This window comes from Protopterus annectens, chromosome 10.part0, assembly GCF_019279795.1.
Source record: "Protopterus annectens isolate FY-2018-M chromosome 10.part0, PAN1.0, whole genome shotgun sequence".
NCBI lineage: Eukaryota > Metazoa > Chordata > Ceratodontiformes > Protopteridae > Protopterus > Protopterus annectens.
In genome coordinates, this window is record NC_056744.1 from 1,500,707,101 (window position 1) to 1,500,779,189 (window position 72,089).

Here is a 72,089-nt window from a genome sequence, read left to right on the forward strand (position 1 = left end):
GAGCTAAGAGAAGAGTTGTTTGATTTAATAGAAATAGGCAGGCTTATTAAGATAGACTACAGAAGGTCAATAAAACCCAAAAAGTCAGTAATTTGATAAAACAAATGAACAGAGTATTTAGGACTGTGCATAGAGATTTCATGCAACATAACGGAAGTAAACCGGATATATTACTGTGCAGTTAAATAATACATAACATTCTACCACAAGAACACAGTGTAGTATTGAACAGCGAAAACTGTAAAGCAATTAAGACAAGAAGCCTCATTGTTAGAGGAGTATAGACTCAACAAAGATACTTAGAAAGACGTGATAAAAGCAATGCGCAATTTTATAACCAATCAGAATGTATCTTGTACTATTGTAAATAATAAACTAAAACGCTCAGCACAGGCAGAAAAACTTAGATATACAGATAACTTATTTTGTACTTTTCCTCAATGACCCCAAAAAGTTCTATAGAGAATTGGGAAATGAGGCAAAAAGAATTGAAAGACCACCAAGGAAAGAAGAAATAGATAGTTTTGGAGAAATATCTATGAAGATCCTGTGGAACATAAAGATGCTAAATGGATAGAAGTAGTAAAAGAAAGAATAAGAAGTTCAGTGTTACAGGATAGGATGAGATAATGGCCAGAGAGATTGAGATAAAGTTAAGAAAACCCTCCAATTGGAAAACCCCAGGCCCAGATTTTATTTTATTTTCAGTTTGATTACCGGGGAAATCCACTGGGCCCAGAGATCCCGTTTTTCAGTGGAGGCCTGGAGAGAAAAGCTCCATGAAACAGATTACAGTAAAAATAACAGTCCAATAAAAATAAAAGTACAAATACATATCAAATAATACAAAGCGTGAGTAATCTTGCCCATATTGGAAAAATCATGCAGATGCATTTTAACTAATTCACACAGTTAAAGTCAAAAGCTATTTACAGAGTGTGAGAGATGTATGGGAATTAGCTATAGAAGGTTATAGTCGGCTATAAGGTGCTTAGGAACTCTGGAGAATACCCCCCCAGGGGCTTCTAGGTTGGGAGAATGCGGTTACATTTCCATTTGGAGGAGAGGTAGGTGTAAAAATAAAATAAAAAATAAAATAGATACATTTTGGAGAAATATCTATGAAGATCCTGTGGAACATAACAAAGATGCTAAATGGATAGAAGAAGTAAATGTAGCTGCAGTACCTAACTTCTGGCTAAATGTATTAACATCTTTGCATGACAATTTAGCCATAAGTAAGAACTATTTATATGCTCACAACAAACTGACACCTACCTGGTTAACAGGAAAAACAATGATCCTACTTGAGTGAACCTGCAAGCTATCCTAAAAATTATAAACCAATAAACTTTTGTACCGTGTGTTATGCATATTATTGTAATGCTATATAAACTTCATTCTCATGCCTTTTGTAAAATTCTCATGTTATGCACATTATCGCAGTGTTTGCATAAAAGTTTCTTTTTTGTAACTTTGTAATAACTGTCTGGAGCTTTTCTCCTTGTTTCTCCACTGGAAATGGGCCGCTGGCTCAGTTGGAATAACCTAGTTAACAAATGACAAAATCAATAAATAAGTAAAATAACTTGCCTTCCAAAGACATATAAACTACCGGAATTGATGCAGACAGAGTTTATAGTCATTTAGAAGAAAATTTAATCATGGCAATAAAACAAAAGGGTAATACAGGAAAGTCCTATGGAACAAATGATCTGGTGCTAAATAAAGTCATAATGGAAAACTGTAAAAAGGAGAAGAATCTAAGTATGGCATGGATTGACTACAAAAAAAGGCATTTGATAGTATCCCACATTCATGGATGAAGAGTGCTTAAAAATGTGTATGATATACACTATGTTGATCAGCTGCATTACAGTAACAAACCACTTTGCAGTTAAGCCATGATATAGGACAAATTATTATTCCAGGGATAAAAATTCAAAGGGAGATATTCCAGGGTGACTCTATGCCACCACTTGTATTCTGCCTTGCCCCTAACCCTTTAAGCTGTCTACTTAACAGATTAGGCTCAAAGAAAACAACAAAGTGTAAAGACCTCAAGTCTTCTCTTTGTTGATTATTTAACGTTGTATAGCTCATCAGACGAGGAACTGAAAGCACAACTGCAAGTCGTCAAAACTTTTTCAGGTGAATGTCATTTGATGTTGATAATGTTTACTAGCCTAACAACCACAAGGGCCTTTTTAAGCCTAGCCATGCATCCCAAATCTCTGACAAGTTCTGTTACCCTTGATAAGTGTAAGCAGGGGCTTGTGTCCATTAGAGACATAGGTGCCAAATCAGAGATGAATTTCCTGTTCCCCATCCATTGTCCAAGTTACATTTGAATTGGGTTAGGGAGGAATGCTGCTTCACATGGATGAGGAGCCTGTTCCAGAGACTGGGTAGTCTCTTGGATCACAAGCAGGGTTTAAATCTTCATAAAGGGTAATTCTGGTGCTGTTTGTTTTGTGGATATGCATGAGGTCCATCAAAATGGGGTCTGACAATGCCCTGTATATGCCACACACAGATCTCACCTCAAAAGCCTGTAGGAGACAGAATACAGGAGTCTTGCGCCACAACCCCTGAGTAGAAAACAAAAGCATGCACTTATAAAAAGGAAACATTACTCACTCTTATTTTCAAGAAAACAACATAAAAATAATGCACATCAATAATACATCAATACCACCAAATTAAAATATTTTCTACCAACCTAAATTTGAGAAAATATCACAATTTAGTTGCTGCCTCTGCAAACAGAGCTGTAACCTGCTTACACAGGTTGAGTGTCGAGTATAGTTTGCAGCTTTGACCACCTTTTCCTGGCTTAGAAGAGTTGGCAACTGCAGCAGGTGGATGTAGTAACAATGGAGAAGGTTGTGGAAGAGGTGTTTTTTGCTTGGTGACTGGCTGACATGCTACAGTTTGTGTGACATGGCATGATCCCTGTGTTGGCTGGCTGGTGTTCTGAGGTTGAGATGGCTTAGAATCTGACTTGTGGTAATCCAGCAGCTTTGGAAGGGCTAGTCAAACAAGGGGGTTGGGTGTTCAGCTGCTGCAATGGTGGCAGTTGTGATGCCTGAGGCAAAAGCAGTGGTGGTTGTGGTGTTTGCTGTGGTTGCTGAGAAGGTGCAGAGGGTTGTCGGTGCTCAATATTTAGTTTTATAACCTCTGCCTCTTTCAGACACTGCTGGTTCTGGACGAGTTTTCTCTGCAAAAGCAACCTTAAAAGCAGAAAACCTGCAGCACCATGAAAACATCCGTTTGGGACATGAATGTGATATAAATGGACTTGCAAAAGGGACTGTATAAATATTTGGGAATTGATGAAGGATCCACAATAAAACATGAATAAATTGTGAATAAAACTTAGTAAGGAATATTAGAAGACTTAAATTAATCCTGAAAACAGCATTGACATCTAGGAACAAAATTCAAGCTAGAAACCAATTTGCTGTTCCTGTCCTGTCTTATTTTGGAGTCATTGACTGGCCCCGAAACATGTTGGAACATGGGCTAAATTCTTGGCTAGGATTGTAAGGGCATCAGGGCCAATAGCCTAGTAACTTCCTATGATCCGAAGACTGTTGCACTGGGGATTGTGCAAACATTATGTTAAAGTGGCTGAAAAACACTAGAAACATGAGCCACAACACATCATAGAAAATGATGCAAGTCTACATCACATGAGATCATCTATTACCAACAGTTCAAAAGACAGATGCGAGAAAACCAGATATAAGTGATTCATGAAAAGAAGACAAAAGTAGCATTGATCATTGAAATTGCCTTTCCCAGTGACTACATTGTCCTGCATACAGAGAGACACAGTCATAAAATATCAAGATTTGCAGGCAGAAACGAGAGCAATGTGGAAGAAAGATGCCCAGACTGCTCCAGTAGTAGGAGCAATGGGTCTTAACATATTTAAATATGATTGTAGATTCTTTTTATCAATATATGTAACCCCATATGAATTGCAGAAGGAGTCATTACAGGGCACATTGTGGGTGCTGCAAAGAAGACGTTTGGCTGACATCAAAGATTGAAACAATACTAATTTAATGAACTTTAATTGTACTTTAACTCGGGAGTAGGGTCCATTCCCATCATGGTATTCAAACCCCAAAAGATTTGGAGAAAATAAAAAAAATGGAATATTTACTATGTGATTAATAGAAGTATCAGTAAATTAAGAAATATATACATAGTATATCTAAAAGAAATCTAATTCTAAAATGATTTTAGAAATACAAGGTATATAGAATGAGAATGTTTGTGGGCAAGTAAGACACAACAGTACATTTAAATAACAAACTGCTTATAAGAAAGATATGTATTGCATATACCTGCATGTGGTAGAAATCTGATTTGTACAAGATTTCATATAATTTACATAGAAAATCATATAAAGATATTTGAAAATATTCTGAAAGCTGAAATTTGAAGCTTGGTCATGTGAAGTTTGAAGCTTAACATTATTTAATAAAACATCAAGGCTACCCCCGCAGTTATATCTACCTGCAGCAATCATCTTTGCCAGACCTTTTAAGTATTCCTATAGACTGTTATTTCTGAGTTGTATACTACCATAAATATCTCCAAATGAAAGAGTTTAATAACTACAGATCCACTGCAATTCTTTCCCCAATCAAAAACACTTGAAAATATATTCATGTCCTATCCTTTCAACAGCTGACAAAAATTCAGTTTATCTACTGACCAACATTTTGTTTCTCAAATGATATGGCTGTTGGTCATAGTAAGGGCAGGAGTGTTGCCAGTGAGAGGCATTTTGTCAAGAGTGAACCAATACCTGCCCAGATGGTTATCAGTCATGGACAACTGGGGTGGTGGAGATTCTGGATTTTAGATTGCTGGAATTCTGTAAAGTAATACCAGTGGATTCATCTAGCTCAAGTTTTTATCAACCAGCTTATTCATTTAGGAGGGGTTTTGTTTGAGAAATTGCACGTAACAGCCATGGATGACATAAAATGTTTCTTGGGTCGTTGCCCAACTGTTGAAAGTATTGCAGGCAAGTGGCATTGATTTATTGATTTGGGGGTTCCAATGACCTGGATAATTACTGGACATGGATTAAGGTTTGTTCAGTGAGTTGTAGGTGAAGTCTGAATAGCTCAAGTCTGGATAGCTCAGTCAGTAAAGTATTTGAATTACATTCTGAGGGTTCAGGGTTCAAGTTATGATTGGACATTGTTTATTTAAAGTTTGCTCAGTTATGAAACGGAAGGATGTAGAAAAGAAATGCAACTTTATCCTGAACAGAGTACTTAAGTTGTTTTGGAAGTATTGATATGTTTCAAAAATTATTCCTTATTCTGAACAGAACAGAGACAAATAAAAAAGCAGTATTTGATGGAAAATTAATAGCAACTGGTTTTTGGTAATTCAGTTGACAGAGAATGATCTGCTGACAGCTAATCTAGATGAAAAAAGAACTCCAGTTGAATGAGGTAATTTAATCAAAAACACGAACACACAATAATGAAGAAAGAAAAATAGGCCATTCTACACATATAGGTTTACATACCTGAAAAAGTATCTAAACAAAAATATTACTTTGACACCTGCCTTCCCTTTTGAAAAAGAACCTGACAAGTTGAATAGAAGAGTATATTTCAAGCATGTTAAAAACTGAAATACTGAAAATGTGATTAGAGAAATAACCTAGGTGCAGAATGTCTGTCATAAAAATAAATGCATTGAATCAATATTTATGAGAAACACTTTAAAAAATATAGGCCAGCAGCATCGTAAAAAACAGACGACAGATGTAAAATGTGTATGTACAAAGTCAGTATGGAAAAGTTAACAAAAATGCCATACTCTAATGTGCAGTGTGTAATAGCATAAGAATTGAACTGAGGATTTTTGATGCCAGACATATGGACTGTATAAATGGCAAAAGGGAGGAATGGTGTGCCATGATTTCTAATGTAAATGGTCCTTACACGAGCAAAGAGTTAAGCAAACTCATTCCACTGGAGCCTGTTTTTTTTCTCTCATTATTGTGTGTTTGTGTTTTTGATTAAATTACCTCATTCCACTGGAGTTCTTTTTTCATCTAGATAAGCAGTAAAAGCTTATTTTCTCAATCCCAGAACCTGCCCTTGCCATGGCCCCACCTAGTCTTCCTTCCCTTTATGTACTCTCAAAAGGACCATACTTAGCACCTCAGTACACCTCTCTCTCCAATGTGTTTACTATGCATTTGCATAATTTTATACAATATCGTTGACCTATTGAACTATATCAGTGTAAAATTGTTACTTACCTTCTTTTTAATGCAACTTTAACTTTATGCATGTAACCCAACATATGTGAATCATTTTCCTATAACTGCTATTATATCAATATTGTTTAAAATTGTACTTGTTTAAAAATGTACTACTAGAGCTTTTCTCCTCGGGTCTCCACTGAAAATGGGCCACAAGCCCAGTTGGACAAACCCGGTTAACAAATGTCAGTAAATAAATTCATTATGGGAAAAAAAGACTAAATAAAATAAAGCACCTCAGAGTTAAGGAGCTTAAGGAGCTTGACAGTAGTAGGGGTGAAATCAAGTAATATGAAAATTAAATAACTGGTACTTTATAACAGGGTTTAAAATAGTAAAAGCTATTTGTATTATTTAGTATTAATTTGCATTGGCTGTAATCATTTTAAAGATGTATATGATAATGTGCTTTTTTGATTGTAACAACCTTTTTGGTTGACACACTAAAGAATTTATTGACTGATTTTTAACTGTGGCTGGGCAGAACTTGGCTTGCTTCTGTTTGGTATACAAGACAAACAGGGAAGGGGTATACATACAAGAGTTGAGACTTGAGTGCTTTTCTCCTAGCCATGAATGAGGACATCACTAGCAAATAATATTTTTGATTCCATTGCACGTATAAAATAGATACTTGTTATGAAACAAATGGATAATAGAAAGTGGTTGGTGAATACTTTATAGGTATAGTTAGTTTAAAGCTCAAAAGAAGACTCAGTCTGGTTGGACAACTCTGTGAATAAAATGAATAATCTGTGCTTGAAGAGAAAAGGTTATATAGAAATCTGAGGTGGTTTCCTACACAGTTTTTCTTTTCCATGACTCAAAATCCTCTGGAATTTGTTTCCAAGATAGATTGTTTGGAACAGATGGGAAATCCTGCCTATCCTTTTAAATGTAGTGGAGAGAGTTAACATAAGGGTATTGTTAGTGTAATGAGGGTTTAGCCAGGCATCATGGGGGGTAGAAGATTGCTGTTAAATGTTTCCTTTAGGGAGCTTCCAGTTTACAAGACATGTTTCACAGTTTTCTTCTATCCTTCTTATATTGCTTGTGCTGCTCATTTTAATCCACATACAAAGGGAATCCAGCTGTTTTAGTAAAAAGTGAGTGGTAAACAGAAATTATATATATATATATATATATATATATATATATATATATATATATATATATATATATATATATATATATATATTTTTTTTTTTTATTCCATATGTTAAATGTGATATGAGCAAATAATGGGATGTTTTGCAAAGTGAGTGTTGGCAAATTAGAAATATTTATAATGTTTTTAAATGCAGATATAAATTCACATGTGTGTAAGGAAACATTTAAGAGTCTATGTCCTGCAAACAGTGTTTCAAACCTGCTGCAGTATCTTGTATAGGTTATGTAATATAATTTAAAATTTCTCAGAGTGGCTACTCTAATATGGAACAATTTACTTTTTAATCTAGAATGTACTACATCAGTCTGTAGATCATAAAATACTTGTCATTTGCATTATCAGCAGTGACATGTAAATTAAGGCAGCATGTTACTGTATCACTATGCCTTGCTCTAAATATTTGTACAAGGTCCTTTCTTGCAAGCTTGCAATTCTGAGAGAGGTCAACATCTTGAGCCTCCTGGGATATGATTGTGAGTGTGCTAAAGCTAATTTCCTAATAAATCTATGTTGGGTCCATTCAAGTTTTTTTTTTTCTTGAGTGGAATACAAATAAGGGATATATGTATATTCAATAGCAGGATATACAATATCAAGATACAGAAGTAATAACACCTCAGGAGCTCATCTGGAAACTTTATTGATGTGATAGTTTTAAAATAGGTCGTCAGGGGTATAAAAGATGCAGCCGACACCATTTTATTCAGTCTTTCTTGCCGCACAGTGCCCGAAGCAGAAGCAATTCACAAATGCCGGTCGGCCGACTCCTGAGATTTTCGTGTTCGAGTTTCAGATCCGAAGTCTTCATTAAAGATCCGAAGTCTTCATTAAAAGCTAAGTACCCCGTTGGGGAAACTTTTTTTCTTGCCCGTTGGGGAAACTTTTTTTCTTGCTCCAGACCGATGTCAGAAAAAGTTAATTGTATTTCTTGTGGGAAGCAAATACCTCATAAGGACTTTCATTCTTACTGTATTCTTTGCCTAGGCCCTGACCACGACATTGCTAGTTGTCGGTTTTGTGCTAGATTTAACCAACGCACTAAGCGTCGGTATGATTTTGCATTAAGATATTTTGGGAGAAGATTTAATTTATACAATGTCTGATAGCGATCCGACTACTGGAGTTCACAAAAAATGCAAAGAAAAAGACAGACAACCGAGGTCCAAAACCGACGAAGTTTCTCCTAAGCAAGTCGCCGGTTCTCAGTGAGGTGCTTTTGCAGCCCCTGATGCCCGCTACTTTAGAGTCGCAGGCTGCAACCGACTCCCACGTGGAGTCGGCCAGGCTGCTGGAAACTCAAGGTATTGGAACCTCGGAGATTTTTCCCTCAGATGGGTCCTGAGCCACTGAGCAGGCATCGGCTTCTAAGGGTGTATTCAAACAATTATATATTAAACCAACTTCAAAGACTAAAACACCTTTTAAAGGCAGACACAAGTTCACCAGCCACAAGGACAGGCCTCCATGCCCAAAAAACCGGTGCTCAAAATGGCTGAAGACTTGATTAAGGTAATCAGGGGTTCCCATCTCCCTCCTGATAAGAGGCCTAGGCAAGAGACAGACTGTGTATCTTCAGATCAGGTTTCCATTTCTTCTGATTCCTCTTCTGATCAGTAATATTCTCTTCCCCACCTATGAGGATTCTGATGCTGAGAATCCATTCCTTCAGCTTCTCCTCCTGAGGACTACTCTTTTGGGGAAACCTTGCATACCATGAGGGAGCACTTCCACTGGGAGAGCCAAGATTTTTCAGAATCTAAGAAAAGGCTCAGAGGCTTCCTTTTACTACCTCAACACAGGCCTCTAGCTATTCCACCTGTGTTAGACATTGTAGATGTGTTCTCAGAGTCTAGTCTGACCCCTGACTCTTTACCTCCAGCTTCTGTTAAGCCGAACAGATACCACAGGGTGCCTGACTCTCATAAATTCCTTTTCAAAAACCCTACTGCAGACCCAGAAACCATTTCTCAGGGTCCAAAAGGAGTCAAGGCTTCTACTGCAAAAAGCCCTACCCCTTCCGACAGGGATTCTAGGGCACTGGATAGATTGGGGGAAAAAGATTTACACATCTGCTACTTTGGCTTTTAGGGCCTTAAATTGCCAGTTTCATATGCTTAAATATCAGCATTATGTCATGACACTGCTTAAACAGAAAATGATGGCAAATTCTGAATGTGCAGAAAACAAAGAAATGCAGGATTTATTGCATGCAGCTGAACAAGTTGGAAAGCATACTTTGCAATGTGGGTTTGATTCTCTGGAGGCCTCCTGCAGGGCCGCTGTTACGGGTTCTGTCATTAGGAGGCATGCTTGGTTAAAGAAACAAAATCTGCCTGACCATGTTAAAGCAAAATTATTAGATGCTCCTTTACAACATGATACCTTGTTTGGTGTTAAGGCAGAAGAGGTGTTAAAGAAAATGGAGGACAAAGCTAAATCTTTGCAAACGGTCAAGGATTTCTTACAGGTACAGCCACCTAGATTTAGCAGACACTGGCCTACAAAGAATTGGTCCTTTCCAGTCTCAGACAGACCTCAAAGGGGCAGATCACAGCCACAAGGTTCCTACAGGTCTAAGCAGTGGAGTGCTTCTACCTCCAAAGGTGGAGAAGACCACTCACAATCCTACAAGAAACAGTCCCAATGACTTCCCCTGCCTGCACCAAGCACTTATCTTCTGGCAGCACCCTTAGGGGGAACACTAGCACCTTTTTTCTCAAAATTGGCACATTATAACCCAGGTCAAATGGGTTCTAGACAGTGTCACAAGGCTACAAGTTTCATTTCTATACCCTGCCAAGGGCAAACGGTTGGCCAAACCTACCAAAAAATCAATGGGCAGAGGCTCAAACAAGTCGCAGCTCTCATGGACATGAGGGCTATTCAAGTGCCACAGTAAGAGCAGGGACAAGGATTTTACTCAAGACTGTTCTTGGTACCCAGAAAGAAGGACAATGCCTGGAGACCAATACTGGACCTATCTATTCTAAACACTTCCTGGATATACCAAAATTCAAGATGTTGACCTTACAGCAGCTTCTGCCCATGCTGGGCAGCAAGGCTTGGCTCATGATTTTAGACCTAAGAGGCATCCTTGCATGTCCCAATCAGACAAACATGCAGAAGATACCTCAGATTCAAAGCTGGCTCAAAGCATTACCAATTCTCTGCACTGCCCTTTGGCTTATCTACTGTGCCCAGGGTCTTCACAAAATGCCTGGCACCAGTAATTGTTTACTGCAGACAAAGAGGAATACAAATATATCCTTACTTGGATGACTGCCTCATACAAGCAGAGAACAAGGACATTCTACTACAGCATTTGACGTTTGTGAAGACTTTTAACATGCCTAAGGTACACAGTCAACAAAAAGAAATCAAAACTAGTAGCCTCTCGAGATAATATTCCTGGGTGCAAGCTTAAATGCAACTGCCCAGATGGCTTATCTCACTCCAGATAAGGCAACTGACAACCTATTTCAAGGAAATGGCAACAAAGGCCCAGTTATCTGCAAGAAAAATTTTGCAGGCTTTGGGCTTCATGGCATCCTGCATCTTACTAATTCCATATGCAAGACTGCATATGAGGAAAATTCAATGGTACCTAAAAAGTGTCTGGACACAACATTGCCACAGTCTGGAAACAATGATTACTCTAATTCCCTGCCTGCAACAGGAATTTTGATGGTGGGCAAAGGCTTGTCACCAAAACAAGGGACAGCCATTCTCACTACCCCCAGCCAGGCAGAGCCTAACGACGGATGCAGAGCCTAACGACGGATGCATCAGATTATGCCTGGGGGCACACATGGCAGGAAGAGGCATTCAGGGCACCTGATCCACAAACCAAAAGCATCTACATATCCATCAAAAAGAGAAGCTAGCTGTTCAAAATGCCCTGACAGCCTTTAAGGACCTACTTCATCTGAGACAACTAATGATGAAGACCGACAACACCATGGTCATGTGGTACATAAACAAGCAAGGGGGCACTCATTCTTATCCCCTGTGCAGACTAGCCATGGCTTTATGGGACACAGCACTGACTTACCAAGTTCATCTGCAAGAACAATTCCTGCCAGGAAAGGAAAATACTCTTGGCAGACTAACTAAGCAGAAACATCAATGATCCCCATAAATGGCACCTGGATCCACAAGTCTTCATGATAACAAAGAAATGGGGACGCCCGGACATAGATCTGTTTGCCTCCCCTCAAAACAATCAACTAAAAAGATTCTGCACAAAGACTGATCACAGACAAGCTTGGAAAGTGGACGCCTTATCTTTCAAGTGGACAAACCTATCCGTATATGCCTTTCCTCCACTGCCTCTCCTCCCCAAGGTACTCCTAAAGGTCAGGCAGGAGAAACCAAAAATGATTCTGATTGCCCAAGACTGGCCACGCCAGTACTGGTGTCTGATCTTAAGGAACTTGTCCCAATGCCCAGCCTGGACCTTGCCTCAAATACCTCATCTACTGTCCCAGCACAACAGTCATATTTTGCACAGCCAACTCAGGACCCTAAACCGGGCAGCATGGCAGATGATGTAGCCATACAAACCACACCTCTCAGTAAAGCTGTGATGGATGTCATTTTAGAAGTCAGAAGGCCTAGTACTAGAAAATCCTATGCTGGGAAATGGAAGAGATTTTGCGCTTGGAGCCAAGCTCAAGGAACTTATACAGCTGTCCCAAATATTCCTCAGATTTTGCAATACTTAACTGAGATGCTGGGCAAAGGCGTATCTTTTTCATCAATTAAAATCCATGCCTCTGCCATTTCGGCTCCTTACAAAACCACCACTCTTTTCTCTTCCTTTATTAAGGCAGTACCTCAGAGGAGCCAAAAACTTAAGGCCTCCAAGGAGAATGCCAATACCTGCATGGGACCTCAATTATGTCTTGGAAAAACTCACCTTACCTCCTTTTGAGCCAGCTGCTACTGCGAATATAAAGTTCTTATCTTGGAAAACAGCTCTGCTCCTAGCAATAACTTCTGCAAGATGAGTTTGAGCTACAGGCTCTCATGGCTGTGGAACCCTTTATCATTTTTTATCCAGACAGGGTCTCTCTCAGAACAAACCCTACATTTATGCCTAAGGTGGTATCCAGTGTAGCCCTTAACCAAACAATTCATTTGCCAATGTTTTATCCAAATCCACAGAACAAGGGAGAGAGAATTCTGCATTCTTTGGATGTACACAGACAACTTAGATTCTACTTGGACAAAACTAAAGTTTTCAGAAAGACAGAACAATTACTAGTGGCGTATGCCACAGCATCACAAGGAAAGGCCATCTCCAAGCAGACTATTTCAAAGTGGATAGGTCACTGCATTCATTTCTGCTACTCACACCATGGCAAACCAGTGCTTAAGGGCATTAGGCCACATTCGACTAGAGCTGCAGCCACTTCTGCAACCTTTCTCAAGGGAGTACCAACCAAAGACATTTTAGAGGCGGCTACTTGGAGTTCAGTGCATACATTTACAAAACATTACAATCTGCCTCTTTACTCTAAATCCAGAGCAGGCTTTGCCACTGCCCTTCTGCAGGGCCTCATAGCCGCTCCTAATGCTGTTTAGCTCCAGCCCCCCAACCATAGCTTTGGGACTTGACCCAAATGTAATGACTGCAACATTGAAACACAAATAACATAGTACAGTTGTGTACACTTACCATAAATGTGGATGTTAGTGTGTTCACTGTTGCAATCCAGGTTACCCACCCGCCACCCCCCTTATTTTTGCTGGAACTTATCTTTACTTCTCTAATCTATACAACCTAGGTGGTGTATTTGCTTATAGATGAAGGTAAAGCTTATTTTGGTGCATGTATGTTTTATTTACATAATTTTAGCCTACCCTTTTGGGGGCACCTGACATCTGGGGCAAGAAAAACTGAATAAAATGGTGTCAGCTGCATCTTTTATACCCCTGATGACCTGACATCAGGGAAGAGGCTACAGCAACCGATGCAGGACCCAAGACTTTGGAATTCGGGCCAACTGAGGGCAGCCTGCCAGCAGGATAACCCAAATGTAATGACTGCAACCATGAATACACTCTAACATCTACATTTATGGTAAGTGTACACAACTATACTTTATTTGTCTTTGTTTACCAGGAAAGTTTAACTGGTCAGACCCCATTTTCATTGGAGGCCTGGGGAGAAAATTTCCACCAGATTAACTAAACACATAGTTATTGAGATTTAGACTTTCAGAACTGCAAAACATAGTTACACAAATATTGGCAGAAATACAATGCATAGTAGCATGGATGTTGGCAGATATATAATACATAAGTACAGTTTATAATTTGACATTGCTCACATATTACTATTTACTTCCTTGTCACCACTACTCCCTATTACTTTCACAGAAAAATACTATACCTTTCCCAGTAAACAAATGTTAATAATAATAAATAATTAAATATAATTCTATCACAGCTGCAACACTATGAACCCAGTCCAGTCAGCCACCCTTTTTTCTCATAACTTTCTGTTAACAAGATAAAACTATTCACCTTTATTACTACTTTGCCTTACTTATACTTATCCAACTCACCTCTCCTACATCCCTCCCAAGTTTATTACAATTGTTGACTGAAGGTATGTTACAATAATCAATATTAGATTTGCTAAGTGACATAGGTAAACAGTTTTGGTTGTTAGTATAATTAGGAGGTATATAGATTTGCTGAATCTGATATCTAGCGGCATTGGTAGTATGCAGCATAGGGTGGTAAAAGGTGGGAGAACAGATGTTATGGGTAGGAGGTGGCTGGAGAGAGGAATGTTAATATAGCAAAGGTAAAATAGTTGGCATTTTTCATTAATGAAAAACATAGGAGTGAGGGATGTAGGAGAGGTGAGTTGGATAAGTATAAGTAAGGCAAAGTAGTAATAAAGGTGAATAGTTTTATCTTGTTACAGAAAGTTATGAGAAAAAAGGGTGGCTGATTGGACTGGGTTCATAGTGTTGCAGCTGTGATAGAATTATATTTAATTATTTATTACTATTAAAATTTGTTTACTGGGAAAGGTATAGTATTTTTGTGTGAAAGTAATAGGGAGTAGTGATAAGGATGTAAATAGTAATATGTGAGCAATGCCAGTCAAGAGGAATTGGCTCCCCTTTTACTCCTCCTGCATTTATTTCAATCTCTACATACGTGTTCTATAAGTAGAATAATATGAGCTAGTTAAATAGGAGATTATGTAGTAGTGGTGGTAAGACTTGCCATCAAAAAAAGCGGGTGGTCCACTGAGATATTAAACTTAGTTTGGGTTTATTTAAAAAAATAATTGAGATAGTACAAATTTATCAAATGAGTCTAGTGGAACTGTGTCAGCCACAGGTGTGACTGCAGAGTTTTGGTACAGAAACCATTTTTTTTACCCACATGCAGCTGTACCACATTCTCACCTGCTCAGTTCACCCTCACTATGCTTGGGATCTGTCCACTCCCCTACCCTACCCCCTATTTCCACCCACCCTCATTTCATCTAAACTTCTTGCCATTCCATCCCCCACTCCCCACAACAAAACAGCCAACCAAATTGAATGAGGTGTCCGAATGGCCCATCTCCTCAACTTGCAAACTCGTGTATCACAAGCCCACCTACTCACTTCTCCTAATCTACTCCAACAAAAATAACATGTACCTTCTACCCAGTTAACTCTATCTTCGCCTAACTTATGTATAATATGTTACACATCCAGTCTACAGTTATACTAAACATACTCAACATTGCTGCATCATACCTCACTTCCCTTCCCCCATTGCTCTATTTTCCCTCAACTCTGTACTCCTAGAAAACCGATACCCACCCATCAACTACAGAATTGCACAAAGTCTCTACCCATTAGAAACTCAGGCCCTCCTCATTTACAGCTACATCAGGCCCTCCTCATTTACAGCTACATCAAATAGAATGGCCAGACCCCTATATCAGTATCGGACCTAAGAGATGCATATAAAAAAAAATGGTATAAATTCTTTCACCACACTTCTTCTCTCCCTTTCTGGTGAGGCAGCCACCAAAACCCTGGACCCCATACCTTCAACAAATGAAACCATGGGTAATCCATCAGCTCCCACCATTACCAACACACATGGCCCAGTAATTCTAAATCACAACCTCCTATTAATGCACATAAACCTCAGAAGCATCTACAACAAAACTCCAGATCTCCATGCATGCACTGTACATTTTAATCATCACTGAAACTTGGCTAAAACCTAAGACTAAAGATGAAAACAATCTTTGTCCAAGATACAAAATAAGAAATGAGTACATAAACTGGGTTTTCAAAACTTTTTAAGAAGACACTAAACATCACCAGATACCCTGAGTCACCTCGACTATCCCAACACAGAAATGTCTGTTATCCTCCGACATCTGAAAAAGCACAACTATTTGCATTGCTACCTTATACATTCTCCCAGCCAACAACATTCCCAATCTCGAAGACCTATGTGAATTTACTTGTAAACACTGAATCCCCTACACTCTGTTAACCTATTTAGTTTCTCCTAGATAATCACCTCACCCACTAGACTCAACAAACACAGCAACAGGCACTCACTACTAGACTGGATCCTTACTACCTCATCCTCAAACATAAACATCTTTGGCTGTCTTCTAGAAAACATCGGTGACCATCTCCACACTTTAATTACCAGACTCCTCTTTTAAAAAAAGACACCTTTATAAACTTCCTCTCCCAATACAACTGGAATACTTTGAAAACCTACCATTAGAAGTTACTGTTGCCCATTTCAATAAAACATCCCCAACATAAAAAATATGAGTTGGTTCCCATAAGATCAAAAAGAACCAAAAGTAACTCTGCTTTGTTGCTCAACAAAGAAACGAACAGCTCATGTTAGAGAAAATCCTGGAAGACATGGTATAAAGATTTAGACAACTTAAAAATTGATGTATACAAGTCAAACTAGACAAAATTGTATTTTTTACTCACTTCAAGACAAACATCACCTCAATCTTAAGCAAGTCTGAACAACCATAAACGCCCTACTATATACCCCAGTCAAACCACCACTCATTCTCCTACCACAAACAATACATACCCCATAGCATCCAATTCAACACACACTGCATTGTCTGTCATCTCTCTACTAGAATGTAATCCACCATCCCATCTATCTCTCTGTCCCAAACAACAATCCTCAAAATAACCCCTCTTTTCTTCCTCCAAGTACCTACATCAGCTATCAAAAATTACATTCAAAAAATGAAATCCACTGTACCAGCTGCTGACAAACTCCCACCCAAGTTCCTTAAGTTAGCCATCGATATCCTGGCATACCCCATCTCAGTACTCATAAGTAGATCTATCACATAAATCTGTGTACCCACTATCTGTAAGAAATCACATGTTATACTACTATAGAAAAAGTGGATCAGCCACAGACCTCTGCAACTACAGACCCATTGCAATTCTGTCTCCTCTGTCCAAAATCTTAGAAAGCTGCATATAATTCTAACCCATTTCATACAAACTACTCTGTGCCACCCATCATGTCTTTTGACCACAACATACCACAGCAGCTCTGTTTATTTTCTCAGAAACGATGAATACCAACAGAATCATTGGTAATGTAACATCCTCTTTCTTCCTGATCTGTTAAAAGCATGTGACACAGTATCCCACCAACTTCTAATCAATTAACTATCTTCCCTATCACTGTCTCAGTCAGTTCTTGCTTGTTTCTGTAGCTAACTCTCAGAAAACAGATCATAAAATGGAATCTGGGCCTACCCCCCTTTGTCCCATTCCAATGGTTTATCACAAGGGTAAATTCAATGCCCTGTACTTTTCAGTATTTTCACAAACAACATGCACAAATCCAGTAAACTTGCCACCTTAGTACGTTATGCTGATGATGCCACCATCATCTGCTCATCCTCAGCCCTTTTGCTACAGTAAGTGACTCAAGACTCCATTTCCATAGAATCGTGGCTAAAGGCTCATCAGCTGAACTTAAATGCTATGTAAACAAAACTGATGCTTTTCACACTTGATTTCTTTCAACAACCTGTACATCCTTTAATATAACTTCAGCAAACATCACCACCACAGAAAATGTAACAAATGCCAAACTACTAGGAGTCAAATAGACAATAACTTAAACTTTTACCTGCGTAGCACTCAGGCAGTCAAGGAAACTCATGAAAAACCTTACCTCATTAACTCAAGAAAATCCTTAGCATCATCCTACCCTCACCCCTTCCCTTCTCTGCATCAACCATATTAACCAACATTCAAGCCACCCTACTACATGAATTAGAGGCAGCTTTAACGAAACAGCCATGTTTGCAGCTAATGCATCCTGCTGTACACACTGCTTAACACTAAAGAAGCTCAGCTGGCTAGAACTACCCAATTACCTTCACCTTACATTCACTCATCTTCAAATTGCCCACAAAATAATGTACAAACCATACATACATGGCCTTCTCTACAAGCCATCATTAAGCACTACTCCCCACCATGTTGCCTTCACTCAGGTAACCAATCTTGTAATACAGCTGGAGCCACACTGTACTCATCCTGTGTCACCAGATGGTGGACCTCCATGCTTATCCCACTAAAACATGACTGCCATGCATTACACAGGCTAAAGCAGCAGCTAGATTCCTCCTGACTCTGTTCTTGTTCACACCCTAAATGACTCTTTCTCTCTCCCTCTCAGATTTCTAGACCATCACCAACCCCTAACTTTCCATTTGTCCTGCCTTATCCTGTAAATGTAAATAAATTCTATCAATATTTATAACTCACTTTCCATCACTCCTTTATAAATGAAAATTGTATATTGCTGTATATGTAAATGTAACCTGTTTATTATTGTATACACTCCTACATAAATCAAGTTGTATTATGTTCCACTTTGACTGCATTACCTATTAGATGATTCTAAAACCCATTTCTACTGAAACTGATCCTTTTTTTTCCTCTGTAAATTCTTTGTAATGGAGTTTTTCTCTCCGGGCCTCCACTGAAAACGAGCCTGGAAGCCCAGTCAGACCATCCCGGTAAACCAAAGGTAATTAATAAATAAGGAAGTAAGTTAAATAAGTATTTAAATAAATAAATCAGTTAGTAATGATTACTGTGTTTTAATCAGCATAAGACCAGGAATCTGCAGGACCAAGATTTCCAGATGATGGTGAAGTGGTGGTAGTTAACCTTGCAGAAGGCCAGATATCTGTTAATTTATTTGCAATATGTTCTAAATATTCATAGTGCTGAAAACAACCCATCACTAAGAACCTGTAAATAACAACAACAACAACTAAGCTACTCACAATTAGAGCCTTAATGCACAGACGTTTGCATTTGGTGATCCATCCTAATTGTTTGCTGCAGGCCTAGTTAATTAGCAGAATTCCTGCCATGAAATCTAAATTAAGGTTGCATTTCACTCTTCAACATCCATATAAAATGTTTCATTGTGTAAATATTGCTATTTCTTCTCGGACACTGTGCAGATTGGTTATATTCTCTTATGACTCCTTTGTCACCATGGCAGTGATGTTGGCTTGCTAATAATAAAAATGTAAAACAAAGTAATTGGTATAGAGAGTATGTACTGATGATGATCTGCTGTTAGCTAGAACAGTGATATAATAGAAAAGTATCATTCGCTCTGCTTATCTAGTAGTTATGTCATAGTATGCTATAATAAATGTTTAGTCAATATTGCTTTTTTCTACTTTTTCTAATATAGGAAATCAAGGAAGTCCTAGAGAGGTACGTAAAGAAGCATTTTATCAAGTTCTTAATATTACTGCACACACAGGATTATGCCACCTTGATTATTAGTACCTTAGATGTGTCCTTTGTTTTCCTTACTGGATCATTCCACAGATTTTCAAAAGACCAAGCAGAAAATGAAAGCCAAAGTGTTGTGACCCACAATCTGAGTCTAGGGGTATACAAAGGCCCTCTGCAGTATGGTGTGTGGAAGGAGATGGAATCCATCCTTAATCCTAGTAAGTAAAACCATTTGTGCACAATTAGACTTCAACAAAACTTTTTTTCTGTAGCCTGTTATAATCTGCAGCTTTAGTTTTTATTTAATTGCCAATATTTCGATTACAATATTTTGGAAGTATTTCCCATTTTGTATACCTTATTTGAATGCCTTTCTAATAATGTTGAAGTTTGTCATGAAAGCAGAATAAGTATTCCTGAAAGACTGACTTTGCGTGTTTGCAGTTTTGAATAATTACTGTATGTGTAAGTGATTGCAACAGCAATGAGTAGCTAGTCTGTTTTCTTTGCTCAAGTTTGAATAATATTGCTTCATAAACACTGTTCCATTTTCCATTTGGTTACCACAATGTCCTGGCTCCTTGGCATAGTGGCGTAAAGCACGGAACATGACCTAGAGAACCATTTTTAATAGTAACTCAATCCCTTTAAAACCCTAGCATGAATGGTTTATGCTATCTGACTAATTCTGTGGGGGGGGGGGGGGTGTTCCCTTCATGCCAACCTACTTTTATGCAGATAGAGACTTGCATGATACCAGTTGCTGCAAAACTGGTTAATGTGGGCTTGGTAATTTGAGGGCAGTGATGTTATCCCTCATAAGTGTGTGGCTGAGAGTATAGTATGCCTTGAGCTGATGCAAGTGAACATGTCAGCACCAGGCTTTGCTGCACTGCCCTTCCATCTCTTCTCCTCAATACAGAGGATGTCCAGTTCCATGTAGTTCCGAGCTGTATCCTGTCAGTGAACGTATACAGAGTGTAGAAATCCTTAGTTCATATTTGGCAGGCTGATTGTTTTTACAACCAGCTTTCAGTCAACAGAGCTGTACCATGTAACCCTGACTGGGCAACTGGACACCGGCTGACCTTCAGTTTATTGACTTAGGACTGTGGGCCATATGACAGGCACACAAAGGCCAATATAGGTACATGGGTCCCATGTGTACTTTAGAGTAGACCAGGTCCATAGCCCCACTTATCACTGGTGAATAACCATGCCCTTTATTGTTGACATTAATCAGCATAACCAAATACCATTTTTTCCAGCATTGAGTGTCTAGCTCTGTGACAGCACTCAGTCTGTGATCAGTGTTCTCCTAACTATAGGATAGCCTGCAACACTATTAATGCTTAGTGCAGCTAGCCTACATATCTCTTCCCCAATAGGCACCACCTACAATCTTTACTGCTGTCTATGACTCCATTCAGTTTTTGGGTGAGTTTCAGCTGGAAATGGCTAGCTTGTTTTTGAGAGTTGGGAGGAACCCCACACAGATTGGAAGAACAGTTGACTCCATACAGGCTTTAGACAAAGGTTCCTCATGCTTGGGAGGCAAAGACCTTAACTGTTATGACAGCTCTGCTTTTCTGCAGACTGTATATACCATTGTTATAGCAAAGAGAACACTTGTCTAATCAACAATTTTTATGACATTATCACCTGGGTATTTTGACTGTTTTGAATCTGATGTGCTACGTCTGTATACTATATCTTGAGACTGGATTATTGCACATGGTCCCAGGAAATGAAAACTGGACCGGAGTGTCTGAAAATGAAAACTTTTTGGTTGAGTGTTTTCTGTTCTTGTTCTAGAATATATGGACAGTAGTCATGGACACTGAAGTGGTTCAATTGTGATTTTTTTTCTGCTTCAAAGTTTGATTGCGGTTTTCCTTTGTAGGTAGTATCTCATGTATTGAAACAACAAGGTAAAAGAAGCAGCTCCAAAAACCAAACGACAAGACCAGTAAAATCCGTTTATTCAGTATCTCATGTATTCACTGAGCTCATTGTTGAGGTTACTAATATTTTGTTAACTTGCTTCAAAACTGTACAGATCTTTTCCCATAGACATCATAGGCATTGTGTGTTGGCACCTAAAACCGCTGCTCAACAGAGTATGACACTGCTTTCAAGACAAGACGGAAGTTTTTCGTGAGTAGTCTGCTGAAGTATATTAGAATGTCTTCACCCGTGAAGTTTCCTTATTCTGAATTTGTTGGTTTTCAAAAGCTACAGCTCATATTTGATGAGTAGGCTACAGAATGCCTTGCTAAATTCAGGAATTGGACAGATCATTGCATTGCATAGATGGATAATGACTTCACTGGAGCAGATAGTGCTTAAAGTGTATTATATGGGCTACCCTGAAAGCCTTTGTCACAGCTGAGGCAATGCTGTGGTCATTGCTCTCAACCTCTTACACCCAGAATCTGGGACAAATCCAGAAATAGGAATAAATGCTTCAAATAAGGGACACTTTTTTTGTAAAAAAAAAAAAAAATGTTATTACTATTAACTTGGAAAAGTTGCCAAAAAAAGAGAATGTGAATTAACATGCATTTTCTCAAGTAAAAGAAGCCTGTAACTCTTCATTACTTGTTGAGTATAATATACATAACCTTTTCTCTCCAAATCAGAAGTTTTAGAATGGATTAGGAAACAAAACCTCAGACATCCATGAACATCAGTTCAGAGGTATGGGTGTGATGGAAATGAAGCTTGTAATCTCCCATGGTCCCTAGGGATATTATTATATTCTTGGTTCCCTTTATTTAAAATTCATTTTGCAATTAAGTGGTATTTCTTTATTCAGTCTCAAAGCTGGAGGTGGTACATTTTGTTGCACAGAAGATGCTTTAATTACCCCATGTTTATATCTTATCTAAGCCATCTTGTAGCACTGCTGCATATACTAGTCATGTAATAATACTGTCTACCTTAGTCTTGTCTGTATTTTGTAATCCAGAGTTGTCTCCCTGCTTTGACTTCAGAACTGAAAATTGCAAAGAAAAGAAGACATTTGCTCTTTGTATCCCATGTTATGGCTGAAAAGAATTCACAATGAAGGATCATTTATCTACACAGTTAATAATCCTGGGGTCTCATGTACTTCGATTTGTACTGAAGTCAGCGTTTTAGTTTCATTTTTTTGTATTCCCACCGCATCTCAAGGAAGGCACTTGGGGTAACTGTACATACAATTAACATCAAACTAGGAGCTTTAATAATTCAACTCTCAAGTCCTGAGTTCCTTTTGGTACACAAGATGCGAGGTTGGGAACAGCAAGATACTTTAGGCACGTCAGACCTGTGTGCCACTGTGCTAGTCTCTGCTTTCTGTTTTGTAGTGTCTGTTTCCTTGACTAAGTCGTATATTGACTCAATCAGAAAAGAAAAGTTGACTGAGAGGGATGGCTATACGCAGGACAGACTCAAGAGTGTGAATAGTGCTCGAGTTGGCGATGTATTCATGCAGAATTTCCCTTGCTGATGTGTATAAAAGCGATTCAGTCTACGAGTGTAGTGAGCGAGTCTGTGAGTCCCTAATTTCTGTCATAGGTTTCCCTGCCTGTATCCTTTTAACACTTGATTTTGTAGGACTGTAAAAGAGCAGGAATAAGAGTGCTGAGACCATGGCTATCAGTATGTACCTTTCATTCACAGGAGCTGTGGTACAACTGTCACCTGCTGTCCCTAGCTAAGATTCCCCTGATTATGTGTTAAAATATGTAATCCCAGATGCACATATATGCCTAACATTATCCTGGGTGTCAGTATCAAGAAATAACCTTTAAAATAAAAGCACTAAGCACTAAGTAATAAGCTAAGGTCTCAAGCAAATAAAAACTGAACATTTTAGTTACCTCTTTGCCATTGTTATCACAGTAATAGATTAAGGTCATTTACTGTTTACTTTGTGCTCATAGAAGAAATTACTTAGTTTGAAACAATTAATGTATTACGGAGTATAACAACATATAATGCTGAGGCACTGTGCGTGTGAACATTACATCAGTTACTTTCATTCTAGTGTGAGTTTAGGGAATGGCAGGGGTCACTCACTGTTTCCCAGGGAGGGAGTGATTGGTTTTCTGCTCTCTGAATACCAACACCCTCATTCCTCTGATTTGGAAGTGCTCAGCATGTGAAGTAGCTGTATGGATCACCTTATCTGGACATTGGATATAGGTGTCCACCATGGAGAAGGTGTTGGAAATCCAGGTGCACCTCATACTGCAGGTAGTAATGCTTATGTTGTTTTATTTCCAGTACTGTTATAAGTCACAGAAATGTGCAGTGTGTCAGCTTCCTAGCACTGCTGTCACGTATATGCTCATAGCATCAATGCTGTTTAAATTTGTGAGTGCTGCTGTTGGAGTGAAATAGACCATAAGCACTTGCAGCATTTATTCTGTCATCTTATTAGAGAGGAGTACCTGCTCATTCTTTCCCCCATGCAGCTGAGCCTTTGTCACTAGTAGTGTACTGAGTACATTAGCAGTACACTCAGTATGTTCGCCCATGTGTCTTCAGGCTGGCAACCAGCATTAGAATAAAATAATTTAATATAGCCAGAAATAGCTGTCAGAAGGTAATTTTTGGTAATAACTGGTAATTACTGTCACATATTTTACTGTCCTTCCAATTGTCCACGTCGAGTTATGCTATAGTGTTCCCATATTACACATGCACGCTTTCTGTCCCTCTCAGTTATGCTAATTGTGCCATCCCAGTAAAATGTCATGGGGTATGAAAATCTATATTTATTTTATTTTTATTTTACATTTGTTGACCGGGATAGTCCGACTGGATGCATGTCCATTTTCAGCGGAGGCCCGGGGAGAAAAGCTCCAAGGGTAAGCAGATACAGCATTACATAATACAAACAGACTATTTACAGAGATTACATAAGTAAGCAAGTTAAACAAGTTCCACAGATTACAGTTAGTCCTGAGCACAAATCAGGATTAAATTAAATTACACAGTAAACTGGTTAACAGATTTTTACACATTCGAGTTAGCCAGGCTTGATACATTGACATAGCCAGTTAAGTGACAAATGTTGTTTGAGTCTAGTTTTAAATTGACCTAAGGTGGAAAGTAAGGTAATATCAGCTGGAAGAGTTCCAGGATCTACTTACAGAGTTTGCAAAGAGAATCACCGGCTGTGTTATTAATTTTGCTAGTCTGAATTAGTAGTTTGTTAGAGGATCGAAGTGGTCTAGGATTGTTATAGGGGGTGATAATATTTTTAAGTGCAGGAGTATTGTCCGGATTACAGAGGATTTTATAGGCCATAATCAGTTGGTTATACTGGATTAGGCTAGGTGGTTCAAGCCAACCAAGCTGATTTAGATTGATGCAATGATGTGTCCTAAAAGGCAGCCCAGTGGCAAACCTGGCAATGTGGTTGTAGCAAATTGAGAGTTTGTTAAGGACAGTCTTGTTCAAATTTGAGAGTAGAGGGGGGATGCATACAGAAGGGTTGAAAGAAGGTGAGAGCGAGCTATGGCAATTTTAGCTAGAGGGGTTAGGAAGGCTTTTATTCTGTAAAGTGACCCTAGTTTTTTATTGATGGGTTTTGATAGTTTGGTTAACATGTAGGTCAAATTTGAGATTATTGTCTAATAGTTTTGTAGATGGGTCAGGGGAGATTATTGTGCCATCATTTGATTTTATGGTAAAGGTGAAAGTGGTAGACCTACGTGTTGGTGAAAATAACAGCATTTTAGTTTTTTTGGGATTTAGGATCAGACTATGTTCAGAAAGCCAGTTTTCTATTGTATTAAAGGTTGTCTGGGTAGCTGACCATAACTCTACCGGAGATGTGGCTGAGCAAATCAGAGTAGAGTCATCAGCATATTGGATACAACTGACTTTTTGGATGACAGTATAAAGGTCGTTAATGAAGATGGAGAACAGCAAGGGCCCTAGTATAGAGCCTTGCAGTACTCCGTGGGTGTTAGGTAGAAGGTTAGAGAGTTTGTTCTGCCAGAGGACAGCCTGCTGTCGACCATTCAGGTAGGACTGAAACCATTGGAGCGCTCCAGTATCTAGACAGAATGTTTGCAGGTTGTGGATTAAAAGTTGGTGATCAACCATATCGAATGCCTTGGAAAGACTGAGGATATATAATTATTGTTCTGATTATGGTTTATGGTGTTAGTAAAGGCTAGGAGGGCTGAAGTAGTGCTGTGATGAGGACGGAAGCCATGCTGAGTGTCTGCCATAAGGCGATTTTGGATTAGGGGGTGCATGAGTTGTCTATGAATACATTTTTCCATAATCTTTGCAAGTGGAGAGAGTATAGCTATTGGCCTATAATTGGAGAATTCAGTAGAGCTGCCTCCTTTGAAGTGGGATTACATAGGATATTTTCCAGATGGTGGGAATTTTAGCTTCTACTATGGTTCGATTGATTAGTATTGAGATGGGGTAAGCAATAGCATCAGCTGATTTTTGTAGGTACTCGGCAGGGAGTTGATCAGCAGAAAGTGTCATGGGTTTTAATTTTTTGGATAAGTGAAGTGGCGACTGGTTGGAAGCTGAACACAAGTAGGTTTCTAGGGGTGCTACTTTCTGGACCAGGGGAGCTAGGAGGTAATTGGCTAGCTAGGGCTTGAATTGTCTCAGTAAAGAATTGGTTAAAACTATCAGAAACCTCTTCAGGGGTTTTATCAATAGTAGCAGCAGGGATTGGGGTTGATGTTTGTCCAGGATGTAGTAGATTATTTAAACCTGCCCAAAACTTCTGAGGGTTATTTTGATTTACTGTCTGTAAATTACAGTAGTATTTTTTGTCTTGTAAAATTGATTTTTTGGTTTCGTTCCTGGATTGCCTGTATTTAATGTGATCTTGAGGGTCTTTAGAAGAACGCCATAAAGCCCATGCTTTGTTTCTAAGGGTAATTTTGAGTTTAGACTCTATAGAAAGCCATGGTGCAGTTTTTGCCTTGGTTTTCTTTGAACGAACAGGTGCATGCAAATAAAGGATCTCAAGGAATTTGTTGTTAAAGTATGCTACTGCTTCCTCTAAGGGGAGGTGTTTTAGAATAGACCAATTACATGAGTTTAGTTCTTGTTGGAATTTGGCAGGGTCAAAGTTTTTATTGTTTCTAACCTTTCTGAGTAAGGGTTGTTAGGAATTAATGGTTTTGTGCTTAATTACATATGTGAGAAGGTGATCACTTAGGCCATTAAGGAGGGTACCAGAGGTGTACAGTTGGGGGTGACTGAGTACCCAGTCAAGTACACTTTCTTTTTGGTTGGGTTTACCTATCCTGCTAGGGGTGGATATGATTTGTGTAAATGCATGCAGGTTAATATGGGTGGTTGGGGATTCTAAGGAACAGGTGCCCCAGTCTATGTTAGTCTCCAAGTAGTAGGGTTTCTTGGGGATAGTGACATGATATCCAGTACAGGATATCTTTAAATGTAGATATATTGTTACCTGGGGGAATGTACATACAGATGATATTAATGCATTTATTTTTATTAAGTTGCAATTTGGTGGCAAGAATCTCAGAGTTATTAATGAGGAGGTTGTATTACATCTATGGTGACATTCAACTCAGATTTATAGAGTACAGCTACCTCACCCCCCTTCCTCGAAGCACGATCCAGCCTGTGTATGTTGTACTTCATTGTCTTTAGCATACATTTCTGCCTGTGTCTCTGTCCCTTTCATCTGTATGTATAGGTTCAGAAGTAAAGGCTAGGCAATCAGTCTGCAGACTATTACATGGCTAGCCAATCTCCCGACAGTGACCAAAGGTGACAAACCCTGTACATTATGCCTGTGAAGTAAACATTTTAACCATTATCCCAAACCCATACCAAAGCTTTATATCTGTCTAACTCTGTTTGTCTGTCTGGCTATCTGTCTTTCCAGTAAGGCATACGTTTACCTGGAATATGGCTTCTGCTCAGTAGTCATAAAAACAATATCCACACACCAAACCAAGTAAAACTAAACCAGCAAAAAGCACGGACAGCACACGATAAGAGAAATAAAAAGCACAGATTTATTCCACAATTCCAGCCAGATATACGTAAGCGCTTTCGGCAGGTTCAAATAACCCGCCTTCTTCAGACAACCACGAATTTCCAAAACATTTATTATATACATTCATGTTAAAATTCATTAACCTATCAAAGTGAAGTGCATTCTACAATTGAATAAAACCATGACAACCTTAAAGAACTGAAAAGTAATGGTCTAAATGCCTTGTTGCATTACTAACCTTGAAAGTCAAAACAAGTTCTTTAAGAAACATTGAAATATTATGAACTTGAAACCTTGTCCATATATAAATACAAACAATTATTATATTCATTGATGCTTCATATTTGCATACAGTTGATATTATTATAAAACCTGTTAGGGTATTACTACTACTGAAGCCATGTACAAAGAGGGAACCCAAAGTTAATTTTATACATAAATTTTTGCAAACCATATCTGAAACTTCACTTTATACTACTGTTTGCAGTTAAAGCCTATAACTGTAAACACATATTATGTTAACAGAATTGAACAGAAAAATGTACAAAAAGGTTTGTTTTGCAATATTAATAAATTTAAACATTGGTGACCATTTGATGCCAATGTTATTAACTAAATTCCTCCACTCTAATGATGTTATGAATTAAAGCAGAGAAACTAATATAACAAATATAATGCCCACTTACAAGTAAAATACAATAAACAAGTAAATAATAAAAATGTACCTTGATATAATTTAAAAATGGCTCCTAGCAACTCATTAATTCTAGGTAATAGTTACATCTTATTATTGCAAATGCCATTTAACTTATTTTAACCCTATACGGGGTTTTAATAATAATTAATAAAAGTAGATATACTCATAATGAAGTTATGATTATGACTATAGTTGTTTACCTATTAAGAGATAGCCATTTTAATACGCATTTGATAGAAAGGCTTTCATTAATGCCAGGGGAGACATGAGCCCTGGTCCTGATCTGCCAAAGCAGTTCATCGATCTCTAGCAAAATCTGCCATGGCCCTCCTCTTAGATCAATCTCACGCTGTTGTAATCTGAAAAATGGAACCCATGGCCTGGGGACTCAAGGCAATGCCTTGCAAGAGCATTATTAACATCAAGTTTTTTGACAGCATATTGATGTTCGTAGATTCTGTTTTTTAGCCTTCTCTCGGTCTTACCGATATAGAAGGCTTTACAAGAATTGCAAATAGCTGCATAAATGATGGCTTTAGAATCACAATCATAATGCCCATTACACTTATATTCTTTCTCATTTATTGTGCATGCTGTTGTTACTCTAATGAATTTACATTGTGGACATACACCACATCTAAACATACCCCACTGTCTATTAGACCTACGAACTGTGTTTCTTTGAAAAATGCTCTTCAAATTTTCCCCCCTTCTGTATGTAATCTTGGGGCAATCCCCCAATACCGAACACAATGTTTTATCTTCCTTTATTATCTCCCAATTTTTATTCACAACTTCTCTGATTCTAAAAGAATCAAAACAATAAGTCTGTATAAAACTAGTATTGAATCTGTTGTTTTCACTTATAGAATTGATGTTACCTGAAGTTGTTGAGTGTAAATGATCATTCAAGTATTGTAGATCATTATTACTTTGGTCAGAGAGCAAGGGCATAAAGTGTCCAATCTGCCTTTTATTAGTGACTTCAGTTAAGATGTTAGATAGTAGTCGCTGGGGATAACCTCTGGCAATGAACATATCAAATAGGTTGTTACATTCTAAATGGAAGTCATCTGGATCACTCACCATACGGGCTGCCCTCACCATCTGACCCTTAACCACCGATTTCTTTTGGTGGTAGGGGTGGTTACTGGAAAAATGAAGAAAAGCATTAGAATATGTTGACTTCCTAAATATTTTACTTTTTAGCTTTTGTTTAGACGGATCTTTAATTAATGTGATGTCAAGATAATTAATCTCTGTGTCATCAAATTTATATGTGAATTCAAGAAAATCAGTTAGTTTAGTGATGTTCTCTATAAATGACGGGATCAGGTCACTATGACCTTCCCATATACAAAAAATGTCATCCTGGTATCGTGTATACCAGGAGACATGTTTTGAAAACAGTTCTTCTTTAAATAGGTAATTAAACTCCCAATGGGCTAGGACTGCGTTGGCAAAAGAACCCCCGCAGGGCGAGCCCATAGCTACACCCGAAGTTTGTAAATAAAACTTCCCCTCAAAGGTGAAGAAATTGTTAGACAATACAATTTCTAAGAGAGTTTCAATCAAATTGATGACATCATGATCAACATTTTTACGCAACATGAACTCTCTGACCCAAGCAAGACCAATTTGTTGGGGAATGACAGTATATAGGTCCCTAATGTCAATAGTAAGGAATAACATACTGTCATTATATATGAGGGTATTGATATTTTTGAGGAAGGACCAAGAATCTTTGCATATGTGCATTTCTGAGTTGATCAAAGGCTTCAGAATATTATCCACATACTTGGCACATCCCTGAGTAATAGACCCTCTACCATCTATTATTGGTCTAAATGAGGGCGAAGTAAGTCCTTTATGGAGTTTCGGGGTACCAAAAAAGAGTGGAATTTTTGGAGCTGGCATAGTGAGGTAGTTGAGAGTTTCAGTGTTAATGTATCCCTCCAAAAGTAAATCATAAAGCATGCTATTAATTTTTCTATAGGCTCCATTGATTTCATTGATAGATGAAATTTGATAAGCTGGTGACTCCAGATGTGCAACCAGGTACTCAGCATATTTATAATGGTCCATAAAGGCTAGACCCCCACCCTTATCGGGTTTCATAACCCTAATCTGACAATCTTTTACCATGTCTATAAAATCTTTTTGTAAGGGGGTAATATTGTACAGATTTTTTTGAGTACTATATATGGTTTGATTTCTAATAGCCCATAGGTCCATTTCGCAAATTTTTTCAAATGTTTGTAAAGTACCATATAAGGGTGGATTATAGGTACTAGCCACTCTAAGTAGACTACCAGCTGATGAATTATTACCCATTAGTTGGTTTAGATTTAATTTCCGTATGAAAACTTTCAAGTCAACAATCAGTCTACCTATATCCATGTTACGACCTGGGACAAAGGAAAAGTCCTTAGCTAAAAAATCAATGATATCTTGTGCAATATTCAGGCAAGTGTAATTGTATACTGTAAAGTCACCAGAAGAGCTTTTATACACAATTGGATCTATTCCAATGCGCTGCTCTTGTGTCATCTCCTGCGGCCACGTCTCCTGTTCGTTGAAGTGTTCTGTCTCTGAGGTTGAGGGCGAGAGTTGGCCCTGTAATTGTTGACCATCTGAAAATCCTGGTTGTCTAGATTGTTGTTGATACCAGGAAAGTCTGTGGAAACAGAGGGTAATTCGCCATCTGTTACCATAAAGTTGTTATTGTTGTTGTTATTGCCATTAAGTCTTGGACTACGTCTAACAGGTGGTCTATTATTACCCCCATTATTATTGATGTTGTTCGTAGTAGTCCTAGTTTGCTCAACATGAGAGAGATCAGTTGGTAAATAGGCTCCTGTTGGAATTTGAGCCTGTGTTAATTTCGGATAGGCTTCATTATTAGCATACTCTCTAATATCACGTGCTAACTTCTTTTTCTTGTTAGCAATCAATTTATCAATGCTAGCATTGATGCTAACAAACACTCTACAGTAGTCATGTTTATATTTAATAAAGTCAGCATGTGATTTAATATCAATTTCCAATAGCTCCAATTCATTTTTCAGCTTACTGATATCAGTATTATAATAGGCAATTAAAGCATGTAAAAACTCAAAACCTTGCCTATCAAAAAGCTCGATAAGCTCTTTGTAAAAAGAAGAAGACCCAGTTAGACCAGCCGGGAAGCGCCACTGGCGTAGCCCTTTGGGAACCACTTTGTTTCTTATACATTCTTCTAAATAGGCGGTCTCTAGCTGGAGCTTTTTAAATTTAAATAACTTTGTGTCCAGCATATCGATCTTAATGTCTAAGTAATTGTTTTCAGCCACGGAAGGTATTGTATTACCTTCCGTAGAATTGTTAACAGCAAAAAAAACGGTTATTATTTAGGAAGCTGTTTAAAGCAGGTATACCGTCAACCTGCTGGTTAGCTGAACCATACCTTCTGTCCTGTTCCGACGGTCCCGCTACGGTTCTCAAAGGTTGACTGACCACAGATGGCAGAGGTTGTTGCGGACTCCTGGCAGTCTCATCACTGCTGGTTTGTGGCAAAGAAACCAGCCTGGGTGAACCTTGTCCGTTGGGGATAGATCCTGCGTCGGAAACAGCAGTGGAAGAGCTGTTATTGATGTTATTGCAATGTCGAAACTGTTGTGGGTCAGCCAAATTTGAAAAGGCATTTACCTTCTGGGTTAAGGCATCCACTCGGTGCAAAAGCACCTCAATCAGCTGCGTTAGATTAGGCTGTGAGTCATTACTATCATGCCTTAAAACTCGCGGTGTTGCTGTAGGAAATGTGCTTCCTTCTCCGGTGTCGTCCGCCATAAAAACAATATCCACACACCAAACCAAGTAAAACTAAACCAGCAAAAAGCACGGACAGCACACGATAAGAGAAATAAAAAGCACAGATTTATTCCACAATTCCAGCCAGATATACGTAAGCGCTTTCGGCAGGTTCAAATAACCCGCCTTCTTCAGACAACCACGAATTTCCAAAACATTTATTATATACATTCATGTTAAAATTCATTAACCTATCAAAGTGAAGTGCATTCTACAATTGAATAAAACCATGACAACCTTAAAGAACTGAAAAGTAATGGTCTAAATGCCTTGTTGCATTACTAACCTTGAAAGTCAAAACAAGTTCTTTAAGAAACATTCGAAATATTATGAACTTGAAACCTTGTCCATATATAAATACAAACAATTATTATATTCATTGATGCTTCATATTTGCATACAGTTGATATTATTATAAAACCTGTTAGGGTATTACTACTACTGAAGCCATGTACAAAGAGGGAACCCAAAGTTAATTTTATACATAAATTTTTGCAAACCATATCTGAAACTTCACTTTATACTACTGTTTGCAGTTAAAGCCTATAACTGTAAACACATATTATGTTAACAGAATTGAACAGAAAAATGTACAAAAGGTTTGTTTTGCAATAGTAATAAATTTAAACATTGGTGACCATTTGATGCCAATGTTATTAACTAAATTCCTCCACTCTAATGATGTTATGAATTAAAGCAGAGAAACTAATATAACAAATATAATGCCCACTTACAAGTAAAATACAATAAACAAGTAAATAATAAAAATGTACCTTGATATAATTTAAAAATGGCTCCTAGCAACTCATTAATTCTAGGTAATAGTTACATCTTATTATTGCAAATGCCATTTAACTTATTTTAACCCTATACGGGGTTTTAATAATAATTAATAAAAGTAGATATACTCATAATGAAATTATGATTATGACTATAGTTGTTTACCTATTAAGAGATAGCCATTTTAATACGCATTTGATAGAAAGGCTTTCATTAATGCCAGGGGAGACATGAGCCCTGGTCCTGATCTGCCAAAGCAGTTCATCGATCTCTAGCAAAATCTGCTTTTAGAATCAGAGAAGTTGTGAATAAAAATTGGGAGATAATAAAGGAAGATAAAACATTGTGTTCGGTATTGGGGGATTGCCCCAAGATTACATACAGAAGGGGGGAAATTTGAAGAGCATTTTTCAAAGAAACACAGTTCGTAGGTCTAATAGACAGTGGGGTATGTTTAGATGTGGTGTATGTCCACAATGTAAATTCATTAGAGTAACAACAGCATGCACAATAAATGAGAAAGAATATAAGTGTAATGGGCATTATGATTGTGATTCTAAAGCCATCATTTATGCAGCTATTTGCAATTCTTGTAAAGCCTTCTATATCGGTAAGACCGAGAGAAGGCTAAAAAACAGAATCTACGAACATCAATATGCTGTCAAAAAACTTGATGTTAATAATGCTCTTGCAAGGCATTGCCTTGAGTCCCCAGGCCATGGGTTCCATTTTTTCGTATTACAACAGCGTGAGATTGATCTAAGAGGAGGGCCATGGCAGATTTTGCTAGAGATCGATGAACTGCTTTGGCAGATCAGGACCAGGGCTCATGTCTCCCCTGGCATTAATGAAAGCCTTTCTATCAAATGCGTATTAAAATGGCTATCTCTTAATAGGTAAACAACTATAGTCATAATCATAACTTCATTATGAGTATATCTACTTTTATTAATTATTATTAAAACCCCGTATAGGGTTAAAATAAGTTAAATGGCATTTGCAATAATAAGATGTAACTATTACCTAGAATTAATGAGTTGCTAGGAGCCATTTTTAAATTATATCAAGGTACATTTTTATTATTTACTTGTTTATTGTATTTTACTTGTAAGTGGGCATTATATTTGTTATATTAGTTTCTCTGCTTTAATTCATAACATCATTAGAGTGGAGGAATTTAGTTAATAACATTGGCATCAAATGGTCACCAATGTTTAAATTTATTAATATTGCAAAACAAACCTTTTTGTACATTTTTCTGTTCAATTCTGTTAACATAATATGTGTTTACAGTTATAGGCTTTAACTGCAAACAGTAGTATAAAGTGAAGTTTCAGATATGGTTTGCAAAAATTTATGTATAAAATTAACTTTGGGTTCCCTCTTTGTACATGGCTTCAGTAGTAGTAATACCCTAACAGGTTTTATAATAATATCAACTGTATGCAAATATGAAGCATCAATGAATATAATAATTGTTTGTATTTATATATGGACAAGGTTTCAAGTTCATAATATTTCGAATGTTTCTTAAAGAACTTGTTTTGACTTTCAAGGTTAGTAATGCAACAAGGCATTTAGACCATTACTTTTCAGTTCTTTAAGGTTGTCATGGTTTTATTCAATTGTAGAATGCACTTCACTTTGATAGGTTAATGAATTTTAACATGAATGTATATATAATAAATGTTTTGGAAATTCGTGGTTGTCTGAAGAAGGCGGGTTATTTGAACCTGCCGAAAGCGCTTACGTATATCTGGCTGGAATTGTGGAATAAATCTGTGCTTTTTATTTCTCTTATCATGTGCTGTCCGTGCTTTTTTCTGCTCAGTAGTATAATCGGCTTTTTTCCATTACAGCACACGTGCAATAAGTTTGTTTTTGTAATATATCACCAATGTATTATATGTATGCAAAGTCCGTTATAGCGGTTAGAGTGTTATTTATAAGTGAAACAGAACGATTAGGGTATGAAAACATGTACCTTTCATTGTAAACTTTAATATTTAGCTGATGTACTTTCTGTTTTATGGCAGTTCTAAATTAATAATAATAATTATAACTTTTATTTTTTTTTCAGATGTCTTCAATCTTTCCTTGGACCCTGAGACAGCACACCCTAATCTCATTCTGTCTGAGGACATGACTAGTGTGAGATATAGTATCCTTGGACAGCGGCTCCCTTACAATCCTAAGAGGTTTGATCCCAGACTCTTTGTGCTGGGATCACAGGGATTCACATCAGGAAGGCACTACTGGGAGGTGGTTGTAGGGGACAAGATTGTCTGGTTTTTGGGTGTTGTCAAAGAGTCCATCAACAGGAAAGGAAACTTCATCATGAACCCTGAGAATGGATACTGGGGTGTCTGCAGGAGTGGAAATGCATATACGGCAAGTGAATCATCAGAAAAGCTTCTCAGCCTGAGTGTGAAACCCCAGAGGATTGGCACATACCTGGACTACGAGGGGGGACAGATGTCGTTTTATAATGCTGATGGCATGTCCCACATCTACACCTTCTCCGATGCCTTCAATGGGATACTCTACCCTTGCTTCTGTCCTGGGTCTAACACAGAGCCCCTGAATATGTTTCACTTGAAATTATAGTTGATATTGGAAAGCTTTAATGTGCTGACACAAGATGTCAGGTGTTTCTGTTCCATGGAGTGTAGATGTATAAATTCATCATAAAGAATGAAAAATGAGAGAACTACTTTTATTGGATGATGTCATTATTATGAGTAGATTGTATTAAAAATAGCAAGTTTGAAGGTAATGGAATCAAGAGCAAAGTGCCTTTTCAGAAGATACTCCTGTTAAACCTTTTAGGAGTTTCATAAAGTTTTATATTAGTCTTAATGTAAGTCAAAGTTTTGAAACTGAATTTAGGATGTGCACGAAGTACATATTAAAGGTGATGTTTTGACATGAATATTACTGCTGATAGTACATGAACAATATAAGTACTTATAAGTACTTTAGTTTTCAGAGCTGATTTTTTTTTTACAAAATCTGAAGGTGAATTTTGTAAAAGCAAACTCTAATTCTAACTTGTTGGTGTTTTTAACCGCCTTTGTTTTGCTGATAACATCAAATTCTTCCTCAAGCTATCTTTACACCACTAATTAGATTAGAGCCACATGTTATAGTAGATTCTGATACTGCACCCTGTTGGATGTAGTAAACACTCAAGATTTAAAAGCATGGGCTGCCCTAGCACTAAAAAGTTTCAACATCTGCAAAAAACACCTCTTCACACTCAAAGAATGGATTCTACTTGTATTGTCATTCAGAAAGGAGTATCACTGGTTATTTTATATAAAAACTAATTTAAATGGGCTGATGGTCTGCACTATCAGGTGATGTGATGGTGCAGTCTGGTCAGTGATGACAATCTGCATGCAGTAGGCATTGGTAAGGGTAGGCGTCATCCATCTGTTATGTTTCCCTTTAATATATACCACATTAAGTTTTGGGTGTATTATGTTATAAGTTGATAATGCTTTAGTCCTATGATGCCAGTTCCATTATAATTAAACAGAACGTTAAATATGAATAATTGCATTGTTTTCTTATTGCTTTATATTACATGGACTGAGCCAATTATATTCTGAAATCTAGGGAAAATGTACAGTTCATATAAAACAACCTAGTTGTAACCAGCTTTGTAATAGCAAGTTGCTTGTGTATAAACCTGACTTATTAGATGAAGCTTTGCATGTGGTGCTGTTCCATGCCTGTAGTCACCACAGAACTCTATGGAAAACTACAGAAGTGTAACTGACTTCCTGCCATATCACACTGAAGTACCACTACCCTTCCCCGATTTTTGGAATTATCTCGAATGCTGGCTCAGATTTTTGTTGTACCCCCTTAAATGTTTTGATTTTGAGAGACAGTTGTGAAGATTACAGTAAGCTATTTATATTTGACAAAAATTCTAAAACTTTTTAGTCTTCAGAAAATGCATGCTAAGGCACATTATATTGTCAAATCACTACCAATATTTCAAATATTCCTTTTGAGACTTTTGTCCCTTAATACTTATGCTTTATTCATGATTCTTGAGGTAACAGATTCAGAGTTGGTTAACAGCTTTAAAAATTTGTGCCATCACATTTTGTAACCAGCTTGTACTTGGGTATAGCTACAACTTTTCATGTATTTTAAAGAATTATGATATGTTCTCTTCTAAAATGTCTTGAATACATTTCAAGGACACAATACATTTGTTATAACTGGAGACTCAATTATAATCTTGTCTGTTCAACATGAAATTATTGTGAAAGAATTAGACACTAATGAAATGGACTTTATTTACAGTCAGGGCTTGTTTAAGATTTGTAAGCATAGCTATTTCCTCTTGGAAAAACATGTTAAATCTAGCAGAAATACTTAGCCAGACTTACTAAAGTTCTAAGTTGTATTTCTGTTAAATACAAAGTTATTACTTAATTGGTTTTAGTCTTATTAGAATTTGATGGGCAAAAAATAAGAACCAGTATTTGGTTTAATCCAGGACATGCTGTCATCATTTTGTCAGTCAGTGGTGGATACAAAGCCAAACTGTTTAATCAGCAGTGAAATTATAGCAGATTTGGAGACTCCTTGGACCTGACCACTGTCTTATGGAATCTGGCCCCTTCTTTCACATGACAAGTTACTTGCTGGCATGAGGGATTTAACATCTCTCCACAAACTAGAATTTAATTAAATCAGGCACAGAATATAATGTGTGATACATTTTTCTAAACTATGTACCCCACATTAGGAAAATTCAGGAAGAAACAATATTAATACAGGTTTCCAACAGACTCATTTACTGAAAAAAAATTGTCTGTAGTATATGTGCCCTACTGCTGGATTTTGACAATAGTATTGAAGTAGCACTCACTGATCATGAGGGAGACAAGTCTTTATATAATGATGCTTTGGAAGGTAATACTAAGAAATCCATAGCTAGTCTGTAGTCTGGAGGCTAAAATGAACCGAGACCAGATATTTATAGCCCTCTGGTAAGAAGGAAGACCTTGATCAAGTTATTGGTGCATACAAGAACTTCGATCTGTGATCACTGCAGGAAAAGGCTATAAATTTTGGGAAGTACATAATCAAAAACCAAACAAGGAGATGGAAGTGCACTGTAAATACAACAAGGAAACAGAATAAGTGCACACACAGTGGAAGCCACAGAAGATAATCTAAAAATGGTGCCTCGACTTTATTAAAACGTATAAAAATTGTTCAGTGAGACACGAGCACGTAAACACTTTTGTCTTGACTTGCTCTTCATGACTTCTTCAGAACTAATCCAGTCAACATCCCCATCCCAAATATACCACAGATATCATCATGCGATATTGTCACATGACCACATATTTTTAAAGAAAACCTAAAATCTTCCATAATATTGTGTGTACCAAATGTCAAATTATGTGCATGTCTACTACTAAAAATAGCATCATGTGATATTGTCACATGACCACATTTTTTTAAAATATTAAAACAAATCTTCCACAGTATAATACATGTACTGAATGTCAACTTATGTATAAATCCATAAAATGACATAAAAAATCCATTAAATATAATTGCACTCACAGAAATCATATTTGATGTTCTTATAAAGATTTTTATAAACTTTGAAACCTTTTTAATAAACTTAACATGACCCCCACCATAGAAATGGGAAAGTACATAAGTTAGTTTTGCAGCCCACATTTTGAAAACTGTATTTCATAGTTTCATAGGTAGGTACTAGGCTATTGGCCCCTTGGCCTATATAAGCCTAGCCAAAAAGGTACCCTGGCTTTTGCCACCCAAGAAAACTATTTTTTCTTGTGCCCTTGTCGAGCAGAGCCCAAAAGTGATCCCTGGGGTGAATTTCCCATTTCCCATCCAATCATCTAGATTTTTTTTGGAGTGTTAATGAGGAGCTTTGTTTGATATAGATAGGTAGTTTGTTCCAGAGTATGGGAAGTCTCTGGGACAGGAATCTATCCCTCCAGCATGTTCTGTTTATTGTGGTGACAAGGTTTAGGTCCCTAGAGCATGTAGCTCAGAGGGATTGGGATTTCTTTAAATGGAGCATGCCCAACAGCTCTGGGTTTGACATTGCTTTGTATGTTAGGCAGAGATCGCCTCTGAGTAGGCGATATATGACAGAGTAAAGCTGGAGAATTTGAGACTGTCTGCGTAGGGCATCTGCTTGAGGCCAGTAATTCTCTTTGAGGTATTTCTACGGCCTTTTCAGTTGATGTAGATGTCTTGTGAGGTACATACCAAAAGGGGCATTGTACTCTATAATGGCTCTGAGTGATGAGTAGAGAGGAACAATGACCTCTTTTTTTTTTTTTTTTTTCCCTGGATGAGAAACCTTGGCGAGATCTAGATAGGTTGTGTGAACCACCTTACCCTCATCTACGGCTTTGGTCACTTGCTTCAAAGAAGTCTATCAGGCTTAGGAGACATGATCTGCCTTTTACAAACCCGAAGTGTGTGGGGTCCAAAGTTTGGAGATTACTAATGTCTTTGTTTATAGGTTCCATGATGATATGTTCCATGGCCTTGCAGACCAGGCTCACCAGGCTAATGGGGCAAGTAGTTCCTGGGGTCTGTGGTGGATAACCTTTTGTGGAGTGGGATAATTGTTGCTGTGCACCATTCAGTGGGCACAAAGCCTGAGCTGAGGCTATGATTGAACATGGTACTTGGGTGGGGTGCCAGTTCATTCTGTAATTCATGTAGAATGCAGCCTGGGATGTTGAATGCAGCCCGGGATGTTGTTAGGTCCCACGGATGCTTTGTTCTTGGCTTTGGAGAGTGTGGCTTTTACCTGTGCAGCCATGATTACAGGAACTTTGCATTCTTCCGGTATAGAGATTGGCCCTTTGGGGGTGAGAAGTTAGCACTGAACCCATCTGCCAGGATGTTGGCAATATCCGTTGGATCTGTGTATTTAGTGCCATTATGCTGTAACTCCAAGCAGATCTTGAGTGTTGCCATTGAGATTCTTGACATAGCTATAGAATGCGTTCTGGTTGTCTTTAGAAATGGTGGCAATTTTGTTTTTGTAACTAGCTTTGGAGGATTTTATGAAGGATCTCAGCTTTTTTTTTTGCAGCAGCAGTTTCTTTCTTCTGTTGTAGAGTTTGTTTATGGCAGGGGACCACCAGATAGGCTTCCTTTTTTTGGAAGATAGCATCTTTGTTCTGTTAAGGATAGCATGATCCATGCACTTGTGTAAGTGTTTATAAAGTGCATTTGTGTAGGATTCAGCAATCGTACATCTATTGTCTATCTGCATGGGTGTCGTGAAGTTTGCCACTTCTCTCTTAAGAAGCGTGAAGTTGGCTTTGGAGAAATTTTTTACGATGTTTTCCCTAATGGGGATGGGGGAGGGATGTGGATGTCTAGGGTGATTAGCTTGTGGTTGGATCTGACCAACGAGGAATTGATCTCTGGTGTGTAACCTGTCGCCCATATTGGTAATGACCAGGTCTAGGATATTGCTTCCCCTGGTGGGGTGTAGATAAGTTGATCCAAGGCATTGGAATTTATGAATTCCAGAAAACGTTGAGCAAAAGATTTGGTACATGAGTTTTCCCAGTTAATGGTGGGATAGTTGAAATCGCCCATTATTAGGGTGTTAGATTGTACCCTAATATTTTCCAGTGTGTCAAGAAATGAGGAGTGGGAATCCTGGGGCATGGTGGGGGATCTGTAGCAAGCTACAATTTGGATTGCGGTCTTTCCCAGAGTTAGTTGCACTTGAATAATCTCGTATGCATTATGCTGAGCAACTAGCCTGGAGGTGTGGATATCCTTAATGAATATGGACACACCTCTGCCTTTAGTGTTTTGGTCCAAGTTAAGTGGCCAAAAGGTGTGGTATGAATTATATAGCCTGGTAATGCAGGGGTGCTCTATGGAGCCTTGAACCAGGTCTCTGTCACTGCACAGATGTTGATGTTCTCCATTTTAAGAGTGCCTCGATTGAGTGCATTTTGAGATTTAGACTTCTAACATTGAGTAGCATTACCCTCAGATTTTGCTGTATTTACAGTTACATCCTCATGTCCTGGGGGTTACTGGCATCCAACTTTAACTGCAATATCAACACCTTAAATTTGAAGGTAGTTTCCCTGGCTTCTCCCTAGGATTGTGGGGAACTTTTTCCAAGATGCCAAATTAAAATTTTCTGAAATCCGTGCAGCTTAAGTGTTGATATAGGGCATTGATAACATTACATCTACTATGTCATAAAAGTTTTCATATATCCTTCTCCTGGAGGTTCTTTCCATCCTGCCCACATAGTAAGATGAGCACTTATAGTATTTGGCAATATATATAAACCAGTGGTTAGCACCATTTCCATCTTGCAGTTTTGGGTGGTCCAAGATTAACACACCTTTGAGAAGAACAAGGCAAGAGTTGCATTGCCTGTCATAAATCACAATCCCCCGGATTCACGAATCCTCCATGTCTTACTCGGAGGCTGCAGTTGAACGGTATGATGTCAGCGTGCCATGAATATGCATGAGGGCATGCTGACTCAACTGTAAGTCTTACACGGACCGTGTAAGAAAGCAGGGGGCGTGTCCAACTGCCGAGCAGTCTAAATATTCATGCCCCTGCAAATGTTTAAAATAAAAGCAAATAAACAAGAGCAAGTCCGCTCAAATGTCCCTGCACCCAACACCTCACTGTCTGATATTGTAAACCCCCATCACAGTTCTAAAACGCATAACATTAATTTTTTTTTTAATTCCCAAAATAGCTGCCCGTATTTGCGCATGTGTGCGCAGGTGTGCCCATTGCTTAGGTACAGTTAGCAATTCTGACATAGAAGAGCATAAGAAAGAATGTTTATGCAAAACACACCAAATAGCAACAGCGTAATGGTAGAGCGTTTGCACAAAGAAGAGGTATAGAGTCCCACCACTCCCTTTCGTATTTATTTTTTAAATCAGTATATGGAATAATACCTGACATATATGTTTAAACATAACTAAAAAGCAGTGAAATGGCCAATGCATCAGTGAACAAAATAAATTAAGGATCCCAATATAAAATTGCCTGCAGTTAACCAGTGCTTCACCCAGCGCAATAGTCGCCCATAGTTCAATAGCACTTCACCCAGCGCAATAGAGTTGCCCATAGTCCAATAGCACTTTACCCAGTGCAATAGAGTTGCCCATAGTTTAACAGAGCTTTACCCAGCGCAATGTGTTTGTGCCGTGCCAACCAGGGCACCGTAGGAGCAATGTAGAGCAAACTTGCTTAAATGCAGCCACACCCCCTTGCCTATCTGGACAGTATGAAAATAAAATGAATGACCAGGTTCGAACCCAGGACTCTGTGCATCAGAAGCAAAGCAAAGTACAGAACCACTAAGCCATGATAACATAGGGGAAACAGCCACTGTTAACATTCATATACTTACGAATGGTAGTTTAACCATTACTAAGCAGGTCTGCAGTCAGCTGAGAATTTTACAAAACTGCCAATCACAAAAAAGTGCAGGAAATGCAGCATATTTAAGCCCCACAGGTGGGAATACACGCCATAACTGATTGTAGCTCACATCTGCAGTTAGAATGTCTGGTATCTGAGAGGGAACACGCTTCCAAGCGCAACGTTGGGGCATCGAGGAGTCGAAAAACATGGTTTGGTTCCTTGTCCACCGTCATGAGTCAAGACTCCTGCAGGGCCAGTTCCAAGGGATGGAGTACAAGGCAGAGGCTTGGAACTGGTTAGCTCATGACCTCACCAGTGCCACAGGCGTTCCTCGGACTGATGAGCAGGTTCGTCACCACCATGCAGACCTGAAGAGACGAAAGCAGGACCGCCTGAACCAATGGATACAGGAGGCCCATGGGATGTGGGAGGCCCCATAAACTGAGTAAGTAGCCATGGAATGTAGTATGTAAGAATTGATAATGGAGTATGTATAATGGATAGGTATGTCTCAATATCCCTTCATTTACTTTAAAGCTGCAGGTGACCGTGCCGCGAATCAGCAAGCCTATGCTGATAGGCTGCTAAGGTTGTGCCACCAGGCAGGTTAGTGATTATTCTGCATGTATTGTTATATAAAATATGGGAGAGAGCATGAAAGAAAGTGTTTTAGTCCAATAATACAGCCATAAAATTGCCTGAATAAGTCCTCTGCATGTACTGTCAGATAAAAACGTCAGAGAGGCAGAAAAAGAGTGTAGTAACCTATTAAGAAAGGTAACATGTTTGGAATAATATCTCTGCAGGCACTGTCATATAAAGTAAGTGAGTGAGCCTGAAAAGAGTGTTCTAACCCATTAATAAAGGTATAATATGTCTTGAACATGTCTGCCATATACACCGTTAAAACAAATAAAGGAGTGAGCCTGTGGAAAAGTGTGTAATGTCATTAATAAAGGTCTAAAACCCAGAGTGTGTTTGTGTCACAGAGTTTGAAATGTTGTTGTACCCTTGCATTATACAAACAGTACTGTTTGAAAAGGTGCTGGCAACCCAGAGTTGTGCAGTCCCATATAAAGTGGGTGATGGAAGTACTAGTAGCTGTGAAACATATATACAGTCCACAACAGTCAGTTACTGGCTGGCATGAATAAGTAAATCTGGCACACATGTAGCATGTTATTTTTCCCCAGAAATGTGAGTGTGTGTCAAATACAGGGTTCTGTACAAATCAAAGTGAAAATGTCATGTGAAAACATCCCAGATATGTAGATAAAGAAATATAAATGCAATCAAGAAATACGTAGTAGTAACACCTGCATCCTGGACAGTTAGTATGTCAGATATAGGTCGGGTATATATTGAACTAGCCAAACCCATTACACAACCTAATGTGTGGTGGCAAGTGTAGTAATACATGTAGGGGATATACACTTGCAGTCAGTAGGAATGTAGTGTAGACGAAAAGGTAATTATAAGATGTTAACCAAGGCTTTTTGCACACCCTACTGCATGTGCATAAACCATGCAATTCCACACCTCAATGGGTATGTGTAATCTTACATATTTGTTGGGACTTGAACCTCAGCACTGAAATAAATAGGACATGCTGGAGGGACAAATTCATAACCCAGAGGCTCCCTTCACTCTGGAATAAAATCCCAGTCCAGGTTGGGCAGAGTCCCTCATTGACTCTCTTCAAGAGAAATCTTGATGAGTGGATGGGAGATCATAGGTTTAACCCAGGTATCACTTCTGTGTCACTGTTAGACAGAGGCACAGTATACTAACTTCGAAAAAGGGCATAGCAAAATTAATTTAAAATGGCGAAAGCCAAACGCACTCTGGCTAGGCTTATAAATGCCGTAGGGCAGATAGCCTAGTATGAACCTATGACATATGTCCTATTCTATAAATATTTGCATTCACATTGTTGCATGTGCCCTGTTTAAACACCACAATCATGGTGGCCTGTTGCTACCAAACATCCCTGCATGCTGTTGGAATATCCACTGTGGTTCAATATATGCATGTGTTATGCTTGCTGTTCAACTGTTGTAACCTTGGTGTGTTGGGTTAATGGGAATATTATTGCATGCTGTTACAACTAATCTGGAATGCTGTTTTGCTTATGTTGTAATTAAACTCACCTAATCACAGAATATATGGGAAGGCCGGTCCCAGCGGACCCACCTGTCCCTCCTCAGCTGGCGAGTGCACCTGGCACCAGCAGGTCCGGTGCCCAGCCCGGGCTCCCCTCCTCCATTGGTCCTGTGCCACCTTTGGGTGGAAGTGCTGCAGGGGATGGGGCTCATCCTCCCCTTGCAAGCGTGGGTAGAGAAGGGCCACCTTTCACCCTTCGAAGGGTCCGGGTTGTGGTGCGTAGGGAGATCCAGCAGTCAGTCGTTGATCCTACGCCAGCTCAAGGTGAGAGTGGTGCGTCTCACGGGTGAGCCTGCCCATCCTACGCAGCCCCCAGCACAGCCACCCTCGGGGCTGTGAAGGTTCAGTGGTGACTGCCCATGGGTGGGGATCTGTTCCACTGTTACCATCTGTGGGCTCATGGGCTTGCGATTTCCAAACATCCGACCCCGTCAATTGTGTTCACCCACCCCATGTGTCATACACTGCCCCTGTATGTGTCTTGTCTGTTTACCTTCCTAACCTACCTCCCCGGACATACCTACTTCCTGTACCTCACTTCCCACTCTGTCTTTTTTTTTTCAGGTGAATCTGTACCCACAAAAAAATTATGCCCCATACATAGCTGCCCATTTCGCACACATGTCCATTGGACATGTAAGCTGATAATTAGAATTGGCAGTACAACATACTTTGTTGTCCTCACCCCTCTCCTAGGGGTGGAAGGTTTCAAACTTCACTCCAAATTCATTGCATATGCACAGCTGTTGCTGTTAAAGAAATGGGCAGCTATGGACCTTCCCTACACCCGTCCTGCACATCCCAAGCTTGTTTACCTACTGTCTGTCCCTCTTTGTGCCCCCTTTTTCACCACTTTCCTATCTCTCCATTTTCTTTTCTTTAAAAGAAAGTAGCGCAGGGGTTAGCGGGAGTAAACACTTTTAAGCAGTAATAAGCGGGATTAAGCGAGTGTGCACATGTGTACGCTTAGATAAGCATCGCGCAATCCCGCTTACAACTGCTTAAAAGTGCCTTAGTCACTCTATGGCAGGCCCCTTGTTCTGCTGAGCAGCAAAAGAAAAAAACTCTGCCAGTCTCGAACCCCAGATCATTGACACAATAGACTGCATGAATTACCATTAAGCCACAGCAGATATACAAATAACTTGGTTCTGAAATAAATATATCATGTATTACAATGAGGGAATGTAAATGAAAATTAGGAATGGTATAACACAAATCCTTTTCTGTGGGTCTTTACCAGCAGTGGTTGTGGAATTGCATGACATTACCGTGAAAGGAGAACCAGCCACCCTAGCAGGGAATAATGTTACAGTAGCACCTTACAAACACCACACAGTATCAGACCAGGATAAATACTGGCCACAGGAATACAGTGCAATAACCACATTTGTATGGCAGTTAATTGTGTAAGTGAGAAAAAAGTACATACGCCCATGTATCCTGTGTTAGCATTTGGAGGGGTGTGTACATGTCTACACTGAGGTGTGTACTGGAAGCAGGAACATTCAGGTTTGAGTACAACATGCATGTAACTGGCTACAACCCTAGCATCAGATAAGAGACATATACCAACCTTCAGACTGACACAACGGTGTCCAGAGCAAACAAGCATGGGCCCCACCTTGGAAATCTGAAAAGGCTACACCTACCTAACCTAGCATTTTATAGCAGTGGGCTGCAATCACAGTGAGTAATGCAATCACCAAACAGCAGGCTATATGCTGGCAGCAATTGGTGCAGAGGCTGTCACATGCACAAGGGCAGATACCTAGAAAAGCAGGCTGTACCTGCAGTCTACACATGTAATTATATAATTGCAGGTGCTGTGAGATAGAGACATGGACACAGACACAGACTGAGACAGAGATGGAACAGAGTCAGAAACAGAGTGAGAAACTGGGACAAAGTTAAATAGAGGGTGAAAACCCAAAACAAACTACCAATAAAAAAAAAAAAATACAAAACCGTAACACACGGAGCAGGAAAATACAAAGGTAAGGTATGTAACTCACATGTATGTGTTGGCATGTTGTAGATGTTCCTGAAGAGTACTCTACACACTGCAAATCATCCATGTGTGGCAGCAGTATGTATCTATCTCTATCCGCACATGTGCATAGGGCAAGGGACATACTGCAACTGTTAGTGAAGGGTGGACAGATATCAGTCAGTGAAGGTTGATATGTGCATATATCCATGTAGGTCGTAGTGTGTGGCTTAGAAAACAGCATGCAGTGCGCAGGAGCGGCCTTGGGTCAACTGGTGCCCTAGGCAAAAGGGCTCCATGGTGCCCCCTACCACACTTCCTGGTGCCCCCATCCTTGTCTTACTACACCACATAAATAGTGGAAAAGCACCCCTGCTAGACCGGCTCCCTAGGCAGCCGCCCAGTTGGCCTATGTCTAAGGCCAGCTGTGGTAGTGTTGACATATGTCATGTGGTGGTTGAATGCTGTGGGATAGATTTGTCAGATCTGCTGTGTTACAGCCAATGAGGCCTGCTAATGCTACAAGGGCTGAGGACACCCACATGCGTTCTGCACTACACTGTGCAATTTAATCACATACCTGTACATCCTACAACTGTCGCATAAGTGATATCCCCACCATGAAAGGTGGACTGTACATGTGCCTATATGTACATCCATGTGTACAGCAATAGATGTGTACATGTATGTATATAGATATGAATATATATATATATATATATATATATATATATAGAGTGAGAGAGAGAGACAGAGGGACACAGGGTCATATGTACTACAGCAGGTGTCTACAGTCCATGCCTTGGTCACCACACAAGTGTTGATACTGCAGTGCCATTCCACCTTCCCAAAACAGTGTACCCATTAACTACCACATAGGTAGAGATCTACCTAACAGTGAAGGTGTGATAAGGGAACATGGGACACAGGTGGACAGTAGCCTCCTCTTTGATGAAGACAGTGCCACACTACACCTGTAATCTGTCTGTGTGGTATGTCATGACAAGTGTGTCATCTATGGAAGCATAAGGTAGAGTGCCCCTCTACTCATCACAATGTCCTTTGTGGTATGTACTTCACATGACAACTATATCAGGTGAACAGGCCACAGACTGACCTCCCAGAGGGTAATACTGGCCACAAACAGATGCCCTATGCAGACTGACTCACAAAACCACAACTACACTGTATTGCATACTGGCCACACACAGGTGACCTCTGCCGGACATACAGAGGTATGTCACACCCATAGCTGGGTGACAACCACCATGGCAATACATCACAATCCCTCCGGGATACACGCTCTAGGGCCCTAAACCTTGTCAGCTCACTAAACGGCACATGCTGGAGGGATAGGTTCCCATCTCAGAGATATGCCATACACCGGAACAGACCGCATAGCAACAGCAAACAAGGCTCCTCCTTAGCAGTTGTTATAAATATCCTTGATTGTGTGGGAGATTGGTAATACACCCCAGGAAACACCTCTGTGGTTCAGGTTGGCAGGGGCAAGTGAAATGAAAGTACATGTGTGTCAAAGGTAGCATATGGCTAGGCTGCCGTAGGCCCTAGGGCCAATAGCATATTACCTACCTATGACACTATGCACTCACACATGTACTTAATGCAATAGCTGCTATGTGAGGTTGAATAAGTGTAACGCTGAATGTGTGCAAGGTCTGTAAAGGTGTGATAGGTTAGTGTGATGTTGTATCTGACATGGTAGTGCCTATCCTATGTGAGGTTGAATAAGTGTAATGCTGAATGTGTGCAAGGTCTGTAAAGGTGTGATAGCTTAGAGTGATGTTGTATCTGACATGGTAGTGCCTATCCTAGTAGTGCCTATCCTAGCTGTGAGGACAGCAACTGATGTGTAATGTACTGTTAGGCAGAAATAGTAGTAGGGCATATGATGTGACGTAGTTCTCCGTTGACTAATGTAGTGTCTCATTGTAGGCTAAATCAATACATGTATGCTTAGTGAGTGGTACTGCTGGTGAATCCATCACCAATATGAACTGTAGTACTACCTGAAGCTATAGGCCTAAACAGCACAGTATGGTGTGTGTTCACTTTGCTTGGAAACACTGTCATGCGTTTCCTGTAGTCTCCACAGAGGACAGAATGCAGGCATAAGGGTGTGTAAGTAGTGGCACACAGTACCGTATGGTACACAGGTAATGCTCATCTGTGTTGGCATACAGTGGTGCATTGTATGTTTGCCCTGATGTGTGTGTAATTATGCCTGTACAATGGCTGCAATCATATGTGTGTTACAGGGTAAACGTGTGTATCCAGCAACATATATAGTCTGTTACAGCAGTATGCCACCTATAGTAGCCCTGCCTAACAGATGTGTCCAGTTGTTATGGCATCATTGGCTAGAGTGGTTGATTGGTACTACTGTATCTGTACTTTACATCCATTGCAATGGATGACATCTCTGTTCGTGCATTGGTGTAATATACACCCCTGTCTTGAGGTTGTGCAATGTGTCACAAACAGTGTGTCGGGTACTGTTGTATAGTGGTGTGATGGAGTCTGCCAGGCAGTGTTAGTTAGTTGTGGCTTGAGAACCAATAAGTGGTATTGAACGTGTGTAACCTCTGACAGACAATAGGATGGTATATATGTCAGTAAAGTGATATCTGTTGGTAAAGGTGTAAAGTGTGCCATAGGACACTGTCACACATTGTTCATATATTTTTCAGCCAGATGGCCCACCAACGCAACCCAGCGTACACAGCGGGTGAGGAAGAGGTGATACTTGACAGCCTACTGCAGCAGTACACAATGCTCTTCTCCAGAAGCAGCCAGCACCAGCAGGAGTGGACTGCACTGTGGCAGGAACTTGTTCATCGGGTAAATGACATAGGCATACATAACCTGACATATGAGCAGGTACGCCATTACTGCAGTGATTTAATTAGACAAGTCCGGTGGTGTGCGTCTGATATCAAAAACACAGCAGCTTGCCACAGGTGGTGGGGTGGCCATTCATCCTCCCCCCTCACCAGAGCGGAGGAGCTGCTCATAAGCATGGTGGCTCCTGGACAACAGCTACATCAACCTCTGACGTGTTGTAATGGAGACCGGAGCCACCCAGCACATCCACCTGGAGCAAGCAGGTAACATGCCCTATCTGTAGACTACAATTAACTGTATTGTTAAATTGTGTACGTGAGATGTATACTGTGTGTTTAGCAGTTCCGCTGCCTAGTGTTGTGCAATACGGATAGTTTGAGTAATATCCCTACACCTGTGACTGTTATACTGCAGTTTAGCATACCCACTGTAGCAATGCCACAGTCGAACCCTCTCATATTCTCGTAGGTCCCTCTGGTGTGACGGCAGGGCTGCCGATCCATACTGGTGAGTGTGTTATACCAGCAATGTTGGTAATAAAATATGCATGTCATAGGTGAGGTGTACGCCATGTACACGTAACACACCTACGCATAATGCATGCCGTGCATGTTTGCTGGGAGACGTTGCACAGCTCAGTAATGTCAGTAGCTGCCTCAATGACATGCAATACATGGAGCATGACACACAGTTGTGGCAACCCCGTACTGCACATTGGATAGACATAGTTGCAACACCTGTACACAAAACACATTTATCACATGCAGTACACAAAGTCATGCTACATATGGCATAACCACACACCCGCTGTAAGATCACACTTCAGTATCCCACATGTCATCTATCCCACATGTCATCCACACACATACATGATGTATCTCAGGGGTAGAGGCCTATCATGGGGCTGTGCAACACTCTTCAACACATAACACAGTCATGTTAGGCAATGCTCCCTACTGGGCACCTCATACACCCATGTACAAAGTGGCTGTGTAATAGTGAACATATCCACGGCACTGCAGTTTAGGTACAGCATGCTAGGCAGTGGTCTGTCACACAGTAGTAGCCATGAGTGACCACATGATGATGGCACATGGTACTACACCCCATCCAGTTACAGTGACCACAGTACTACACATGGCAGTCTTTGCTGTGCACCTCATTGTTCTGTGTGTGCAAACATATGCACCTATACACACCATGCATAGCATGTTGTGTGTGTGCTTACATATGCTAGTATACACATTTTGCACATCAGTCGCCATCTGTACAAAGAGTCACATATATGTCCTGGAATGCTATTGGGTATATAGGTCACATGACACACATTGGGTATGTGTTGTGTTTAATGTTGCAGTCATGTAGCATGCCATGTCATGGCTGGCACTGACATATCTGCAATATGTCCCACACTCACCATAACCATTGTACAATGTCCATGTCGTGGATTGGGATTCCTTCACATCTACATGCACCACTCATCCCATGTCTGTACATTGCATGCATTTGCTACATCTGTGCCCACTATTATGTGCTATGGACACAGACACTGTCATCAGACATGGCACTCTGCGTCACACAGATAACACATGCAGCCATGGTATGTATACCATTGAGTGATGGTGCACATGACATTGCAGAGCAGATAGTACATGCACAGCAATGTTGTGTCCATGTACACATTGTGTTCCAGGGTGTAGCCAATCACTGAACAACTACACACATACATCAAAGCCATGTATAATGTCATTAGATAGGGCTGTCTACACTTGCACTGCATGGTGTTGAGCAACACATGGTCTGCATGCTGACACATGTGTGGTGACTGTTTGTCTTGTGATACTCTCACCCACCATCACCCACTATTGTGTATGTGTTGGATTGCTGGTGTGTGTGTGTGTGCGTGCTGTGGTGAGCAGTGTATTTCTGTGCATGTGTGCTAACATCATGTACAGATTGTAAAGTGTGTTTCCTGTCTTCCTTCCACAGGTGCTGAGTTAGGGGTGGCAGAATGCAGCAGGGAACCTGATGTCACCACCACTAATAGTGGAGATGATGAGACATGTATTGTGGCACAGGAAGGTCTGACAGGGTCTGTTGGTCCACCAATCGACAGTACACAGCAGTCAACCCCATCTATGCGCACACTCATACTGCTAATACATCCCTAGTCACCAATGGCCATAGCTGAGGGACAGCATACAGTTGGCATTGACCAGGAGATTGTGGTACCTATGGCACGTGCATCCCCTCACAGCAGCTATAGCTGGATTACTGGAATGGTACCACATAGGCGGATGTCCAGGGGTTCTCGGGGGAGCACCACTGGTCGTATTGCCCCTGGCAGACATGCCCCCGGAGGTATTACAACTTCCAGTATGTTCTGGGCTGTAATGCAGGCACATATGGAACGGTACACCCGACAGGGACTAAGGGCGCAGAGAGCCCATTACACTGCTATCAATGACAGCATCCATGACCTTGCCGGTGCCATCCGGAATTACACCGAGGTCATTGATAGCCGTTGGAGGGAGACATTAGATGTCCTCCACAATGTGTTAGCCATAACCCAGGACCGTGTGGGACAGATGAGATGCGAATGCGGACGCATGCCAGCAACAGCATCAGCTGGCAGTCATCATGGATGGACCACGGATCACAGCCGCTCCCATAGTGGCAGTACCTGCCCCAGCAATGCTGGGGCTGGCCTGTCCATTGACCATCCTACTAGACCATGTGCACATGGCGCTGGCCGGCCCCAGCAGGGACATGGGCCCAATCATCATACATCTGCCTCTGATGATAGCACTCAGTCAGGGTTGGTACCTGATACTGCCCATAGCACCCCTGCTAGGCACAGGTACTGTGTCCCCGTGGCCGGAGACCGTGATCTGTATGGCCTAGCAGGTACAGTCTGTGGCTGTCCCACAACCGTCTGTATATGGCAGCCACATGGTGGAATTGTGTGAATGCAGACACACACATTACATCAACATTGGCCCATGCAGTACTGTTGTCCCTCACACACACACACACACACACACACACACACACACACACACACACACGCTGACTGGATGGGTCATTGTCTGGCCCTGGCAAACCTACAACACACCTTGTGCATATGATGACACCTGTGCCACCTCCTGTCATCTGTCACATTGATGCAGGAATAGGCTAACATGGTTCTGATGCACAGGGTGACATTATAGCAGTGTAGCAATAGTAGCAAGTTGCCAACAGGAAAGTGTACTGATATCCTTGTAGGTATATCTGAGCAGGCATTATGCATCACAGCACTGATAGTCCATTGTAGCATTGTTTACACCAGTGTTAGGTCTGAGTATATATTGTCCACCCATGTGCCACTTGGCTGAAGTGTACAGTGTTGCCAGCATGTGTTAGTGAGTGGACTGTATGTGTGTGATGTGTGCATTACTAAGCAGGTGTGCATCTGTGAACATGGTGTGTGTGCACTGTCTGCATGTACATGCATAGTGGACACATGGGATGTGAGACATACCCTGTTCTACACATTAACATCTCATGGTATCTTTCAATGGCCAGTATGCATTCTACTACAGATATGTACTAACATGGGTACACGTGTGTATGACATGGGTTGGCACTATGCTGTGGGTGATACCGTTGATATCTGTCAATGATCTGCAGTCTGGTAGTATACACCACCTCAACAGCATGACTATAACCAATCATTAGATGATGTCCTGACAAATGACTCACAGTTTTAGGGAACTCCGTAACAGTTGGATCCTTCCAGTACTGTACTATAACAGTAACCAGTGGTATTGACCACCACACATTCCTGAGACCACACCTATGTGGCATATAGCCCTCTTAGGTACATGCAAACACACTAGGGATATGTCCATTCACATCTGGAAATGGATGCATTGGCCTATACTGCATTCCCCAGATGGGACGCATATCCTACACAAGGGTATCATATAGGCAGATACCTGTTGTCCAATACATGCTGTATAGCAGTTAGCCATCTATGGCATAGTCATCCACATTTACTATACATACTATCCCGACAGTACCGCATAGGTGGTAGCCCTGAACATGTATGTTAGGTACCAGGGGTGTAGCTAGGATTTTCAAATTTGTACTGACAGCTCTCAAACTGCTACCCCCCTCCCCAGCCAAGCTACAGCCATTCTCGTAATTCACGGTTCGCTCTTTTAGTGTCGATGAAGAGGCATTCGCTGTAATGCCTCTTCAGTAATATAATATAAATTCACTCAAACTCGGTTCCTTGAATTGAAAATTAACCTGAAATGTCAATTCACCAAAAAACGCCCAAATAGAACCAATAAAACACAGAAAAATGACGGAAAGTTGCTGGAAGACAAAGCACAAATGCCGGTAACAAAACACACAAATCCACCAAAAAACGCCCAAATAGAACCAATAAAACACAGAAAAATGACGGAAAGTTGCTGGAAGACAAAGCACAAATGCCGGTAAGCAGAATGTCAATTCTTTGAAAAATGCAGCATGGTAGTTGGGGTAGAGACTTTATGCTTTTGTTTTCTGTAACTAAGGTACAGGTTTTGAGCTTGAGTAAATTGCTAACCACCTGCTACCACTAACTAGGATGTTTCATTCACACACACACCCCTACCTACCTCTTAGTGCAAGAAATATGGACAAAGCCTAAAATAAACAGGGACAGATATTAAATAATGTTCTCGTGAACTTAGAAAGTTGCTAGAATAACAGGATTTGTGCTTGTATGAATTTTTCTAAAGGACATGAAGTCTGAAGCTCAAATGTCTGTCATTATTTAGCAATTTCAGCCTTCAATGATTTTCTAGAAAATCACAAAATTTATGAGGAACAGACAAAAAATATGGGGCAAAAATCTGGACATTCTGCAAAATTTGGACAGTTGAGAGGTATGCTACCTACCACACACACACGCACACAAAACCTCTCAACCTCTTACAGCAACAAACTCATAAATAAAACTGAGGCAAAGGCCCAAAAATAAGGACATTTTTTTTAAATATTGCTCTTATAAACTTAAAAAGATAATAGAATAGTAGTAGGTCTTGCATCAGTACGAATTTTCTGAAAGGTATGAAATCTGAAACTGAAATGTCTGCATTATTTTCTAACTTCAGTCTTTAACAATTTGCCACTAATTTGCCAGAAAACTGCAATTTTATGAAAAACGGACCAAAAATGTGATGCAAAAATATAAAATTGCCAGACAACACAGCTGGGAACCTGTCAAAGGAGGGACACCATTTTAATATGAGCACAGTTAACTCAGAGCCAGGGACGTCGGGAGGCATACGCACTGTACTGATTTCAGTACAACTTATGTACAAGGGGGGGTTAGCGTTTTAAATTTTCTTTTTTTTCGCGCTTTACTGCACGATGACGTCTGCGCGCTTTAGGCAGCCAGTCGGAATGGAGCTCCAAATGCTTTCCGAGCGGGAAATACACATTATGTTGGTCTGAGCGGGAGGAGGATTCCCGAGCTGGTCTCACGTCATGGAGAGGAGGATTCCCGAGCTGGTCTCACTTCATGGAGGGTTGGTGAATAATATGGAGGGTGTGTGTGTGTGTGTGTGTGTGTGTGTGTGTGTGTGTGTGTGTGGATGGCTGCAGAAAGTCTTGCGAAAAGAGCAGGATACACATCGCTTTTAAAATAAACCCACAATATTACAAGGTACTCAAAAATATTTGTGCTAATTTAAACTGTAGTCAGACATTTTCTGTAGCATTTTGTTATGCGGGCTAACTACTGCTGTCTTTTAATTTTCTTAGCAGATACCACCTACTACTAGACTGGAAAATTTACTATTTTGATGAGGAAAAAATACAGTTTTACTATGACTTACTCAGTTATGGGTCGGCTTGTAGAAAACTGGTACCCATAATTAAAGTGGTAGCATTTAAAAGCTGTCATCTTCAGAGAAATGATTGATGGCTACTTGCACTAACTGCTTTAATTCACTGCCAAAGAATGTGGAACTGCTTCAGTAAAAATATTCAGTCACTATGCTCACCACTGCACACATGAAACAGCTGTGTCATAAGGGACCCAAAAGGTTCTAATACATTTGGGTAGAAGAACTCTTTACAAGTCTAGAATTAAATCCACATAATAAAGGCTTGCAAATAAGAAGCTGATCTGCATTCACAGCAAGCTGCATCTCTTTCTTAGGCAAAGGTGGGGACTGCTGCTATGATTATGATTGACAAAGCATTTTTTTTTTTTTAGCTGTTAATATAATTTTGCTAACACTTTCAAAAAGTACTGTCTGTTCAGTACACATTGTTGTAATTGTGCAGAGTTAAGGGGAAATTAAAGTGAACATGCTAGATTTGGAAGATATTGACTGACGGACTTTTTGTTTCATTTCTCTGTAGCGATAAGGCAAAGTTTTGAAAGCAATGTAGATAAACTGGTTATTTTCTGTAGCATAGACAGATTCTGGGACTGGCTGCTAAGTAAGGTGTGTGTGAAAATGCCCCAGGTGGGATGTTGTACTGGTGTGATTACTCATGGTGGTGTGGTAGGGAATACCTCAGGCTTGAACCCTGTACCTTGTATGCAGGTGTTAAAGACCTGAATTCCCTACCAAACGCCATTTGTAAAAAAATTGCAGATTTTTGCCTCATATTTGGTCTGATCAATATCTGCATGTATCTGTGGTTTTTAAATATTGCAATGCTTGAAATTTGATGGTGCAGTGGTAGCAACGTAGCATTGATGCCTCATAGCTGTAGGTTCTTGGGTTTGGTTCTTGGCTGGGGTGCCTTCTTTGTGTGTGTGGGGGGGGTATGTATCTTCTCCCTGTGTTTGTGTGGGTTTGCTTTTGTGTCCTCCCATGTTACAAAGACATGTCTGCATTATTTTTTCCTGGGCCTCTGCTGAGAAGTGTGTTTTTTTTTTGTTCCAAGTCAGACTGTCCTGATTAACAAATTGACAGGCATTTAAATTTCAGACTTCAGGTTTCTGAATGTTTACTTCCTCACATATTTGATGGTGCAGTGGCAGTATTGTTGCCTCACAGCTGTAGGTTTTCTGGTTTGATTCTTGGCTGGGGTGCCTTCTGTGTGGAGTCTGCATCTTATCCCTGTGTTTGTGACATAGTAAAACAACTTTTTATTCTAGCAATAAATATATACTAACACAACTTTTTTATAGCATTTTTTTTAAGTTTATGACTATTTGAAATTTGTCCTTATTTTTGGGACTGTAATACCCTGTTATTGGCTTTGTCCAGGTTTTTTTGTGCTAAGCTTGACAGCTATGGCAAGAACTGAATTCACTGAATATGTTTGAGGGCTGTATTCCCTCATTACTGGGTTTGTCCAGGTGTTTTGTGCTAAGAGGTTGACTGCTATGGTGAGAACTGAATTCATTAAATGATAGCCATTTAAGTTTCAGTCTTCCTCTCTTTCACAAAGCAGGTGATTTGGCATAGTGGTATGTTGTTCTGACTATTTTGCACAGTGACCTTGGCAGTAAAATGTATGATGGTAACACAGCATTTTATTCTAGCAGCTTTCCAAGATTATACAAGCAATGTTTAATGTGTTCCTGTTTTTGCCCTTTGACCCACCCCAATAAATTTGGCTTTTTCCAGACTTCTTGTGCTGCGAAGTTGAGATGTAGTTGAGTATTGCGTAGATTTTACAAGGAACTGAGAGCTGCAGGGGAAGAGAAGTTTAGTGCTGATTATGCTAAGTCGGCTCACATTGCTAGTAGCACAAAATGTTGTGTACTTGCTTTTAATGCAGAAGGTTGTTGGTTCTACTCCCATAAGGGGTGAATGCTGCTGTACTGAAAGTTAAGACACTAACTATGAGCCTGTTATCAGTTTGCCATCCATTTCCTATTGCAATATTACTAGCTTATTATTAATGTAATTTAGGCAATTTATTCCTCAGGGGCAACAGACACTATTTTTCGGTGAAGTCATGAAATATAAAGGTGATTGCTAGCAGCAACCTCTTCATTAGTTAGATTTATTTAACGTGGAATTATTTAGATGACTTTTTTTACTACTTCAGAGATTGTGCATATTATTTACTGATAATGGTGGACTGTAGAAGTTTGACTAGACTTTTATGATGGAAATGTTCTGAATTGGGCAGTTTTGTTTCATTGTTTACTGGAAAAATGTTCAAAGCAATAGGAAGGTGTATCAAAGAGCACATGTATGTTTCATATGCAAGGGGCCTATGATTTAAAAGCAGCCCAGAATTAATTTTTATCTGCCACGGGTAAAATGTATTTTTCTTTGAATGTGGGTTTTAATGTTTCAATGAATGTGAGTTTCAAGGGCAGAGAAGTTTTAATGCCAAGTTTGTTTAGCAGATGTCTTAGTGTTTGTGCTGTAAAATGCAAAATAAAACTTTCAAATGAAGTTCAAATCATCATAGAAGTAAATCAGTATGCACATTAGTGTTTATGGTAAATGGAGTGAAATAGCAAAGTAGTGGATCATTGGAATGGCTGCAGGGGGAGGCTCCATTCGACCATGGTTTTGTGAGGGGGAAGTGCGGCAAACTTAGCCCCAGCTGAACTATACCTCCCAACTGTCCAGATTTTCAAAGAATGAATAGATTTTTTGCTTCTTGTTTTTGGTTTGTTCCTCAATTTGTGGTTTTCTGGCAAATGATTTAGGAATTAAGTCACTAAATAATGACACTAGTTTCAGACTTTATAACCTTCAGAAAAATGCATGCTAAAATAAGACCTGTGCTATCAACTGTCCCAGTTTATACAAGAGCAATTTTTAGTACTGTTTATATGTTCCCTCAATATGTTTGGCCTTGTCCAGATTTATTGCATTAACAGGTTGAGAGGTACATGCAAATTGCTTTATAGAATTAGGCATAGCCAAACCTCAACTGTCCCTGATTTTGGCTCAAAATGTTGCTCTTCCCCTAATGATCCCTCCACAAAATATCAATTTTGGAAGAAAACATAGAGGGTTTACTTTACTTTTATAAATAACTGTAATGATCAGAGTTATACATTACTTTTATTTCAGAAATGCATGTAGATTCTCTAATTTTGTCAGCTGCTCTAAGTTAACTGTGCTCATATTAAAATGGTGTCCCTCCTTTGACAGGTTCCCAGCTGTATTGTCTGGCAATTTTATATTTTTGCATCACATTTTTGGTCCGTTTTCATAAAATTGCAGTTTTCTGGCAAATTAGTGGCAAATTGTTAAAGACTGAAGTTAGAAAATAATGCAGACATTTCAGTTTCAGATTTCATATCTTTCAGAAAATTCGTACTGATGCAAGACCTACTACTATTCTATTATCTTTCTAAGTTTATAAGAGCAATATTTAAAAAAAATGTCCTTATTTTTGGGCCTTTGCCTCAGTTTTATTTATGAGTTTGTTGCTGTAAGAGGTTGAGAGATTTGTGTGTGTGTGTGTGTGTGTGTGTGTGTGTGTGTGTGTGTGTGTGTGTGTGTGTGTGTGTGTGGTAGGTAGCATACCTCTCAACTGTCCAAATTTTGCAGAATGTCCAGATTTTTGCCCCATATTCTTTGTCTGTTCCTCATAAATTTTGTGATTTTCTAGAAAATCATTGAAGGCTGAAATTGCTAAATAATGACAGACATTTGAGCTTCAGACTTCATGTCCTTTAGAAAAATGCATACTAGCACAAATCCTGTTATTCTAGCAACTTTCTAAGTTCACGAGAACATTATTTAATATCTGTCCCTGTTTATTTTAGGCTTTGTCCATATTTCTTGCACTAAGAGGTAGGTAGGGGTGTGTGTGTGAATGAAACATCCTAGTTAGTGGTAGCAGGTGGTTAGTAATTTACTCAAGCTCAAAACCTGTACCTTAGTTACAGAAAACAAAAGCATAAAGTCTCTACCCCAACTACCATGCTGCATTTTTCAAAGAATTGACATTTCAGGTTAATTTTCAATTCAAGGAACCGCGTTTGAGTGAATTTATATTATATTACTGAAGAGGCATTACAGCGAATGCCTCTTCATCGACACTAAAAGAGCGAACCGTGAATTACGAGAATGGCTGTAGCTTGGCTGGGGAGGGGGGTAGCAATTTGAGAGCTGTCAGTACAAATTTGAAAATCCTAGCTACACCCCTGCTTAGAGCAGCTGACAAAATTAGAGAATCTACATGCATTTCTGAAATAAAAGTAATGTACAACTCTGATCATTACAGTTATTTATAAAAGTAAAGTTAAACTCTCTATGTTTTCTTCCAAAATTGATATTTTGTGGAGGGATCATTAGGGGAAGAGCAACATTTTGAGCCAAAATCAGGGACAGTTGAGGTTTGGCTATGCCTAATTCTATAAAGCAATTTGCATGTACCTCTCAACCTGTTAATGCAATAAATCTGGACAAGGCCAAATATATTGAGGGAACATATAAACAGTACTAAAAATTGCTCTTGTATAAACTGGGACAGTTGATAGAACAGGTCTTATTTTAGCATGCATTTTTCTGAAGGTTATAAAGTCTGAAACTAGTGTCATTATTTAGTGACTTAATTCCTAAATCATTTGCCAGAAAACCACAAATTGAGGAACAAACCAAAAATAAGAAGCAAAAAATCTATTCATTCTTTGAAAATCTGGACAGTTGGGAGGTGTAGTTCAGCTGGGGCTGTCTAAGTTTGCCGCCCTTCCCCCTCACAAAACCATGGTCGAATGGAGCCTCCCCTGCAGCCATTCCAATGATCCATTACTTTGCTATTTCACTCCATTTACCATAAACACTAATGTGTATACTGATTTACTTCTATGATGATTTGAACTTCATTTGAAAGTTTTATTTTGCATTTTACAGCACAAACACTAAGACATCTGATAAACAAACTTGGCATTAAAACTTCTCTGCCCTTGAAACTCACATTCATTGAAACAACATTAAAACCCACATTCAAAGAAAATACATTTTACCCGTGGCAGATAAAAATTAATTCTGGGCTGCTTTTAAATCATAGGCCCCTTGCATATGAAACATACATGTGCTCTTTGATACACCTTCCTATTGCTTTGAACATTTTTCCAGTAAACAATGAAACAAAACTGCCCAATTCAGAACATTTCCATCATAAAAGTCTAGTCAAACTTCTACAGTCCACCATTATCAGTAAATAATATGCACAATCTCTGAAGTAGTAAAAAGTCATCTAAATAATTCCACGTTAAATAAATCTAACTAATGAAGAGGTTGCTGCTAGCAATCACCTTTATATTTCATGACTTCACCGAAAATAGTGTCTGATGCCCCTGAGGAATAAATTGCCTAAATTACATTAATAATAAGCTAGTAATATTGCAATAGGAAATGGATGGCAAACTGATAACAGGCTCATAGTTAGTGTCTTAACTTTCAGTACAGCAGCATTCACCCCTTATGGGAGTAGAACCAACAACCTTCTGCATTAAAAGCAAGTACACAACATTTTGTGCTACTAGCAATGTGAGCCGACTTAGCATAATCAGCACTAAACTTCTCTTCCCCTGCAGCTCTCAGTTCCTTGTAAAATCTACGCAATACTCAACTACAGCTCAACTTCGCAGCACAAGAAGTCTGGAAAAAGCCAAATTTATTGGGGTGGGTCAAAAGGGCAAAAAACAGGAACACATTAAACATTGCTTGTATAATCTTGGAAAGCTGCTAGAATAAAATGCTGTTACCATCATACATTTTACTGCCAAGGTCACTGTGCAAAATAGTCAGAACAACATACCACTATGCCAAATCACCTGCTTTATGAAAGAGAGGAAGACTGAAACTTAAATGGCTATCATTTAATGAATTCAGTTCTCACCATAGCAGTCAACCTCTTAGCACAAAACACCTGGACAAACCCAGTAATGAGGGAATACAGCCCTCAAACATATTCAGTGAATTCAGTTCTTGCCATAGCTGTCAAGCTTAGCACAAAAAACCTGGACAAAGCCAATAACAGGGTATTACAGTCCCAAAAATAAGGACAAATTTCAAATAGTCATAAACTTAAAAAAAATTGCTATAAAAAAGTTGTGTTAGTATATATTTATTGCTAGAATAAAAAGTTGTTTTACTATGTCACAAACACAGGGATAAGATGCAGACTCCACACAGAAGGCACCCCAGCCAAGAATCAAACCAGAAAACCTACAGCTGTGAGGCAACAATACTGCCACTGCACCATCAAATATGTGAGGAAGTAAACATTCAGAAACCTGAAGTCTGAAATTTAAATGCCTGTCAATTTGTTAATCAGGACAGTCTGACTTGGAACAAAAAAAAAAACACACTTCTCATCAGAGGCCCAGGAAAAAATAATGCAGACATGTCTTTGTAACATGGGAGGACACAAACGCAAACCCACACAAACACAGGGAGAAGATACATACCCCCCCACACACAAAGAAGGCACCCCAGCCAATAACCAAACCCAAGAACCTACAGCTGTGAGGCATCAATGCTACGTTGCTACCACTGCACCATCAAATTTCAAGCATTGCAATATTTAAAAACCACAGATACATGCAAATATTGATCAGACCAAATATGAGGCAAAAATCTGCAATTTGTTTACAAATGGCGGTGGGTAGGGAATTCAGGTCTTAACACCTGCATACAAGGTACAGGGTTCAAGCCTGAGGTATTCCCTACCACACCACCATGAGTAATCACACCAGTACAACATCCCACCTGGGGCATTTTCACACACACCTTACTTAGCAGCCAGTCCCAGAATCTGTCTATGCTACAGAAAATAACCAGTTTATCTACATTGCTTTCAAAACTTTGCCTTATCGCTACAGAGAAATGAAACAAAAAGTCTGTCAGTCAATATCTTCCAAATCTAGCATGTTCACTTTAATTTCCCCTTAACTCTGCACAATTACAACAATGTGTACTGAACAGACAGTACTTTTTGAAAGTGTTAACAAAGTTATATTAACAGCTAAAAAAAAAAAAATGCTTTGTCAATCATAATCATAGCAGCAGTCCCCACCTTTGCCTAAGAAAGAGATGCAGCTTGCTGTGAATGCAGATCAGCTTCTTATTTGCAAGCCTTTATTATGTGGATTTAATTCTAGACTTGTAAAGAGTTCTTCTACCCAAATGTATTAGAACCTTTTGGGTCCCTTATGACACAGCTGTTTCATGTGTGCAGTGGTGAGCATAGTGACTGAATATTTTTACTGAAGCAGTTCCACATTCTTTGGCAGTGAATTAAAGCAGTTAGTGCAAGTAGCCATCAATCATTTCTCTGAAGATGACAGCTTTTAAATGCTACCACTTTAATTATGGGTACCAGTTTTCTACAAGCCGACCCATAACTGAGTAAGTCATAGTAAAACTGTATTTTTTCCTCATCAAAATAGTAAATTTTCCAGTCTAGTAGTAGGTGGTATCTGCTAAGAAAATTAAAAGACAGCAGTAGTTAGCCCGCATAACAAAATGCTACAGAAAATGTCTGACTACAGTTTAAATTAGCACAAATATTTTTGAGTACCTTGTAATATTGTGGGTTTATTTTAAAAGCGATGTGTATCCTGCTCTTTTCGCAAGACTTTCTGCAGCCATCCACACACACACACACACACACACACACACACACACACACACACACACACACCCTCCATATTATTCACCAACCCTCCATGAAGTGAGACCAGCTCGGGAATCCTCCTCTCCATGACGTGAGACCAGCTCGGGAATCCTCCTCCCGCTCGGACCAACATAATGTGTATTTCCCGCTCGGAAAGCATTTGGAGCTCCATTCCGACTGGCTGCCTAAAGCTCGCTGACGTCATCGTGCAGTAAAGCGCGAAAAAAAAGAAAATTTAAAACGCTACTGCGAAAAAAAAGAAAATTTAAAACGCTACCCCCCCTTGTACATAAGTTGTACTGAAATCAGTACAGTGCGTATGCCTCCCGACATCCCTGTTAGGTACCAATGTGTACAGACAGACACGTGTTATGTCATCTGTCCCTTGGTATCCACATATCCATAGGTATTGTGGGGTCCCTCGGTGTTTCACATAACACATTAGGGGTCTGGATGCATATCCACAGAGCTGGTGCACACCTATAATGACTATCTATTATTGCCAGTTGTGTATGAACATGTCTGACATATACCCCGGCAATTACCCTCACTCACAGTACTCTATAGTACGTGTCATGGGTGTGTGTGGCAGGGATGTCCTTGGCCATGGATCGCTACATTGGCCGGTCTTGACGCATACAAACATATGTGACCTATGATCTGAGAAGCAGCGGCACAATATGTTGAAGGTTACAAGTGTATTCATGTAGTATGCAGGCTTCACACCTATGTACTGATTGAGGTCACATGTACACAAATTTATTTGACACGCAGATACCCGATGTGTGCAATGCACATACTGTTTGAAACATATGTCATACCGTAGTAAAAGCAAAACCCACACTGCACTGACGACCACCTGTGGTGCACACACACTCAGAGTTTGCAGGACCCAAATCCCTATCTAACTATGTTATGATACTAGAGAGATACGCATTAACATGGTGCGCTATATGCAATACTGGGTGGTTTCTGTTCTTGAATATTTGTACGATGCTGACATCATCAGACTTTCCAAAGAGGGATGTACCTCTTTTAATGTGTTTTCCCAGTCTCCAAAAAGGCTACTCCTCTCAAAGGAAATCACACGCATACAGCCCCCCACACATACACACACACACACACACACACACACTTGCATTTGCAGGACTCAAATCCCTACCTAACTGTGTTATGATGCCAGAGAGATATGCATTAACACAGCGCGCTATATGCATTACTGGGTGGTTTCTGTTCTCCTTGAATATTTGTAGGATGCTGACATCAAACTTTGCAAAGAGGGATGTACCTGTGTTTTCCCAGTCTCCAAAAAGGCTACTCCTCTCAAAGGAAATCGCACACATACACACCCCCCCCTACATACACACACACACACACACACACACACACACACTTGGCGTTTGTAGGACTCAAACCCCTACCTAACTATGTTATGATACTAGAGAGATATGCATTAACACGGCGCGCTATATACTTTACTGGGTGGTGTCTGTTCTCCTGGTATATTTGTAGGATGATGACATCATCAGACTGGACATGGTAATGTGTGTACACATTTTTATGCAATCCCAGGAATGATCCATGTAGGTCGGCAGGTATCACCAGCTTGTACAGGACCCCGTGAGTCTCACCTTGTATGATCTATCTGTGGACACATTGCCATCCCTTTATATGTCAACATATATCTATGCATAGATTGTTGGTTTTGTGGATGCGACATGTGTCTGTGATGTTGATGAAGAGCTGTTCAAAGTCTATGTGGGACATGTGTAGCTCTGTTCCATGATGTATGTCCTGGGTGGCTGCCTTGCAAATGGTGTAGCATGCTTGGGAACCATGATCTGCACATGAACATATCACAGTTTGTAGGGTTGTATGTTTGTCGGTTTCCAATAGCTCTGTTTATGACTTCTGCCATGATGCACTCCATGGCCTTGCAGATCAGACTTTATAGGCTTACTGGACTATAATTCCCATGGTGTGTTGTGCACCCACACATGTGGGGAGTGCCATATGTTGCTGTAACGCATTCGATGGTTCCTGTGGAGTGGGTAAGGCTCAACAGACTGTTCAGGTGCAGGGTCTGTTTGTTCTGTAGTACATGCATGACACATATTGGGAAACAATGTAATCCAATTGCTGCCATGCTTTCGGCTTTGGGGGGAGATGTTCAGCCATTCTACACATGATATCTCCTGGTATGATGTCAGGGACTATCGTCAGTGGGGGGTGGGTATGTGTACATGGGCCTGTCTGACAGGATGTCGGCAATGTCAGTAAAGTACAGTTGTCCCTGACTCAGCACATATATGCATGTACATTACTATTTATTACATAGCTGAAGGACATGTCATGTTTCTCAGTCTGGACTCCTTCTCAGCTACTCTTTACAAAACACAGACAAACCTGAGCACTAATCCCGGTTATACTCTTTTACACACTTAACACCCTACTGATCCTTTGTGATCAGGCTACAGAGTATGTCATCATAATACACTGGCATGTCCAGGGGTCGGTTTCATGTGTACTCTCCAGTCCAGCTAGTGAATATTGTGGTTATGACACAATGTCACATCTGCCTCATGTACACAGACAACCCTCTCCTCCTCACATCACACTCGCATATATGTGGGAGATGTAACAATATTGACATATAGGACGCTGAGCTCTCTAGACCCATGACTGGCATAGTCTATCAGGTGGTGAGGGTGACCACACACACCACATATCAGTCTCAAATATACCAATAGTGACAGCAAACAAACCACATTATCACACATGCACATATTCGGAGGCTCTACATACACTCTGCCTAAGGAGCAGAGACCTCCAAAGCAGACACACATACAGCTGCTGCCCCACTACAATGCCCACATGTCACACAGTTCACAATGTCAGTGTGCCACACAGTCACTGCCCTTTGGGCTAAACAACACACCTGACACACATGTTGTAGGTGACACTTAATGTCAAACACACTATCGTCCCACTCACCAGGCCAGACAGAGGAATAGTCACTTTGAGCTGTCTCTCAGGTGCCAGGATCCGCCACATAACACATGCACACAGGTCACTCCAGTCCAGGACTGGCTCCATCATTGTCCATGCTGGTGCGTACAACCTCAGACATTCCTCCCTGGACCACATGACATGGAACAGAGGAACTCTGTGATCATGTAGCCCAGCCCAGTATTACCCTGACCTTGTCTAGCATCTTACACTCACCAAGTATGATGTCACAGTATACCAACACACTGATCACGTTTAACAGTTGGCTAACATATTGGTGTTCTTCAAAGGGGATACAGTGTCTGTCACCCTGGGGTAACATGCTCGACATGCCACGTAGCTTCCCTATGGACAGCTTGCACCTGTCAGCCTTGGACTTTTGAATACTGGTTAAGGCACTTGCCGCCACCATACTGCCCTATTTAAGCAGGGCTCAAAGGACAGAACCACCTCCATACACATTACAGAGTACACGACACTGAGGGTAATGCTGCTCAACACCAGATGTCTTACCCTCAAATTGCGCCCACTCAGGAATCTCCTCAGTATGGATGATAGCAATATTTGTGCACTAACAGCCACATGGTTGAGGCTCCCACATGCACACCAGCACTATCAGGTTGTATTTCGTACCATGCTTTCTAACCACGTAACTCAGAATGGCCAACACAAATAGGGGAAGTATCCATATACATCACAGATGCGCATACCTCCGGGTCGGTAGCACTGCACAATGCATCACGGACCATACATATGCACCAAACATTGTGCAAATCTATCTTTTGGTTTGTTGCCTGCTACAGACCACACTCCCCAACACAGCAACCTCACTCAGCTTTCCTGGGAACATTGGACCATATGAAGGTCTCCCCAAACACCATTATATTGGGTGACGTCAAATACCCACACATTGACTGGATAGTACTCAGGCCCCAACACCCTCGCCCACAGTTGCTACTATTTCTAAACTCATATGCTATGGCACAACCGGTCACCACACCCACAAGAGGGGACAACATATTGGACATGATCATCACCGACATGGGGACTCTGTTCCACACCTGCGATATACCCCTTATTGGTAAGGGCAGAACATACTCTATCTCACTGGACATCTATATCCCGTCCCCACACCCATCCTGGGTAATCCTGGTGAACTTCCCAAAAGCAAACATCACACTCCTCCAAACCACGGTGGTATCCATCAGAGACCCTGGGTCAGTGGTAAGCATGGCTCAGACTGCTGAATCCTTTACATACACATTCTATGGACACCTAGTGGATTGCATGGATTGTTACATCCAAAATAACAACTGGACTCACTCCTCCAATGGCAGTGGACCTGTCTGGTAGACCCCAGCCATTAATACACTTTACAACAAATGAAGGAAGCTACTACATGATAGAGCACAATCCCAGACAGGGAAGGCATCTGTAATCTGTACTAGCGGACTGCTACAATCACTCTGGTATTTGTCAGGCATGCTTCTAACGGACAATTGCACCAGACATGTCAGACACTCACAAGGCCTTCTTCAGTTGATTCAGGTTCCTGGCTGGACATTCACTGATATGCTGTGTGTTACTGCATACTGACTAAACATACCTTGAACCCACTGACATTGCCATCATCCTGGCAAACAGGTTCAGTACAGATGTGTACCCCCATCCCCCCTAAGGTGGTACTGTCCATACCAACAGTGTAACCTCCCAGACATCACGAGTAAACAGTTGAGTGCTGCCCTCCCCACAGCGGACAACACAGCATCAATGGGACCAGATGGTGTCCCAGCCTGTGTCGTACACAGCCTTCATGACAGATGTAACACTCACATTACGTCACTGTTCGATATAAGAGTTACTGAAGGATATGTACCCATGAAATGGCGTACAGCAATAGTGGTCCCGCTCCACTGAATACTGCCACAACAGACCACAGACAATATTGGCCTAAAAGGCTAACTAGCCTGTTCCGCATAACTATGGAGTGTATTGTAATGGGACTCATGCACATAGACATGGGAAACCTACAGACACTGGGTCCTACACATTACAGCATTGCTGTGGGCAGATCTTGCCTGTTGGACCTGTTCATATTCTTTCAACAGTTACCAGGTCCATCAGTGTTGGGACGGTTGTTCACACAGCCTGTCTGGACCTTGCACAACCCTTCAACACAATACCCCACTCGGCCATTATGCATAGGCTCACCAACATCAATATCGATGGAGCAGGGATAGCACCCACATGCTCAGTGTTTCGGGTGCCATGTCTGACTATACACCAATTCCACCTGGCATCCCACAAGGCTCAGTCCTGGGACCTCTCTTGTTCAGTATATATTTGTGTGATATACAGGCTATCACAGGAGGGATATGGCTGCCCATGTTCGCAGATGACTGCAAACTGGTTGCCATAATCAGCTCTCCTGCTGGCACATGCATACTCATACAGGGTCTCACAGAGATAGGTTGACTGGTGCCTGAGACATGGCCCACGGCTACATGCCATTAGTTGCATAGTCATCCCCTTTGAGGATGACAAGATGCCCACACATTACCACATAGGTTGTAATCCATTATATACAGTAGTAGTTCGGGTTTGGGAACATGACCTGTTCGTACTCTCGCCTTTGACAATCCTATTGCCATAGTGGTTAGACAGTGCGTCTACATAGCCCACCATATCCCACATGGTTTCACATGTTGATCACGTGTGGTCATTGTGCCCTTATACTCTTCACGACCATGCTTGGTTACTATGCCACCTTTGGGATGTACCTTACCTGACACCTGCAGCAACTGTAATGGCCACAAATGTTACTCGTCGAGTAGATGTAGGGACTTGCACAGATGCCCTGCACAGTTCCGATACAGTAACTCCAGCTCTACTCAGTCATTTACCAGCTACACGGATGTGTTGTGTGCCTGTAGTTGAAGGAAATATCTGACCCAGACTTACTGGACATGCTCCACCTCAGGATATCAGACTCCCTTGCTGCTACACCCTCCTGGGACATATACCTTGGCACTGATGTTAAAAGGACATGCTGGGGGGACAGATTATTATCAGAAAGCCTCCACTCACTCCGGAGTGTAGTCCCAGTTTTGCATAGGCAGAGCCACCCACTGACCACCTACAGGTGATCTTCTCAAGTGGATGGGTGATTGCATGTTTACATCATTTAAATAGAGGAACAGTTAAAATCACATGATCAACCAGCCAATGAATTTTAAAAAGTTTTTTAAAAGGGAAATGTTTAAAACATGAGAATATGTACAAATAATGTGTTATGCATAATATATTACTTAAATAATATTTTATAAGTTATTTAATTGGTGTTTAACTAGTATTGGTTTTATACTAGTAGTGTTATTTAATCCTGGTGGAGTTTCAGCCTGTAGTCTTATTATCCACTCTAGTTCTCTTGTTTCTACAAGGTTATTTACATCGCCCCCCCTCATACCCACTTGTATTGCATCTATACATCTGAATCTAAAAGTATGTGTATTGAACTCACATATATGCTTATATAGGGCATTGGTCTGTATTTGTCTGTTTATTTCAGACCTATGTTCAATTATACGGTCTTTCAACCTCCGTATAGTCTTCCCTACATAAAATGCTTGACAATTCACACAAGTGGCAAGGTAGATAATTTTTGTGGTGTTACAATTTGCATTGACATGAAAATAAAATTTCTTATGTGTTGTGGGGTGTATAAAAATATTGTCCCCTTCAAAATATCAGCACAGCAGGTGCAGTTATAACATTTATAGGTCCCTTTATTACTGTAACCAACACTGTGCCTTATGTCAAAATCCTTATAACACAACATGTTTTTCATAGATTGGTTATTTCTGTAAGCAAAACTAGGTCTGGATCCTACTATAACACTTAACTCTGGCATAGCCATAAGTATAGGCCAATTTTTATGTATTATGTTACTAATTTGATTAGAATAACCTGAGAAGGCTGTTGTATATCTTAATATTGTTTCCTTCTTTTTAATAGGCATTAAATTACCATGATTTGCATCTATATTCTCCTCTAAAAATATTGGTTTATAGCTTGTTTTCCTACCCTCAGCTATCATATCAATATTTTTCTGTATAATAATTTCAGAATATCCACTTCTTAAAAATTCAGCTTTCATTATAGATGTCTCATTCAAATATACCTGCTCTTCTGTTGTTAATCTACTTATTCTGATTAATTGTGACTTAATTATGCTTTTAAACACATGTGGGGGGTGCATACTATTACTATCTAGATATCTTATTGTATGCACATCTTTTTATGTACCATAGTGTGTATTACTTCATCCTTTTTATACACTTTCACATCTAAAAATACAATCTCATTAGATGATGAACACATTTTAAAGTTAAAAAATTTTGTAGTGTTATTGATATATGTGACAAACAAAAGATCTTCCTCAGCACCATCCCATATGAAAAAACAATCATCTACAAATCTAACATAGCTTTTCACATGTATATTCAGTGCATGTTTGTTACTCAAAATATATTCCTTCTCCCATTGAAACAATACAAGATTCGCAAAAGTATTTGCAACAGATGTACCCATGGCAACTCCTGTTAGCTGTTTATATGGTGTGCCATCAAAAATAAAAATATTGTTTGTTAGTACTAAGTGAAGGAGAGAACATATATTCTCCACATCTCGAGGGTGTTTGTTGGTACTAGACAATAATAACCTTCTAATGGCTTCTACTCCATAGTCAATAGGAATAACAGTGAATAGTGATTCTATGTCCAAAGTTACAAAAGTAAAGTTGGGGGAGGCTGTTGTATACCATGACTTAAGCTTCCTTAAGAAATGTGTGCTATCTTTCACTATGCTTCCACATTTAGGTAGTAATTCAGATAAAGTGATCTGTAAATATTTGGATATAGTTTCAGTTATCCAGCCCTTACCTGAGACAATAGGTCTCAGGGGGGGTTCTTCTAAAGACTTATGTATCTTTGGAATCCCGTATATTTGGGGGATCTTTGGACATGGTGTAGAGAAGTAGTTGAATATATCAATTGAGATGTCATTGCTTATCTGCATATCATAAATAGCCATGTTAACTTGTGTTATACAATTTTTTTCTTCTTGAAATGTTACCTTTTTAAATGTGCTAGTGTCAGATAAAAAACTGGAAAATCTATTCATATAATATATTCTGTCCATTAGAACCACAGCCCCTCCCTTATCTGCTTGTTTTATTATTACATCATTATTTCTTTTCAGATCTTTGAGAGCTAAATATTCTTTATAGGTAAGGTTGTATTTCATCTTAGTTTTATCACATTTACTAAACAGAGATCTCAATTCTGATTCAACAATATTAGTGAATGCTAAGATAACTGGAGATAATTGTGGTATGAACAGACTTAGTTTTTTAGAACTACCATTACTTTCTACAGATTGTATTTTTAGATGTGAAAGTGTATAAAAAGGATGAAGTAATACACACTATGGTACATAAAAAAGATGTGCATACAATAAGATATCTAGATAGTAATAGTATGCACCCCCCACATGTGTTTAAAAGCATAATTAAGTCACAATTAATCAGAATAAGTAGATTAACAACAGAAGAGCAGGTATATTTGAATGAGACATCTATAATGAAAGCTGAATTTTTAAGAAGTGGATATTCTGAAATTATTATACAGAAAAATATTGATATGATAGCTGAGGGTAGGAAAACAAGCTATAAACCAATATTTTTAGAGGAGAATATAGATGCAAATCATGGTAATTTAATGCCTATTAAAAAGAAGGAAACAATATTAAGATATACAACAGCCTTCTCGGGTTATTCTAATCAAATTAGTAACATAATACATAAAAATTGGCCTATACTTATGGCTATGCCAGAGTTAAGTGTTATAGTAGGATCCAGACCTAGTTTTGCTTACAGAAATAACCAATCTATGAAAAACATGTTGTGTTATAAGGATTTTGACATAAGGCACAGTGTTGGTTACAGTAATAAAGGGACCTATAAATGTTATAACTGCACCTGCTGTGCTGATATTTTTGAAGGGGACAATATTTTTATACACCCCACAACACATAAGAAATTTTATTTTCATGTCAATGCAAATTGTAACACCACAAAAATTATCTACCTTGCCACTTGTGTGAATTGTCAAGCATTTTATGTAGGGAAGACTATACGGAGGTGGAAAGACCGTATAGTTGAACATAGGTCTGAAATAAACAGACAAATACAGACCAATGCCCTATATAAGCATATATGTGAGTTCAATACACATACTTTTAGATTCAGATGTATAGATGCAATATAAGTGGGTATGAGGGGGGGCGATGTAAATAACCTTGTAGAAAC

General features: G+C 39.7%; 1 protein-coding gene across 1 annotated transcript; it reads left to right on the forward strand.

Moving 5' to 3' along the window:
* Positions 1 to 19,196: 19,196 nt before the first annotated feature.
* On the forward strand, positions 19,197 to 36,031 carry LOC122813689 (zinc-binding protein A33-like). Its single transcript, XM_044086145.1, has 3 exons — positions 19,197 to 19,270; positions 19,388 to 19,512; positions 34,712 to 36,031. Exons 2-3 carry the CDS (start codon positions 19,491 to 19,493, stop codon positions 35,236 to 35,238), a joined length of 549 nt encoding a protein of 182 aa, XP_043942080.1. The 5' UTR covers positions 19,197 to 19,270; positions 19,388 to 19,490; the 3' UTR covers positions 35,239 to 36,031.
* Positions 36,032 to 72,089: the final 36,058 nt, after the last annotated feature.

Coding starts and splice junctions, on each gene's coding strand:
- LOC122813689 (XM_044086145.1), top strand. CDS start 19,491: ATGGAATCCATCCTTAATCCTA. Junction 19,513..34,711: donor GGAATCCATCCTTAATCCTA/GTAAGTAAAACC, acceptor TTTTTTTTTCAG/ATGTCTTCAATCTTTCCTTG.